This window comes from Sciurus carolinensis, chromosome 12 (assembly GCF_902686445.1).
Source record: "Sciurus carolinensis chromosome 12, mSciCar1.2, whole genome shotgun sequence".
Classification (NCBI taxonomy): Eukaryota; Metazoa; Chordata; class Mammalia; order Rodentia; family Sciuridae; genus Sciurus; species Sciurus carolinensis.
The window spans coordinates 100932826-101004914 of record NC_062224.1 but is presented as its reverse complement, the minus strand read 5'-3'; the positions used below and the strand labels follow the sequence as shown (position 1 = coordinate 101004914).

General features: G+C 40.4%; 1 long non-coding RNA gene across 1 annotated transcript; it reads right to left on the bottom strand.

Annotated features, from left to right (window-relative positions):
• Positions 1 to 21424: 21424 nt before the first annotated feature.
• Positions 21425 to 27913, bottom strand: LOC124962334 (uncharacterized). Its single transcript, XR_007104454.1, has 3 exons — positions 27836 to 27913; positions 22726 to 22862; positions 21425 to 21743 (listed from the first exon to the last, which is right to left on the bottom strand). It is a non-coding gene; the product is annotated as an uncharacterized LOC124962334 (long non-coding RNA).
• Between the last annotated feature and the right edge of the window lie 44176 nt (positions 27914 to 72089).

Genomic DNA, 72089 nt, shown 5'->3' with positions numbered 1-72089 from the left:
CCAGAATAGCTAAAGCAATCCTTAGCAGGAAGAATGAAACAGGGGGTATCGCAATACCAGAACTTCAACTATACTACAAAGCAATAGTAATAAAAACAGCATGGTATTGGCACCAAAATAGACAGGTAGATCAATGGTACAGAATAGAGGACATGGACACAAACACAAACAAATACAATTTTCTAATACTAGACAAAGGTGCCAAAAATATGCAATGGAGAAAAGATAGCCTCTTCAACAAATGGTGCTGGGAAAACTGGAAAACCATATGCAACAGAGTGAAACTAAACCCCTATCTCTCACCCTGCACAAAACTCAACTCACAATGGATCAAGGACCTTGAAATCAGACCAGAGACCCTGCATCTTATAGAAGAAAAAGTAGGTCCAAATCTTCACCTTGTTGGCTTAGGATCAGACTTCCTTAACAGGACTCCTATAGCACAAGAAATAAAAGCAAGAATCAACAACTGGGATAGATTCAAACTAAATAGCTTTCTCTCAGCAAAGGAAACTATCAGTAATGAGAAGAGAGAGCCTATAGAGTGGGAGAATATCTTTGCCAATCATACTTCAGATAGAGCACTAATTTCCATAATATATAAAGAACTCAAAAAACTCTACACCAAGAATACAAATAACCCAATCAACAAATGGGTTAAGGATATGAACAGACACTTCACAGAAGAAGATCTACAAGCAATCAACAAACATATGAAAAAATGTTCACCATCTTTAGTAATAAGAGAAATGCAAATCAAAACTACACTATGATTCCATCTCACCCCAATTAGAATGGCGATTATCAAGAATACCAGCAACAATAGTTGTTGGCGAGGAGGTGGGGAAAAAGGAACACTCATACATTGCTGGTGGGACTGCAAATTAGTGCAGCCACTCTGGAAAGCAGTGTGAAGATTCCTTAGAAAACTTGGAATGGACCTACCATTTGACCCAGCTATCCCACTCCTCGGCCTATACCCAAAGGACTTAAAATCAGCATATTACAGAGATACAGCCGCATCAATGTTCATAGCTGCTCAATTCACAATAGCTAGACTATGGAACCAACCTAGATGCCCTTCAATTGATGAATGGATAAAGAAACTGTGGTATATATATACAATGGAATATTACTCAGCTATAAAGAATAATAAAATTATGGCATTTGCAGGCAAATGGATGAAATTGGAGAATATCATGTTAAGTGAAATAAGCCAATCTCAAAAATCCAAAAGATGAATCATCTCACTGATAAGCAGATGATGACATGTAATGGGAGGTGGGAGGGGGGCAAGAATGGAGGAAGGAGGGACTGTATAGAGGGAAAAGAGAGGTGGGAGGGGTGGGGGGGAAGGAAAAAAATAACGGAATGAATCAAACATTATTACTCTATGTAAATGTATGAATATACAAATGGTGTGCTGTTACTCCATGTAGAAACAGAAACAACATGTATCCCATTTGTTTACAATAAAAATAAATTAAACAAAAAACATAAGCCAGTCTCAGAAAGTCAAGGATTGTGTGTTTTCCTTCATATGTGAAAGCTACAGAAAAAAATAAGAAAAAAGAGAGAGGGGGAGATCTCAAGAAAATAGAACAGAGACTAGTAGGTAGAGAAAGGCGGTCAGGGGAGGGAGGAGGGGAGGGCAAGACGAGGTACTGCAGAACGAAATTGATCAAAGTAAGTTATGTGCACGTAAGTGTCCTCCGCAACGAAAGCTACTATTCTTATAATTATACACCAATTTTTAAAAAAACTTCTCAAGAAGTTGCTTTTCTTCTGATTTAATCTGATCTTGGGCTTGCAAAAAGATTTCCATGCAGAGGTTGATTTTAATTAGTTGACTGTGTGGGTTAGAGCAACAGGTTGAGATGAGTTGACCCTGAATGCAGATTTTTTTTTTTTATTGTAAACAAATGGGATACATGATGTTTCTCTGTTTGTACATGGCGTAAAGGCATACCATTTGTGTCTGAATGTAGATTTGATGCAACAAGGGAGATGACTGATGACCAATGTCTGTCTGTGTGGGGGACTCGAGAGGGAAGCTCTCCATCTGTTTTAGTCAGCTTTTTTCGCTGCTGTGACTAAAAGACCCGACCTCAGAGATCTCAGTTCATGGCTAGCAGGCTCCATGCCTTGGGGCAGAAACATGGTGGCTGAAGAGTGGGGCAGAGAGAAGCAGCTCAGGTGATGATCAGAAAGCAGAGACTCTAATCCAGACACGCCCCAAAGGCATGCCCCCAGGGACCCACCTCCTCCAGCCACTCCCTCCTGCCCTCAGTTACCACACAGTTAATCTCATTAGGGGATTAATTCACTGATTGGGTTAAGACTCTCATAACCCCATCATTTCTCCTCTGAACCTTCTTGCATTGTCTCACATGTGAGCTTTCGAGACACCTCACATCCAAACACCATCTATGCAGTTGCCGTCCCCTTTCTGAGTTAAACTTGGAGGTACGTGAGGTCATACCTTATGCAGTGAGCTGGGTTGTACCAGAAATAAACAATGATTTGAGAAATTCAGGTTTTTGCAAAAATAATTTGGAAGACCTAGTCGAGTCACTTAGTGTGCATAACCTTGTAAGTCTAGAAGAAACCAGTGCACAAGGGAGCCCTGTTAGGTGGATTAGGTTAGAGATGTGAACTCTGCAGATATGTAGTACACTGAACTCCGCTGAAAGGAGGCCTTGACAAAGAAGTCTACAGATGTCTTTTAGCACATGAAATGTTAACTCTTCAAATTTTATATGGTATCTCTATGATAATTTCTGTTGGAGCCTCGTTCATCTCTCCTGAGTACAATGATTTCGTGTTAATGTCTATACTCTACCAAGCAGGACTGTAAGTTCGTAGTGAAATTCTAAGTATCAAGTGTTAGGAATTGGGGGCTGGGGATATAGCTCAGTTGGTAGAGTGCTCGCCTTGCATGCATAAGTCTGTGGGTTCAATTCCTAGCACCACCATCAGAAAAAAAAAAAAAAAAAAGAGGAACTTTTTTTCTTTAGCAGTTGGTGCCCTTCTTACCCACTGAGATCCTAAAGTCCCTAAATGTGTGACACTGTCAAAGGCAGGGTGACTTTGCTAGAAATAAAGGGAAAATAGAAATGTGTTCTTGCTCACCAAAAGACATCCAGACAAATCCCAGCCCACTTCTCCCTGTGGGGCTGGTTCTGTCCGTAGATGAGCAGCTACCCAAGTGAAGTGATGTCCTTGGTGAGTCAGGAACAATTACTTCACATGCAGTTTGCTGCCCAAACCAGACCCACTTCTTTCTCAGTCAAATGACCTAAAAACTATAAAGAAAAAAATGTAATGTCCTTCTCTGATAGTCTGCACGCTATAGTGTCTAGTCTGTGGCTGAAATTCTGAGTCTGATGTTAGGAGAATGGAGGAGAGACAGAAATGGAAATATCTGGCTTCCTTTCTTGACCAGGAATCTCTTAGAACCCTTGACAGTTCAACTTTCCTGGGCCTCAATTTCCTCATATATTTAATTGGGAAGATGGGGATCCTGGAAGTAGAGAAAGGAGGAAAGTGATTTGTTACATGAAGTATTCTAGACATTTTAACATAAGTGTTACCTGTGTGTGTCATCAAATCATGTACATAAGCAACACAGACCTATTCTTAGGTTAAATTACACAGAACAACAGTCTTCAAACTTTTTGACCTCATAAGACTTAAAGCTTTTTGTGAGACTTTTATCTGTTTGCACATTTTCAAGCCAACATTTGAACAGGTTGTACAAAGGATCTTTTCGCTATCACTTGCACGCTCTAACTACCTTTTTCCCAAAATGCTGGCTTACAGATTTGCCTCATTCAGGTCAGACATTGCTTATAAAGAAAGTGAGCAAAATATCTGGTGAAATTCAACTGACTTTTTCTGTCAGGAAGAGGCTGACTTCACTTTATTTTTTTTATTTTTATTTTTTTTACTGTGAATAAATGTGGTTACATTCTTGTCTGTGCAACCTCAATTCTGAATTTGAGAGTCAGAGAGAGAACAAGAGAGAAAAGGCAGAGAGTCTTGCCCTCAGGAAATCTGTGTTCCTTGGTGGCCTAGGGGTGTTTACATGGAGCAAGCACCTGGAAGGTTTAGGGCCGAGTGGGGCTCTGCCCTTGCTTCCTTTTGTAAAGTGGCTTCAGGGCCCCTGGGTAAGAGAGGGGATGTGGGAAAGGGGACCCACAGGCCCCTGCAGCATTCTCCTCAGGAAAGCAATGCTGGCAGCTGAGGATTTGAGCACCGAATCCGTTCAGCTGTCGGTGACTGTGAACCCCTGGAAGGTCTTGGGTTACAGGCACCCAGTTTGAAGACCACTGCCTTAGACCACCCTCACTCACTCCAGTCGAGTGTGGGACGTGCCCAGGCAGGCCGACAGTTGTTCTTAGCTTAGGCCTGTCAGTGTTGAATATTCACAGTGTACCAGGCAACTTACCTGTACTGTACACCTGTCTTCCTGAAGACCTTTGGACAGATCATCATGTCATCCAAAATTATGCAGCAGAGGCCTCAGGGATCAGACTGGAGTTCTCATATTGCCTAAATCAGCTTCCCCCCCACACTTAAAAGGCTTTCTTAGTTGCAAAATACCCTACCTCAAAATCTAATCGTTCTCAAAATCTCATCTTCCCCCATCTTCTGGGTAATACCTAATCCCCCTGGCCTGCCTTCAGGAAGAATCCTGTTGGGTGGATTTAGCCGGAACACCCACTTGGTTGTCATGCTTTCTTTTAGTGATTTCCTAGCCATCTGCACCAACCCTGCTGCTTGGCTATAAATCCCCACCTTCCCTATTGTATTTGGATTAAACCTGATTTTTCTCCACATTGTAGCAGACATTCAATAAAATTTTGCCTATTGTTATCAACTAGTGAATAAGTTTCTTTGACAGTCTAGTAGGACTTTAGATAACTTGTGAAGCACTTTGATTTACTTAGAGATCTGTATTGTGTATATTTATTTATTTATTTTAGGATGGTTCACTTTATTCAATATTTAGACGTGTAGGATATATGAAAATCAGGTATTTCCAATGTTCAATACTTAATACTGCCTTAAGTTTTTGTATTGTGTATATTTAAATATTATATTATTTAGATGTGGTTAGTTCATAACAATAACCTGGTAATTCATAAAATAATTTTATAGGGTTTTAAAAAATATTTACTAAATAGTTGAATAAAGATTCAACATTTCTTTAGTAGGCTCTACTTCTTAAAAAACACACAAAAAAAGGTAATTTTTTTTCCAAGTTAGTCCTAAACATTTTGAAAAACATTTCCTTTTTAAAAATAACTGACCAGTTTCCAGGCATGGTGGTGCCCGCCTGTAATTCCAGTGACTAGAGAGGCTGAGGCAGGAGGATCCCAAGTTTGAGGCCAGCCTCAACAACTTACTGAGACCCTAAGCGACTTAGCAAGAACCTGTTTCAAAATAGAAAGTCAAAAGTGCTGTGAATGTAGTTCAATGGTAAAGCACCCCTGGGTTCAAACCCAGTACAAAACAAACAAACAAAATGAATAAAAAATAAAATAAAAATAGAGAAGTGTATGCTGGGCAAAAGCAGAACAGTCAGCTTTTATAAGGTAGCTTGGGTAGCAACAAAGAAACAGCATAATACAAAGAGCAGATTGGTCAGCATCAGGTTACTTCAGGTTCCTTGCTGCATAAGAGTTAAAGCGAGGGACTTCCTTATGCTGGCTAAAATTGGCCTGTTTAGAGATTTGACTGTTCGTTTTTATGCTTTCTTTTTCTCTTCCCTTCCCTCCCTCTCTTCATTTCTCTGAAGGTCAGATACAACAACTTAGTTTTGGTTTGGTGAATGCTAACTTGAGTGTCTTTATTTTGGCTTCATCTTTTGGGCTATGGTGCCTGGACGTCAGTCCCAAACAATGACTTCCATAAATTTTTTTTACTGTTAGGGTCACTTTTTTTTTTTTTTTTTTTAATTGATGGCTGGGTTGAACCCAGAGTTTTGGACATGCTTCTGCACCCTTCTCCGCCAAGCTCCACCCCCAGCCCGTCACTTATTTTCAAAGGGTGGATTTCTTCAGAATAGTTCTTCTAGTTGATGTGAGCCTACAAAAATCCAAGATGCTATCATTGTGGGAGCTGCCAATCTACTTTGAGAATGTGTGAATGCAAATGGTCCCTCTTTCCTTTCTCAGGAGCCTCCTGGAGGCAGAGCCCAGGGCAGTGAGGTCTTCAGAGCTTGCTGTTAGATGGAGGCCATGGAATTCTGTTTAGAGTGTGTTATATAAACTTCAAGAGATTGGGAGTGCAACTCCCCTGGAAGAAGAAAATATTATGTATTTTGAAATAGTTTTGATATGTTGAATCTTTATTTTGTTTTTCAGTGACTTTTAAAAAAACAAATTACTCAAATCATGGGTCCACATATTGGAAACCTGTATAGTTTAAACATTTTCCTAAAGGAAAGTTATATAAACATAGGACCACTCAGTTTTTGTTTTAATGTCAAGTTGAACACCATAAACATGTTCTGTTAAAGTGAAAATGTAAAGAAAACTGTCTTCCTTTGGATAAGTCCCTTTAGGACAGCCCCACTGGGTGTTAGCTCCCTCTCTAGGGTAGGTGTTCTATAAGAGGGTGCAGCTGCCAGTTGAGCCCTGGTGAATCTGGGCCGCACCGCAGAGACAGTCACACACCCTGAGACCCCAGGTACACATTCTGATCCTGATGGAAGAGGACTCTCGATGATGTCATTATGCTTGTAATTAATTCAAAGGTTATGATTCAAATTTGCATTTGAGATTTTGCATTTATACTAATTAAGCAACTAATCCATTACGAAACACTTGTTTTAGGATTTTTTTTCCCCCTTCTTGCTTGGATTGTTGTCATTGTGTCCTAGCTGGTATGTCTGTCTGTTCTTAGGGGACTTGAACTCTAATTAAGATTATAAACTAAAATACAAGAAGCCCTGTTGAATGTGAATTCCAGATACACAACAATTTTTTAAAAATATTTTTTTAGATGTTGATAGACCTTTATTTTATTTATTTATTTATTTATATGCAGTGCTGAGAATTGAACCCAGTGCCTCACACATGACAGGCAAGTACTCTACCACTGAGTCACAACCCCAGTCCCATGAGCCACAACCCCAGTCCCCCAACAATTTTTTAAAAAAAATTGTCCCAAGGTATTGCATGGGATGGCTCTAACATATTATGGAATGGCTTGTCCTGACATCCTTCAAAACTTCTTTTCGATGTTGATGACTACTTGCAAATCTCAGCATCCAGACTCATGGTGTATTCTGAACTGAACATCTCCATTGTGGTCTCGAGCAGTCAACATGTTGAAAACTCATCCTCTCCACCCACCTTCTCAAGGTCAGCAATGTTGCCGCCATCCATCCGGTTCCGGAAACTGCCCTTGACCCAGCAGTTTTTCATTTACTCTGCTCGTCACCCTGGTTTCTTTGTTATTTCTCCTGGGTACCAGGCACTCTCCTACCCCAGGACCTTAGCTCTTCCTATTCCTGCACCCCCTCCTCAAGACACACATGGCTCACTCTTATTCATTCATTCAGTTTTCTCCAATGTCATCTCGTCAGTGATGCCATCTCTGATCACTCCATTTAAAATCACATCCCGTGCTGGCGATATAGCCCAACACGTAGAGTGCCTGCCTCAAACTCGAGACCCGGGTTCGAGTCCCCAGCACTGGTAGATTGCGGAAATTCCAAACAAACAAAAATCGCATCCCCCAGTCTCCCTATTCTCTGCTTTATATGAATCATTTATATTTACTATTTATTTTGCTTATGTTCGACTCTAAGGCTACAAGCACCCCAAACATACTGCTCACTGGTTCCAAAGAAACTTGGAGACCTCGACAGAGAGGTTCTGGACATTCCATTACTTACCCTGTCGTTGGTGGCAGCAGGGATTCCATGGAGGGCCGAGCTGGGAACTTAGGGACAGGATGCTTGCCCACTGCCCCGGGCAGGTCTTCAGATGTTTTATGAGCACATTCTTCTACTTTGCAACCAAGGTCACTGTTTCCATTCTTACCTAAAGACTGGAGAGGAGAAGCAACCAGTTCCCTCTCTCCTTGTCTTCATTATCGCATTCTTTAGTCTCTATGTCACTGCAGGCTTTCCTAGGCTCTGGTCAGCATTCAGCCCGACAGCTAGTTATCTCTCTCCTTCCACCAGGATGCAAGCTTCATGACAAGATAGATTTTCCTCAGCTTTATTCACTGCAAAGTCCCCAGCACCCAGAAGACTACATGGTTTGTAGACACTCTGTACATTTGTTGAATAAATGAATGACTAAACTGATGTGCTTGGTGTGTTCACTCACTGTGTTGCCCAGGCTAGTCTCAAACTCCAGGGCTCAAGTGATCCTCCTGCTTCAGCCTTTTGAATGCTGGGACTACAGGGTGAGCCGCTGCACTGAGCTCTTCCTCACTTTTTTGTTGTTGTTGTTACTGGGGATTGAACCCAGGAGCTACATTTCCAGCCTTAGCAACTCAGGGAGGCTAAGCAACAGGAGCCTCCCTAAATTGCTGAGGATGGCTTCAAGCAGGGGCTCCCTAAATTGCTAAGGCTGGACTCAAACTTTTTATCCTGTTTTAATCTCCCTAGTTATTGAGATTACAGGAGTGTTTCACCTCACAGGCAAAGCATTGTTTTCTTAGAAAAGAAGGTGCTTATTCTGTTTGCTAATGGCTCTCCTTAGTGCCTAGCATATAGTAGGATATCAATGATTTTTTTAATTAACTTATTTAAATTGGAGGTGATAGCAATGGAGAGAGAAGCATGTGTATAACTTTAGGAATACTTATTTTTACCAGGTGCAATGTAGATGCCTGTAATCTCAGCAATTTGAGAAGCTGAGACAGGAGGATCTCAAGTTGAAGGCCAGCCTTAGTAATTTAATGAAGCCCCTAAGCAACTTAGTCAGATCCTGTCTTAAAACAAAAAATAAAAAGGACTGGGTATGTAGCTCAGTAGTAAAGCAACCCTGGGTTCAAGTCTCCAGAACCAAAAAACAAACTTATTTTTATGTTTGTAGTGCTTGTAACCCTGACACTACTACTTTGTACACAGTCCCCTTTTTAAATTTATTTTTGGTAAGAGGAATTGAACCCACTGAACTACATCCCCAGTCCTTTTGCTTTATCTATTTTTTTGTTTTGAGGCAGGGTCTCACTAAATTGCTCAGAGTCTTACTAAATTGTCCAGGCTGGCCTCAAACTTGCAATCCTTTTGAGTCACTGGGATTACAGGCATGCACCATTATGCCTGGTTTATTTATTTATTTACTTATTGTGGTTCTATGGATTGAATCCAAGGGGGCTCTACCACTGAGTTACACTTTATTTTTATTTTGAGACAGCCCATTTTATTTTGATTCTTAATAAATTGCCCAGGCTGGCCTCAGACTTGCAATCATTCTGCCTCAGCTTCCCAAGTAGCTGGGATTACAGGTGTACGCCACCATGCCCAGCCACAATCTCTCTTAAAAGAAAAACCTATTAGTAAGCTGTATTTACCTGTTTACTGGAACAGGTGCTAGGCTTATGCTGTTTGCAAACACACACACACACAACAAATTGAAGGGGAGTATTATGTGAGGGTGTTGGGGAAAAAAAATCACTTCTTCAAAGTTGAAACATCGGCATAGACATTCTTTAGCTATAATCGCAATTAATGTAGGAGTTGACATACAGCTCCACAGTGTTGACAAACTCTTTCTGTGAAGGGCCAGAAAGTAAGTATTTTAGGACTTGTGGGCCACATATATTCCATTTTGTGTATTTCTTCTCTCTCTTTTTTTTCTTTTTCTTTTAGTATTGAGTATTGAACTCATGGGGCACTTCACCACTGGGCTACATCTCCAGCCCTGTTTGGTCTCACTAAGCTGCTGAGGCTGACCTCAAATTTGCAATCCGCCGGCTTCAACCTGCCAGGTCACTGAGCTGACAGGTGTGTACCACCGTGCTCCACTCTTCTATGCATTTTCAATAATTCTTCCACCCCACCAACTCCATTCCCTCTCCAGAGTTGGTTGATGCAAAAATTGTCAACATGTTAAGGTAAAATTATCAAAGGAAAATATTATTGCGTTTGGATTTATAAAGGGTTTTATGGGAGTTACTTTTGATCGCATAGACATTTTTCTCATTTTAACTGATGACAACCAAATCATTCCTTGCTAGTGAGAAAACAGTTTCTCAATGAAAAGACAGTCCTTGGGAAAGGTTCATTCTGGAAAGATATGGTCCTTATTAATGATGAGTTAGCCAGTGAGGAGTTGGGTGATATCACACATAAGTTCCCTTGTGGATTCTAGACTGTTACTGTTTAGGTGTCCTTTGTTGGATCCATGACATCCAACTAAGCCAAGTCTGATTTTTCTCTTAATAAGAGTTAATTGCCAGCTGCGGTCTCCAACCCTATAATTCCAGTACTTGTGAACCTAAGGCAGGTGGATCACTAACCTCAGCAATTAGTGAGATTCTGTCGCAAAATAAAAATAAATGTGGGCATGGTAGTGCTCACCTGTAATCCCAGTGACTTGGGAGGCTGAGCAGGAGGATCCCAAGTTCAAATTCAGACTCAGCAACTTATGGAGGCCCTAAGCAACTTAGTAAGACCCTGTCTCAAAATAAAAAATAAAAAATGTTGGGGATGTGGCTCAGTGGTTAAGTGCTCCTAGGTTCAATCCCTCGTAAATAATAATAACAACAGCAGCAATAATAACAGCAACAACATCAATAATAACAGTAATAAATAAAAAGTACTGGGGATGTAGCTCAGTGGTAAAGCACCCCTGGGTTTAATCACCAGTACCAAATTTTAAAAAAAGTAACTACCAGCCTGGAATATTTGTACTAAAAAGCACTTTTAAAAATAGATGCCCAGAAAGCCTTTGACGAAATTCAGCACCCATTCATGATAAAAACTAGGGACAGATAGAAAGAACTTACTTCAACATCATAAAGGCTATATATGAAAAACGCAAAGCCAACCTCAGAGTAAATGAGGAAAAACTGAAAACACTTTCTTTAAAGTCTGGAGCAAGACAAGAATGTCCACACTCACCACTTCTGTATAATATAGTACTAGAAATTCTATCCAGAGTAATTAGGCAGGAAAAGGAAATAAAAGGAATAAAAACAGGAAAGGAAGAAGTTAAACTATTACTGTTTATACATGATATGATCCTATACCTAGAAGACACATAAAACTCCACCAAAAGACTCCTAGAGGTAATAAATAAATTCAACAAAGTGGCAGGTTGTAAAATCAATATACAAAAATTAACAGCTTTCCTATTTACTGACAATGAATACGCTGAGAAGGAAATCAAGAAGACAATCCCATTCAAAATAAACCTAGGAATAAATCTAACGAAGGAGGTGAAAGACTTTTACAATGAAAACTATAGAATATTGAAGAAAAAAATTGAAGAAGACATCAGAAAATGGAAATATCTCCCATGTTCATGGATAGGAAGAATTCTTATGTAGAAGAATGAGACTAGATCCTTATCTTTCAACCTGCACAAAAATCAACTAAAAATGGATCAAAGACCCAGGAATTAGACTGGAAGCTATGCAACTCCTAGAAGAAAATGTAGGGTCGGCACTCCAGCATATATGCTCAGGCAACGACTTTCTCAATAGCCTCCCTGAAGCTTGGGAAATAATGCCTGAGTTAATACATAGGATGTCACCAAATTAAAAAGCTTCTACACAGCAAAGAGAACAATTAGGAAGAGAGAACATATAGAAAGGGAGAAAATCTTTTCCAGCTATTATTCTGACAGAGGATTAATATCTAGAGTATATAAAGAACTCAAAAAACTTAACACCAAAAAACCCCAAAAAACCCTGATTTGTAAATGGGCAAATAAATTAAACACACACTTCTCAAAAGGAGAAAGACAATTGGCCAACAAATAAATGAAGAAATGTTTACTATCACTAGCAGTTAGGGAAATGCAAATCAGAATGACACCAAGATTTCATCTCATACTAGTCATCAAGAAAATAAATAATAATAAATGTTGGCAAGGATGTGGAGAAAAAGGAACACTTTAACCCTACTAGTGAGATTGTAAATTAGTACAACCACTATGGAAATCAGTATGGAGATACCTCAAAAGACTAGGCAAGAAACCACTGTATGATAATAATACCAAATTTGCTTGGTATTTATTGTAAAGAATAAAGTTATCATACTATAGTGATACATGCATACCCATGTTTATGGAAGCACGACTCACAGTAGTCAAGGTATGGAATTAGCTCAGGTGACTTATCAACCGATGAATGGATAAAGAAAATGTGGCATATATACACAATGGAGTTTTATTCAGCCATAAAGAAGAATGAATTGTCATTTGCAGGAAAATGAATGGAATTTGAGAACATTATGTTAAGTGAAATAAACCAAACTCAGAAGGTCAAGGGTGGTTATTTTCTTTCATGTGGAAGATAGGGAAAAAGGAAAAGAAAGGTGTGTGTGTGTGTGTGTGTGTGTGTGTGTGTGTGTATCTCATGAAAACTGGAGAAATATTGGAGAATGATATTGACCAAATTATATTGTTATTTTGTGCATGTACAAATATATAACAACAAATCCCACCATGATGAGCAACTATAATGCACCAATAAAAAAGGTGGGGAAAAACAGAGTGTGCCAAGAGCCTGGGACAAATCACAATCCCCCAGAACATACCTCCAGAGACCCACTTCCTCCAGCCATGCCCCACCTGCCTATAGTCACCACCGAGTACAGTGATCCTTTCAGATTATCAATCTATCAAATGGGCCAATCCATGGAGGATGACTTAGCTCTCATATCTAATCGTTTCACCTCTGGACGTTCCTGCATTGCTGGGTGTGAGCTAGTCTGGGAACACCTCATATCCAAACCATAACACTTGTTTATATTTAGTGTAGTTGGTAATCCTTTTTCTCTGAGGAATGACAGCACCAACATTTTCTTTTAGGTTCACTAGCTCTGTGCTTTTTAGAATAAATTTCTAGCAGGTTGTTTTTGATTCTTTCTTAAGAATCAAAATGGTTTAAAAAATAAGTTTGAATTTGCCACAAAGCAATTATTTCCTAGGGACTTTAAAGCCCAGGTGACATTTTTCCATTCTAAATAATTAGGAGAGTTTTAGTAAGATTTGTACTTTTCTTAATATACATGAAAAATAAAAATAAAAAACAATTCAGTTGTTAATTTAACTTCTACAGTATGACCAATTGCTTTTTTTCTCAACTAACATGATGATTAATGACTTTACATTTCTTGTTCCTTAGGTTTTCTTTACAAACTAAAGTAGAGAAGGACACTACTACTAATTATTTCAAGCCCCTGGAAGTCTTTAGGAGTCTATTATATCATTAGTGCATGGTTTAAAAATGATTTTTTTTTCTCATTATACCAGTTAAAGCTGACTCAACCTACAAGAGTAATAAACATCCCTTTGGAGATTTACTCCTGAGAGAGGGGTGAGAGGTTGCATTGAAATAGCTGGATTGTGGAAGGAACCTAGGTGCCCTTCAACACACTAATGGATAAAGAAACTGTGCTATATATACACAATGGAATGTTAGTCATAAAGAAGAATAAAATTATGGCATTTGCAGGTGAATGGATGGAGTTGGAGAATATCATGCTAAGTGAAATAAGCCAGTCCCCCAAAACCAAAGGTCGAATGTTCTCTTTGATAAGTAGATGCTGATACATAATGTGGGCGGAGAGAGTAAGGGAAGAATGGAGGAACGTTGGATTGTGTAGAGGGAAATGAGGGGAGGGCAAGGGTGGGTGGGAAAGAAAGATGGTGGAATGAGACAAACAGCATTACCCCGTGAACATGTGTGATTACATGAATGGTGTGACTCTACATTGTGTACAACCAGAGAAATGAAAAGTTGTACTCCATTTGTGTACAGTGAATTGAAATGCATTCTACTGTCATGTATAACAAAAGAGGACAAACAATAAAACAAAGAAATACAAAAGAAAAAGAAAAAGAAAAGATTATACAGTTGACTATATAGACATATAAGAAATTGGTATTAGTCCTGTGGTGGTTAATGTTTTGTGTCAACATGACTGAGCTATAAGATGCCCAGATAGCTGGTAGAACATTATTGTGAATGTGCCTATGAAGGTGTTCCCTGAAGATATTGGCATTTGAATCAGTAGACCTAGTAAGGAGAATCTGTCCCCACCAATGTGTGTGGCATCACCTAGTCTGTTGAGGGTCCGGATAGAACAAAAAGGCAAAGGAAGAGTGAATTCACTCTCTTCTTGAGCTGGAATGTCCACTTTCCCCTGTCTTTGAACATCAAATCTTTTGGTTCTTGTGCCTGCAGATTCTGGGTCTCAGACCAGCAGCTCTTACCCCCACCCCCAATTCTCAGAACTTTTGACTCAGATTGAAAACTACTGGTTTCCTTGGTTCTCTCTGTTGCAGATGGCAGATCACAGGACTTCTTGGCTTCCTTAATCTTGCACACTATATATCCCAGAGTTTCTGTTTCTCTGGAGAACTCTATTGCAAGTCCTTCCCTTGGAAGAAAGTTGACTGAGATCTGAAATGCATGAAGATTTTCTTTTCATCGTGTACCCTTTTGTACTGTCCGAAATTTTTTGTATGTGCATATTTTAGAAGAGGCAGTTCTACATGTACTGATATGAAACTAAAGCTACAGTAAGTTATTAATTTTTTAAAGCAAAAAAAGGTTATACAGCAACGTAGTAATAAATACTTTGGAGGAAGTGATGGGAAGACAAAGAAAGAGCATCAATGCTTCACTTGCCTTTTGAACCAAGGACAGGGAATTCCAGACATCAAACCAGCAGAAAGTATCTTCTTGTAGGATATTTGAGGATGGTCTGCTTTATTTAATATTTTTTAAATAAAAGTGATTTATTCAATAGTTAGCTATTTTTTATCATTGTATTTTAGAAGTTATTTTCCACAATGTATCCATAGCTCAGAAAAAGAAAAACTCATTGGCACCTCACATCCCAGTGTTGGTTGTGAAACATGGCACTTACATGCTTCATGTGGTATGGTAGGGGAACTGTATTTGGGGTGCTAGGAACTAAAATTCAATCTGGTAACTCTGTTACTACCACTTAATATTTGCTGTCACATAAATTTGTAGATCACATTCTACATCCATTGTCTTTTAGGCTAATTCCTATTTGTTCATATTCAAGGATCTAATCAAACCATGGATACTCAAGATAAGGGTCTGGATAAGTGCCTGATGAGTCTGCTCCCTGGAAGGGGCTCGATTAGGAACCATATAACTACCTTGCTTGACCAGTGCCCAGTAGGTTTGTACCGAATGATAGCCTTCCCCCCATTATTCCCTCCCTCTCCTTTCCTTCTTTCCCTTTCCATCTTTCTCTTAAACCTGTTTATGATTTCATACGGTTTGAATATTGGCATTTTCTTCTATTATTTTTAAGTTAATGAAAACAAATGACTCCTTCCCCAGACACCCATCCAACCAAGTCTCCTTTTGCAGAGGCAACTATTTTAAATTCTCCTTTTCCCTTATTACTAATTTATCTACTCCGGGCCATAACTACTGACTCCTTGCTGTAAAGAATGGGAAGCATTCTGATAAAACTGACTTAAATTACTAGCTATTTAAATTGTTAGCTCTAGTATAACTGGTTCTTGTATTTGCTTTTTGACTATAGAAAACATAGATGGCTTCTATTTTCAGGCTGAATTTTAGGTGTATCTGTTGACTCCTTGTACAAAATGCAAGTTGATCAGGACATGCATCCCTGTTCCATTCTTCTTCTGACTTTCCTTTAGTTATGTTTTTATTTGTATATGGCCACGATTTACAACATTCACATTTCTAACATGCCATTGTCTTCTAACATCTCTCTATCAGCTCCCAGCTGCCCTTAGGATAAAGTCCAAATTCTGTAGTGTAGTAAAAAAAAAAAAAAAAAAAAAAAAAAAAAAAATCCTCAACAATCTGGCCCTATCCTATCTCCCTGGTCTAATCTGCCAGAATTCTCACCAGACACACATTCACCATGATTTTTCATCATCTTGGGACTTTAAGTGTATAGTTAACTCTAACTTTGGAACATAAGCTTCTTTTCTTTCAGGAAAATTCACACTCAATGGACCTTTATTTAAATGTCTCTGCTTCCCATTCTCCTAGGTGGTCCGACCCTCCCATAAGGCCCCTCTTCCTATCTCTATTAGGATGCTTTCACATTAAAATGCAATTTCAGGCTTCTGAATCTGCTTCCTCTTCTGGAGTGTGAGCACCAGGAGTGTCCATTTCATTTCTGGGTCTCCAACATTCAGGGAAGTGTCCTTGCACTGTATGAATGAATGAATGAATGAATGAACGAACGAGAAAAAGTTTAAACAAAGAAATCAACCAGTGCATTCGGAGGTTTCTTTCTTTCCTAAATTTATTTTATTCAGTGAAGTTTTCAGTGATCTTTTCTCAGCCTGATTTATATTTTTTTTACTTTGAATACCATGCCTATTGCCTTGGGGAGATGATTCAAGGAAAAAATAATTCTGGCCTCTATGCTGTTAAAGACTTGCCTCTTCTACACTAGGACCAAAAGCAAGGAAGGAGAAGAGGAACGCACACCTGAACACGGCCTTTAATCAATATGTACTATTTTTAGAGTTTTATTTACCTGCTATTACTTCTTAGATAATAGTTGGTTTTATTTCAGTGATTGACCTATGCAATCACAGAGGTCACTGTGCACAGACACAAGATCGGGAGCTTTATTTCTCGGTTTCTTCCTCCTTGGGCAGAGTCTTGATGGTCCTCAGCTTGCAGGTGCTCTTCATGGCACTTGTGGGCTTTCTCGGTCAGACATCTGCCTGCCTCAGCCTGGCCAGCCAGGGGTTTCTTGCAGGTGGTGTCTCCTTCGCTAGTGGGCCTGTTCCATGAGAATCCGTTGTTTTTAAACACCCCCCACGCCCCCTTCAGATACAGTCTGTGATACATGTAGCCGTCAATCTTAGACTCAGGGTAACTTTTCATCAACCTGAACAGAAGCCACACCCTCCCAACCAGGTCACCTGCTCAGGCAGCAGAGCAATGGCCGGACCCTTTCTCCTATCAGTCCACGCACACATATCTGCTTTCTGGTGGACTGGTTTTTCCTGCCAGGACCTTCGCAGGCTTGCAGATGATCAGACCCTCTTTGATCAGCTTCAGGATCTGCAACGGGATTGGCCTTCCCCTTTCACAGGTCTCAGTCTCTGATTAGACTGCTTTCGCCTCAGCTAAAGGTACTTTGCAGCATGAGCGCTCTTTTGGCTACCCTCAGCCATTTGTAGCTATTTATTTATTTATGTCCTGGCATTGAACCTACCTGGGGCACTCTACCACTGAACCTTTTTATGTTTTATTTTGAGACAGCCTGGCCAAATGGCCCAGGCTGGTCTTGAACTTGTGATCCTCCTGCCTCCATCTCCTGAGTATCTGAGGTCACAGGTGTTTTCTACCACACCAGTTTTATTGACTTATTTTTATTTTTATTTGCTGCTGACGATCGAATCCAGAGCCCCCCGCACGTGAGGCTCTAAACTACACCCTCAGCCCCATTTTTAGAAATTTAAGTGAAGCACAAAGAAAGGGTAAAATTACTTTGAATGGAGACTTGTTACCAAGTTCTCTAAATAAAATTAAGGTGTCATTTATTTATTTAGGGAGATGCAGAATTTATTGAAGATCTCATAGGGAAACTGAGAAAGAGGTCTAAACCACACATTAATATTTCATCTCCAAATACCCACAGATCATCTCTTCTCCACTGACTGTTACCTGTGTCTCCCTCTCTTTCAGTCTTCCTGGAACCCTGATGTGTGTCTCTGCTTCTCCAGCTTTAAAGTGCAAGGGGCAGGTAGCAGATCTGCAGAGCCTTTCAGTCCAGACCATAAGAGGACTCATCACTCAACAAATGATGGGCTCTCCTTAATGCATCCCACTCCAGCTAAGAGAAATAGGTTCGTCTGCCCTCCCTCCCTCCCCCTGTCCCTCCCTCCCTCTCCTCTTTCCTTCCTGCATTCTTGTATGTCAAGTCAAATGTTGAAAAAACAGTCACCGAGTCTACCTCTCGGAAGCAAACTAATTCTCAGAAGTGGTATTTATTTAAAGAGATTCCTTAGAAATGTGTGCGAGTGTGTGATCTATTTTGAGCAAGCAGAGCATGTAGCCACAGGTTCAGCTGAATTGGCACAATTTCAGTTCTCTATTGACTGAAATCTGCCTACGTGTTGATCCTCATCACTTGTTAGATTGCTTTGGTGCTCTTAATTTGTGCTGGTGTCAAATCAATTAAAACCCATGGTGAAAAGTCACTGATGGCTGGGCATGGTGACACACACCTGTAATCCCAGCTATTTGGAAGGCAAGAGGATCACAAGTTCAAAGTCAGCCAGGGTAACTTAGTGAAACCATGTCTCAAAATAAAATAAGAAGGACTGGGGACGTAGCTCAGTGGTAGAGTGTGTGTTTGTGTGAAGCCCTGGGTTCTACTCTCTGTACTGTGTACACACACACACACACACAATTATTATTTTTTTATTGGTGGTTAGGCAACAGGTGAACCCTCTATAAAAGACAATAATGAAATGATGGAGACCTCACTGCCTAATTTGAATCCTGGCTCCTGGCTCTCTAGCTGCATGCCCCCAAGCAACTTCCAGAACCTCTCATAGCCCCTTCCCTCGTCTGCCAAATGGAGAATACTAGTGTGAGTGAATGCATACACTGAACTTAGAATCCAAGGTAAATGATCATTTCTCTGTGCTAGTCACTACTACCAGCTTGGAATATATGCTTACTGAGCATTAAATATATAGTTTTAACCAAGAGAGCAGTAGCTCAGCCAGGATGTTAATGCTGCTTTAAGAATTACTCGGTTCAATAGAACCTACCTGTACAGTTTACAAATAGGTTTTCAAAAGAGATTTGCTTCAAAAACTTGGTTTCTTTATTACTTCATGGTTTTTCTGTATCAAGGAAGATACTGGAAGAACAAGGTGATACAGTTACCTACGATTGCATAGATCAAAGGTATTGAGAACTCATAAACTGCTGTGCATTTAATATTCATGTCAACAATTCTGGGCAAACAGCCAAACTGTGAGAATGGGTCTTCCTTTAACTTCATATATTGTATATTATATTTTAAAAATTGGCCTTTCTGTGTATTCTATTCCTGGCCAAAGAGAGAAGAGCTGTTGCTTAGCAACCAGTCATTTCTGTTCAGCTGATGCGTAAAATGGAAAATCGTGCAAATCAGAGGCAAATAATTCCGTCTGTTAGGAGTGCTGAGTTACTGGTTTTAACAACTAAGTTAGCTCCCAAGGTGCTTTAGTTTTTTTAGTGTGGAAACAAATGAAATATGGAGCTATATCACAGTATTTATTATTTCGTAAAAACACATTATTTCATAAGATGTTAATTAAGTTATGAAAAGGAACATATTGGGGATTTAAATTATTATTTAAGTTTTTAAATATCTGTTAAAAATTTTGGATAGGGAATAGTTTTATCTTAAAAGAGAGGGTTGGGAATGTGCCTCAGTGGTAGGGTGCTTACCTAACATCTATGAGACTCTGGGTTCCATTTCTGGTACAGCAATAAAAAAAAAAAAGAATAAAACTAAACACATATATACTGAATTCTTCTTGAATTGTGTCCAATAGGTAGAAATGAAAAGGATTTTTGTTGGGAGAAATCCTAGTTCTTGAGTCGCAGCAGTTAATGTCTCAAATGTGCAAACTTGCAGAGAGGAGTGTTCCGCTCTGACCACCTAGGAATGTATGGTTGCTCGCCACAAGCCTGCTTTTACCCAACTCCCGGGGTCTGGGTTCTGACTCCGTGGCTCTTACCTGCGCCTGAGCTAGCCTGGCACCCCCTACAGATTTTATCCTATAAAACTTAGCTTTTTAATATAGGAATGATATTTTGTTTATTTTCACTTATTGAAAATGTTTTGGGGAAACTATGTGGTCCAGACTGGTCTCAAACTCCTGGTTTCAAGCAGCCTTCCCAGGTGTGCCCCACTGTGTCTGGCTATACTGTGCAACATTTATTAACACGATTTTTGTGCATTTTTTCATTCATTTAGGTTTTTAACAAAGATTACTTGCCAGGAAGAGAAAGGTTAAGTCATGTGGTGGTGATAGATGGCATGGTGAGAATCTTTTGGCTGTTGCTAACAAAATATGGTTGAACAAACAAAGCTAAAGAATATTTATTGGAGTAAAATATTTGGGGCCCCAGGCAATGAGCGCAGAATTGATGGGATGTTGGAGAGTCCGACTGGGAAACGTGCTGGAAGCTTGGGCCCTCCAGAAGATTCCTTCTGGAGGAGTTATGGCCGTTTCCTTGTGCCTTTTATGTTTCAGAAGCCCAGGGAAAGCATCACCTGACTGGTTCCTCATAGGCCTGCTCCATAGTTGGGGTGAGGCAGGGGTCAGGAGGGACCAGCCCCTCAGCTCCTGTGGGCATGAGTATCTGAATTTACAGAACTTGTTCCAAGGGAAATCCAGGAGCTACCAGGAAGAAAGAGACAGATGTTGGGGATGTATTATGTGGAGACATGCATCTATATTATGGACATACTACATTTATAAAAATCACCATTATGCTGAGCTGAAGAAATTGCTCATGTTGGAGAGCTCTTGCCTAGCATGCGCAAAGACCCTGGTTCGAATCCCTGGCCCCTCAGAGGGGAGAGAGAAAAAAAAAAATCACCATTACTGAACATCTCTAATGCCAACAGTTAATTCATCTGTGACCTAATTACTTCTTTCCCTTCACGTTCCTCACCTCTCAAGTGAATATAAAAGTCATCAAGTCCCTGAATATTCTATATACTGTAAAAATTATTGTTTAATTTGTGCACCGAGAGCCTGAGAGGAATAAGTACAGGTAGAATCATGAAACAATAGTGTTATAAATTTTCATGTTTAGTATTTAGATTTAAGTTCAATATTATGATTTAAGGCTTTATCTTTATGATATTCCCGAAGATCAAAAAAGACTTGGAAAAAAATCTATAGAATCACAAGAATTTTCAATCAAGAAGCGAACAAGGTGGGGAGTCTTAAGTTTTCACACAATGTGTGAAGCAAACCCAAAAGGTAAGAAGCCAAATCATTCCTTTTATGTAACCGGATTTTTTTTTCTTTATTCAAAGAAGAAACTCATAAGACGGTGCATGTATTTCTTTAGTAAAATATTCTGACTTCGACTTACTCGACTGTCAATGATATTCCTTGTCATTTAACCTTAAAAAAAAAAAAAACCCACAAAACTTGGTTACAATTTAAATCTATCATTTGGAATATTCCAGAAACGACTATGGAAAACAAGTGGTTAAACTCCTGGGCTCTCTCTGTTAGGGTACGAGGTCAGTTCTTGAAATGAAGACTGAAAGAGGAGTCTTAGAATCTAAGATCGAAGTTTCCTTCCCATCAAATAGTCAAGCTCAAGAAAGCCATTTCCTGAGATTTCAGGGATAGGTTCCTTCCAGTTGCCCTGCCACACTCGGCATGGAGTTGAGCATGTCATCGAGGGTGACTCTTCCTGCAGATTCCGCCACGTCTGCATTCTCACCAGACAGAAGTGGGGAGGAGCAGAGGGGAGGTCTTTTGGCTTACCTCTCACGGGTGAGAGCCTAGTCACTTGGACACACCTAACTGCAAAAGAAGTGGGACACATAGAGCTTGGTTGTTAGTGATGGGTGAGCAGAAGTTTTTAGCATACCATTTCCTGAGTCCTTATTACTTCCTTATTACAAACTTATCACTATACCATTTTGCTTTGACAGAAAGCAAAATTAAAAAAAATAACAGTAGCAACCCAAATGCTAATCCGAAGAAAAAAAACTGAACCAAATTAGCTAATATTGGAAAGTGATGAATAAAATTTTCATAATTTGTGTGTCTTCTCTACATATAAATTAAACTGTGGTCTTTTAAACTGCCAGGGAAATATGTATCGTAATAAAGTAATTTGACCCACTGGCACCTTCATATTCTCAGAAAATGGGTGATTAAGGGCATATTTTGAGGGGGTTCTGCCACTTGCAAACTTCATACTTTACTGGCATATTGCTGAAATTCTACACAAGTGTTTGAAATCCTCAAAAAAGATACTGTCTTTTATTAAAAGCCTTAAAAATATATGTTCCCTTTCACACAGCAATACTAATTCAAGTTTATCCCAAGAACATTGAGGAGGAAGCAAAAATTTTATGAAGGTACTTATTGCAAAGTTGTTTGTTATAGTGAAAGATTAGAAATAATGTCCTTGTCCTAAAAAAGGAAAGTGGGTACATAAATTATGGTATAGCCATACAATGGAATACTACACAGCCATTAAAAATGGTAGGTGTCAAAATATACTTGCTGACATGAAAAGATGCTCATGATATTAAAAGAAATATGCAAATTAAAAAACAATGAGTATAGTATTGTTCAAAGCTTATAAATTAAAGCTATAAATATCCCTAAAGAAAGCACACCAAAACATGAAAAGTAGTTATTTCTGGGTGTTATAGACACTGTTGGTATTTACTCTCTTGTTTTTCTAAAATTAGAAAAAAAAAAGGACGCACATTATTTGTATAATAATACTTTTTTAAAATATAGAAAAGAAGGTCAAAGTGGTGTTCTCTACCTTTTAACCAGACCTAGAATAGTGTGGAAGACAGGGGTTCTCTCAGCCTAGGTTCCAGGGAGGGTCCTGTTCCAGAAGTTGTCCTTCTCAAAGCCTCCTTGGCAGCTTGGTGGCCCCAGGGAAAGTCGAATCTTCTCCTACAGATAGAGCAAGATTTAGATGACCTTAAATGCCAACAACATGAGTTTTATTCTGTAAGTAATGGGAGACACTCCAAGTTTTTAAGAAATGGATAAGGATATGTTTCCTCCCTCGATCTAAAGATTAGATGCTTAGAAAACCACTGTTTCAACAAATATTTTATTAGTGCATTATAGTCATAAATAGTGGGATTCATTTTGACATATTCATAAATGCACATAATTTGCTTTGTTTCAATCCCCAGTACTTTCCCTTTCCCCTCCCTCCTCTCTCCCCTGACCCCCTTCCTCTACTACATTGGTCTGGAAAACCAGTACTGGGTGAAAGAAAAAGTGATCAATGAGTTAGACATTGGAAGACAAGAGGAATTAGTGTGCTACTCTAGGACGGAAAATCTGTGTAAGTAAAAGATTGGATGGAGGATGTGTGGAATCTAAATCCTGAGTTGTGTTTTCAGGGACCAGGCACAGATGACCGAGAGAAGATGGAAGCCAAAAGGATTAGCTTTTAGTTTTGAAAAGTTTTTAGGTTACTCTTAGTTTTGGATGTAGGTTATCCGTGAAGGAGACATCCGAGGAGTTGGAAATGAGATGTGTTAGCTTTCTGTTGCTATAATGAGATGCTGACATAATCAACTTGTAAAGAGAGAAGGTTCGTCTTTGGCTCATGGTTTCAGAGTTCCAGCCCATGACTGGTTGCCCCCAACGCTCTTGGACCTGTGGTGAGGCAGCACATCATACCTGGGAGCACGTGGTGGAACAAGCTGCTAACTTCACGGCAGCTGGGAAGCGAAAGGAAAAAAACAAACACACAAACAGAAAACAAAGGAAGAGACTGGAGTCTCACTATCCCCTTCAAGTGCCCGCGGCCACCCAATGGCCTAGCTTCTGGCTAGACACCAACTCCTGAGGGTTCCACTACCTCCAGTATTGCCATGGACTGGGGACCCAGCCTGTAACACAGGAGGCTTGCAGGGGTCAGTTGACATCCACAGGACAGAAGTGTTTATGGAGAGTTCGGAATTATCCCCTGGATAGTCTGGTTGAACTTTGCAGATGCGTAGGGAGTAGGATTAAAGGATTAAACTGCCCTGCACTTAGGGGGAAGGTACAAAAGGTAGCTAATGAAGCCAGCAAATATGAGCCAGGGGGACCCTTCTGGTCCTCTCTTGTGAGCCTGAGTTAGCTCTCTGCAGGTGCTTCCCCAGAATCTTGTGAATACTCTTATCACCAAGCTCTTCCATGTTGAGTTTAGAGTACTAACAAATTTTCAAATATATCCATTGAGAATATAAATGAACATAATGTACCTTTTACCCAATTTATCAGTCAGAATTCAACAATAAAAAAAATAGAACCACAAGAGGTGTGTGTGTGTGTGTGTGTGTGTACACATACATGTGTGCGTGCAGGTACATATGTAATTGTGCAGTGTTGGGAGCTGGTTAAGCATTCTCTGTTGGGTTGCTGGAGTTGGAAGGATAGAAGGCAGGCAATCAGGAGGGAAAGATGGATGTAAAGTTGGAGAAAACAAAAACAAATTGGAGCCCACAGCATGATGCATTGAAACCCGTGTCACCCTTGACCTTGGTGGTGTGGGTGTCCTTCATCACAGAGCCGGATCCTTAGCTTAGGAGCCGGAGGAGCGGAAGGAAGTTTCGAGATGGAGCTGCTCTGGGCCCGTCTGCTGTCTCACACCCACAGGGTGGACCAGTAGATCGACGTTAGCATAAATGAACATCATAAAAATACTCCTACCATAGTTCCCATACATTTTCCCCCATACACTTTATTTTTAATTTGTTTGTTCTTCCCTTTCTATCAGATTTAACCTTCTTGAAATGAAGAAGCAGTCCTTCATCTTTGTGTCCCAAACACTTGACAGGTATTTATGTGTTGATTGTTGGATCAACAAGAATAAAAAAGAATAAATACACAAGGTTCTTTGAAAGTGTACAATTTCAAATAAGAGTGCAAATATAACTGACTTGGTTCTGGGTCTTCAAGTATTTGACCTATTTGTGAAAAGCAGATTGTTACTGGGGCGTGACCTTGGAGCTCAATTTACAAGCCCAGCAGAGTGTCAGGAGTCTGTGACTCTGATGGCATTGGTACTCTTGTCCCCGCTTTCACCGCGGCTCTCTGTGTGCTAGCCTCCATCGCTCAAGCCTGTCTCCCCAGCTTCTCTGCCTGAGAGGAAGAGGCTCATATTCTCCAGAAGCTCATTTTACCAGTCTGTCTGTGGCAGGAGTAGGGAGGACGATGGGCTTTGTGTGGAGGTACCGTGACCGGCAGCCATCGTCAGAACACATGGGTGAGGTGGGAGAAGTTCCTCCAAGAATATGGAGGGTCACCAAAGCGGAGACAGTCATGTCCTCCCTGTGCCCTGTAACTGTGAAGAGATTGGGGCAGATATGAAGTGCTGCCAAACCCCAGGACAAATGCCGTTACCAAATGACAAACGTTTACCACTGCCACCCAGGAAATGAAAACAGACAAGGATGACTTTTACCCCAGGAAGTTTATGATCCATGGAGGGATTAGAAAGTGCATAGTAGTTACGATTCAAGAGAGAATATATTAATTATTAGAAAAAGCTTACCTAGTGAAGGGGAGGGACCCTTCTGATCGGAATAGGGAAGGCGAGGCAGACGATTGGACCTCATGGAACGTGAGGATTTTGATGGGCAGTGATGGAGGAGGATGCTCCTTTTAGGGGAGACCACATGAGGAAGCCTGGTGTCTCGGAGAGGGCATTCCGAGAGCTGCGGAGAATCTAACAGCAAACTGAAGGTATGGATCGAATTCTATTTTGGAGATCTGTGAGGCCATGTGTACTAATCATCCTATGCTTTTTCTCATAGAAACCAGTGGGAGCACCGAATGAGTTCCTAATAAAGGACTTTGGATCTCTCCACATATCTCACTGCTGAGTTCTGATAGAAGAAAGCTAGCAGCATCCAAAAGGAGAAATAGGTGTCTGCTGCATTATTTCTGTAATGGCTCTGATGTTAGAATACATATCAAAGATGGACCCAAAAAGTGGGCAGCATATAGAAGATAGTTTTCTAAAGCACTGGTAAAATAAACCAGTGGTGTTCACAGGGGGGGAAAGCAGCATCAACCTCGCCTGGGAATTTGTTAATAATCCATAACAATTAATGATTTATAATTTTCTTTCTTCTTTTCTGAGGAAAAATGGCAATCTGTGTTTTTCAAGTCCTCCAGGTGATGAAGGCTAAAGTTTGATAACCTATGGGGTTAGGCTGAAAGTGGCACCTTCCAAGATAGACACATCTGAATCCCTGGAACCTATAAAGTTCACCTTATTTGGAAAAAGGGTCTTTGCAGATGTGATTAAAGATCTTGAGACAAGAGATTATCCTGAACTATTTGAGTGGGTCCTAAATGTCATCACAAGTGTTATCAGAGAAGAACAGGGGGAGATTACACACCCAGAAGAGGAGGGGGCATGGACCACGGAGGCCAAGCCTGGAGTGAGGCTGCCAAAGGCCAAGAAATGCCAGCAGCCACAGAAGCTGGAAAAAGGATGGATTCTTCCCTAGTTCACAAGAAGGAAACTCAGGTGTCCTTGCTGACATCTTGACTTGGGCCCAGCGAAACTGATTTCAAATTTCTGGTCCCCAGAACCAGGAGGAAATGAACTTCACTTGTTTTTAAGCCACCAAGTTTATGGCAATTTGTCACAGCAACCACAGGAAACTGATACATGCTGAAATAAGGAATGAAGAACTGTGGGCTAAAGGACTTGAATGTTGACTTGCTAGCATCTAAAAATCTTCATAAAAAAAGGTGATTCCTTTGTCGTAAATAGAATTTGTCATATCTAAGACATTTTTCCTAATAGAACATGTCATTGCAGGTTGAAGTGTAATAATTTTCATAGGGTTGGCTTCAAAGACAGCCTTCATAGATACTTTGATTTTCATACAACTAACCCTACAGGAAAGAAAGCAAATACTGTTGACAAGAGAAGAAAAAAGAGGAGGCACTTTGCTTATAGGTAAGATTTGCATAGGTTAGCAAGCTCAAATAGTTTCTTTGATGGGCAATTAAATGACCTTGGGAAATAAGAGAGGCATTTATTCATGAGAAAATGCTTCATAATAATTATGGAAAGATTTTATATAATATATACTACTTGATAAAAAAAATTGGAGCTTTTTTGAAGATAATGCTATTGTTATCATTATCCTAATGCTTATAATTATCTCTTATGCACAAATATGTCTTAGACTGCTGTCAGATCTGTATCTAAATATCTTTATCTATTCCCATTTAATCCTTACAAATACTATATGAATTGAGCAGGACAAGTGTTTTATTTTTCACCACACTTAAGATTTTAAAAATAATGCTCAGAGAAGTTAAGTGACTGGTCTAAGGTCATAAAACAGGTAGATACTGGATTTGAGATTAGAAATCACTCACATCTCCAGTATAATGCTCTTTCCAGGGACTCAGGCTTCCCTGGCTGACCTCAATGAGGCATAAAGGATTAATGTCTGTGATTGCAGTAGGTGTCCTGTATCCATGGGGGATACATTCCAAGACCCCCAGAGGATGCCTAAAACTGTGGATAGTACTAAACCCTAGGATTTAGTGCCTTTTCCAACTTAACCAAACACTTATGCTCTGTGGCCTTAAGTTTTGCAGTTTGAGTCCTGACAGCAAAACTAGCATAGATTTTTCTCTTCTCCACAATTTTATGGACAGTTGATTTGTTCTTGCCACAGATCTTAGCAACTTTAGACATATGACTTTTTTCTTTCCTTATTCAGAACTTTCACCATTTCACTGAAAGGAAGCACTTCACAGTTTGTCTTTACATATCTGAATTGCACTGCTGTTGTGCTTTGGGGTCTGTTTTAGTCAGATCTTTTGCTGCTGTGATTAAAAGACCCAACCAGAACAATTTTAGGAGAAAATAAGTTTATTTAAGAACTCACGGTTTCAGAGGTCTCAGTCCATAGACGGCAGGTTTCATTCCTCAGGACCCGCGGTGAGGCTGAACATCGTGGCTGAAGAGTATGGTGGAGGGAAGCAGAGAGAGACTCCACTTACCAGATATAAAATATATACCCCAAAGGCACGCCCTCAATGACTACCTCCTCCACCTCACCCTACCTGCCTCCAGTTACCACTCGGTTAATCCCATCAGGGAATCAATGAGGCGGTCATAACCCAATTATTTCTCCTCTAAACCTTCTTGCCTCTTCTCACACATGAGCTTTTGGGGGAACACTTCACATCCAAATCGTAACCAGGTCCTTATCATGTAAAATAAGGGTTACTTGAACACAGGCACTACAAGACTGATACTGTGACAGTCCATTCGATAACCTATTTAGCTACTAAATGACTAACAAGTTGGTATTGTATACAGGGTGAATGCACTGCACAAAGAAATGAGTCATGTCCCAGGCAGGACAGGGTGGCACAACCCAGATTTCATCATGCTACTCAAAGTGGCATGCCATTTAAAACTTACAAGTTGTTTATTTCTGTAATTTTCCATTTAATATTTCAGATTACAGTTTACTGCAGGTAACTGAAACTGTGGATAAGGGGGAGACTACTGTAACTGCATTCAGGTCCAAAGACATCTTCACCTACTTCAGTCAATTCAACAGGCACTTGCTAAGCGTTTACTGTGTTTAGGACTATGGTAATGAACCCAGGACAACACAAAGAGAGTCCAGACATAAAACTAGTGTGGAGGAAAAGCCTGCATAAATGAAATGAGTAAGTAGGAGAAAGCATAGAACCAAATGCCACCATCTGGGAGACCTCATGCGGACGAACCTTGAAGAGTGTATCTGACGCAAGAGGTGAAAGTTGGAAAAGCATTTGGGATGGCAAAGGAAGTGTGTGTGAATGGCAGGGGCGAGACGGCAAGAGCAAAGTGTAGAGGCCAGCAGAGCACGGGCCACCAGAAGGAAGCAAGAGGGCCAGCTTCGAGAAGCACTGCTCTCGTCAGCGAGCAGTGGAAGTGGGCTTCTTGGTGCTTGCCTGGCCTCAGACAGTTATGCAGCAACTGAGAATCCGCAGTATTTACAGCCGTGATACCACACCGTAGGGAGGTAAGAAGAAAGCATCGTCTGTCAAAATTAAGACACATTTTAAGAAAACTCTCATCTTATACAATTTTCCAATTCTAGGACTTTGGCCATGCCCTCTGGGACCTGTGTTCTCTGAGGGTCAATACGTATGTGCATATATGTGTGTGAATGTGTTTGGACGCCTGACCATGAAGTTCCTCTTAGGAAAAGGGATGCCTTTATTTAAGAAAAGGTCTTTAAGAGTTCAGTGTGAGGACACGGTTTGCAAAGAGACGGGAGAATCAAAGTTACCCTTGCACAGTTAAGTGACAGGAAATCGTGAGTTGGTTGGAGGAAGAAGGGAGGTGAGGAAGGAGAAAGGGAAGGAGTGGGCAGAGCAGGAGACCAGAGCTTAACGAAAAAGGACAATGGGCAAGAAATTTCTGGTGAAGGGCTGGTTCAGGGACTTCTGAGAACAAAGATATTTAAATTTTAATTTAAATTGTTTTTAGTGCTTCTATGTAAGTCTTCTGCATTGCCCTGACTCTTTCATAAAAGTTGGTTACCCCCAGGCTGGGTGCTGTGGTGCAGGCCTGGATTCCTGGTCACTGGGGAGGCTGAGACAGGAGAATCACAAGTTTGAGGCCAGCATCAGCAACTTTGTGAGGCCCTATGCAACTCAGTGAGACCCTGAATCGAAGTCAAAATAATAGCTGGGAATGTAGGTTAATGCTGGCAAAGCACCTGTAGGTTAAATCCCCAGCACAAAAGACCAGTTGCACCTAGAACCTGCAGTCGGTGGCACAGGGGGGCAGCACGTAAAGCGAGGCATGGGTGTGAAGAAGGGCAGCACAGCCCTGGCGGTGGAAGCATTCACGCAATGGCAAAGCCACCCGTTGGCCAATACCAAGGTGAAGCCCACATGGCAAGAGAAATCTAGGTATGTCGTCTTCCTTTCCCCACACTGGAGAAATTGGGAAGGATAGAATTTTCTATTTCACGTAGGATGAGGTTTCACTCTTTTTTTGGGGGGTGGGGGGTGCCTGGGGATTGAACTCAGGGATCCTGGGCCACTGAGCCACATCCCCAGCCCTAGTTTGTATTTTATTTAGAGACAGGGTCTCACCGAGTTCATTTCCACTTTGCTTTTCCTGAGGCTGGCTTTGAATTTTCGATCCTCCTGCCTCAGCCTCCCGCGTTGCTGGGATTACAGGGGTGCCACCACACCTGGTGTTTTATTTTATTTTTATTTTTTATTTTTTGAGCCATACAGCACATGGTGACCCTGTTTTGTCTGGCTTACACCAGTTGGTCACTACAATGATCTTTCAGTCTCTGCTTCACCTGGTTCCTCTGTTACCACAGCAAGGCCTTTGTGTTTGCTGAAAATCTCAGACAAGTGAGCCAGTTCTGGAGGAGGAGGTAGAGCTGGATCGGCCATTTGTGTCATCTCCAGAGTGATTCAGGTTTGGCTTCTCTTGGCTCCCGAGTCTATTTTCTGTTTACCAAGGGATTAATCAGGGTTTCCAAATTGGTCTGCCAGCAGGGTTGGTTAAAGAAAGCAGAGGCGCTGGACTTGGGATTTTTCCATGCCTCTGTTAGTGATATTCAGCTGCAAAGTGAAGAGCTGTTTCCACCAAGTTTTGGGGTCCCTTAACTTGTCTAAATTCTGATTACTTGTCTTGGTACAAATACACCGGATTTCTATCAGCTGAGGTAGAGGTCTCAGTTCTTCCTTCCTTTTCATTTTGCAGTGCTGGGGCTGAATCAGGTCCTGTGCATGCTAGGCAAGCGCTCTACCACTGAGCAACACCTCCAGCAGCTTTTACTCTGCTTTCAGATGAGGTCTCACTAAGTTGCTGAGGCTGAATACAAACTTGTGACCTTCCTGTGTCAGCCTCCCAAGTAGCTGGGATTACAGGTGTGTCCCCCTGGGCCCAGCTTCATGGGGGGAGTCTTTAAAATGCTAAAACAATAATTGGTTTTTCTCCCCTTTGTTGGCTGTTTACTGTAGGAGGTGATTTGCTTGTCTTGCACTATAACCACAAATACGCAGACAGAACCTTTCCCAATGCTAGCGAAGATGCTCTTAAAAACACCAAAAATAATTTGGGGGTGGAGAATTGGGTTTTTGAATAGCTGGGATTATTTTAAGCAATTTGTGAAAATTATACTTAACATTTGTTATATAGGATATTTGCTTATCTTTATATTAAAAGTTCTGGCTGGAGAAAGTTGTATTAATCTCACAAAAAGGTTTATATTGTATTATGAAATAGATTGATAAAAATAACCTATAATTGTATTTTTTTTTCTCTGTCAGTTTTTCTTTCTAAGGTGTAAAACAATTAGAATAAAGAAACTCTTATCATGTTATAGCAAACTGCTATTTGGGTCCTAATTAATTTCCATTCCTTCAAATTTGCCAAAAACAATAACAACAACAACAACAAAACACATAGGGACTAGCGTTGTTGTGGTGTGTGTTGTGATTAGATGAACAGACATTAATGAAACTCTCTCTCTCACTTTGTCCCCAAGTCCTATTGATGCCTGAAATCCTATGACCCATGTGTCACTCCTCTGTGGAGGCAGAGCCCTCTTTAGTACTTTTTTGGGTGTGTGCTTCAGAAAGTAATGGTGACACTACGTAAGGAACACCAATAGTCGGGACGTGTGGCATGTTCAAGGGTCATGTTTTCAACTCCTGTGACACTTCTTTCTCTGTGACACTAATCTGGAACTTAAAATTATTGGGAAAGAATGGAGCCAGCTAAAAGTGTGGGTAGTATTTCCCACTGATAAGATACTGAGAAAAAAGAAAAGAAAGAAAAAAGAGAGAGAGAGAGAGAGAGAGAGAAATGAAAGAAAATAAAAAATGACAAATATCAGTAAAATCTTTCTCATACTCTTTGTTGGATCTGATCTATGCTTGGAGACACCAAGAATACAGAGCATGTGAGTGCAAAATTGGCATATAAACTTCAATTTCTGAATATGGGGTTGAATGATAGTGTAGGTTCCAACCACTTTGTGGTCTTCCTGGACCATGAGTGTTTGTGATGACCAAGTCGAGTGAGGGTATGATAGCATTCATGTTACAAGGCTCCTTGGAAGTTATCATCTTTCTTTCTCCCTTTCTTCCATTCTCTTCTTCCTTCCTATCTTCCTTTCCTTTCCTTTCCCTCCCTTCCTTCCTTCGTTCCTTCCATCTTTCCTTCCTTCCTTCCTTCCTTCCTTCCTTCCTTCCTTCCTTCCTTCCTTCCTTCCTTCCTTCCTTCTTTCCTTCCTTCCTTTCTCTACTGGGGATTGAACCCAGGGGTTCTTTACCACTGAGCTACATCCCCAGTCCTTTTTATTTTTTATTTCCAAATAGGGTCTTATAAAGTTGCTGAGGTTGGCCTCAAACTTGTGATCCTCCTGCCTTAACCTCCAGAGTTGCTGGGTTACAGGTGTGTACCACCACATCCAGAAAACTGGATCATTTCAATCAGGGTATTTGGAAAAGCTTCCAGGGTTGCCTTTAGAGTGTCCGTGTCTATGGAGACAACAGTGAAACAGGATTATCCAGTCAAGGCAAACCACCTTGAAATCATTGCTGGCAGTTTCAATGTCCTCTCCAAAACTCATGTTGAAATTTAATTACCATTATAACAGCATTAGGAGGTGGAACCTTTAAGAAGTGACTGGGTCATGAGGGCTCTGTTCTCATGAAAGGATTAGTGCTGTTATCTCTGGAGTGAGTTCTGACGAAAGGACAGGGACAGCCAATTTCCTCTCTGTCTCTTGCATGCTCAATTTCCTTCTGCCATGTCATACTGTAACACAGAAGTCCTCGAGCTCTTGGACTTACTTGCCTCCAAAACTGTGAGGCAAATGTGTTTCTATGGTTGATAAACTACCCGTTCTGTGGTGTTTTAGTACAGTAACAGAAAACAGACTATGACAATCATTTTGAAACTTAGAGTTGGAAACAGCCTGGCAGGCATCTGGGCTACCTCCCCAGCTGTGGTACGAACCCCTCTCCAGATCTAGTTGGCTCTGTCTTTCCCATTTGATTGCTGAGCACAGAGGGAGGCTCTAGAGGGTCAGGGGCTAAGGGACAGGCAGGAGGCTGTCTCTGCCACCACTGACTCACAGGATGAGTAGGCTCACTCACTTCCCCTTTTGACGTGCCTGGTCTTCTGTTTATGGCGGGACCCTGGTAATCCTCACCACCTTGCTTCACTTTGTGGAGATAAATGTGTACATTTGAGAGTGCTTCGAGACAAGGACGGAAAGCAGACAGGCTGTGTCTTCTCCAGGCGAAGAACAGACGCTCTCCCTCACTCACCGCGAGCGCCGGCAGTGCTCCTGGGAGATCCTGTCAGGGACACCCAGCAGGCTTCTCGTGTTGGCTTGCTCGTTGCAGCGTAGGAACTAACTGGGCTCACCAAGTTACAGCCTCCTGTCGTCTCACTTCCCTACCTTCCTCCTTGCTGCTAAAGCAACAGGGCCTCTTGCCACATGGCTTATTTGCCTCCCTGAAACAGGGTTGGTATTTCATCCATTTTTTTTTCACTCTTCAGTGCTGGGGATTGAACCCAGGGGTGCTTTACCACTGTGCTATTTCCCAAGCCTTTTTATTTTTATTTATTTATTTATTTTTTTGCAGTGCTTGTGCTTGCGAGGCAAGCCCTCTACCAACTGAGCTATCTCCCCAGTCCTGCCTTTTTATTTTTTTGAGACAATGTCTTGCTAAGATGCTGAAGCTGGTCTTGAATTTGCCATCCTCCTGCCTCAACCTCCTGAGAAGCTGGGATTACAAGTGTGCACCATCCTACCCAGGACTGGTTCATCCTTGAGTTCAGTGCACAGCATTTTTCTGAGTCTCCTACAGATATAGAGGTGCATCGTTTTGTGCTACTGGCTATGTATCAGATAAATTTTGTGACTATCAAATATTCCAAAAAGCAAATCAAATTTCTGTGATATTATTTCAGAAGGAATTTTTTCTTTATTTTGATTTTGATTTCCTAGTATGAAAAAGAGGGAAGAACATTAAAATAAGAAATAGGAGATTAACCTTGTTTTGATTATGCCTGGAATTAACTGTGCGACCCTTGTAAGCAAAAATAACCAAAACAGTTTCGGTTCCGTAACAAAAGCACAAACGACTAGGACAGGAGCAGCCTTCACGGATCGGCTATGCCTTTTATTCAGCAGTGGGGTCTATAGGTCAGGCAGCAGAGGGGCTCACTCTCTGGGTAGAAAATGGCCCCCGGTTATAGGAGCAATCTGTGCTTGTATGGTTACACTGAAAGATGACTTAACCATTGAAGACTTTAACAGAATGTATCAGTTTGGGCATTCAGGAAACAGGTTGTGAGAATTTGAACTCTATTTTTACCGGGCAAAGATGGAGAGTCCAGAGTTCAGCATTCAGTACTTATCTCTTTTCCCTCCAGGATCTGTTGTACCATCACTGGGGAAGGATTCACCTGGGGAAGGGTCAATGTTTTGTCTTCTTTCTCCCTCCCTCCCTCCTCCTGGGTCACACACTGTCTTGGGAGATTGTCATTTCTCATATCCTTCAACCCTGAGTAAATGACTGTCTCAAATCCATCTCTTCTGTGACCTGAATCTGAAGGGCCCCAGTTTCTTTATCTCTAATAGTTTGAATTCAGATTAGAAGATTTTTAGGATCTAGTTATGAAATTCTTTAAGCAATCTCAGTGGTCTGTGATACGATTGCTTTAAGTATCTTGGTTTTAGTTTTTTCCCTAAGGAAGTAATAGTCATAATTATCCACTTTGGAGAATCAGTTTGAAAGATGAATACATCAAAGGCTAAACACCATTCCTGCATTTTCCATGTGGGATTCTGATATAGCTACTCTTTCCCAGCATAATGTTGACCATATATTCTCAACATTTTCATGCTTTTCTGCACAACTGGGCCTTGCCTAACTCCCAGCCCTCAGACTTCTCCCTCTGTGCTCACTTTCTTGGTGACTTTATATACCTTATGACTTTAGATGCCATCTATTGATAATTTTGCTGGACATGCATAGCCAGCCCAGCGTCCTCTCTGAAATCTTAGATTCATATTCTATGGTCTGTGACATCTCCGTTTGGATTTTTTTTTTAACCAGGGATTGAACCCAGGGGCACTTAGCCACTGGGCCACATCCCCAGCCCTTTTAAATATTTTATTAGAGACAGGGTCTTGCTGAGTTACTTAAGGCCTTGCTAAGTCACTGAGGCTGGGTTTGAACTCCAGATCCTCCAGCCTCAGCCTCCTGAAGAGCTTGAATGACAGGCGTGTACCACTGCACCTGGTTCCATTGGGATTTGTAGTAGATATTTCAAGCCCTGTGTGTCCACCCCGGGATGCCTGGTCTCCATTGCCTCCCAAACTACTTCTCCCATGGTCCTCTCATCTTGGTGCAGAGCAGCTCAGACCTTCCACTAGCTCACACTGGAAATTTGGTTGTTATCCTTACTGGGCTCTCTTCCCTTCTGCTCCTATGACCCATTTTCCTGACAGCAACCAGAACGATCCTTTTAAAAATGGAGTCAGAAATCACATAGCACAAAACACCCATAGCCTTTCCCACAGACTTTCTGTTCCTCTCTCTTTTGTTGACTTTGCAACTGCCACCTCGGTGTCCTTGTTCTCCCTGACCTTGCCTAACATGTTCTTCCCTTGGGGCCTTTCCATTTGCCATTTCCTGTCCCCTGATGCTCTTCCTGTAGGTATCTGCATGGCTCCAGGGTTCCTCTTTTGGGGTTGTGTTCAGATGGCATCTACCTAGGGAGTGCTTCCCTGAATGCTCCCAGACCCCCACCCTGCCTCCGGGTACTCCCCTTCACCTTCCTCTGATTCCTACCCCCCCCCACACTCTTATCACCATCTAATACAGATCTCCTCAGTTTTGGAGTGATTCTTTGCTGTGGGGAGTGTCCTGTGCACTGTAGGGTGTTTAGCAGCATCTGTGCGCTCTCCACTGAGTACCCCTGCCCGAGAGGTATTTTTTATAAACATGCTTATTTTTTATTGTTCTTCCCTTCCCCACTGCTAGGATATAACTGCTAGGAGAAGAGGAATTTTTGTCTGCTCTCCACTGATGTAATATAATCACCCTGAATGGTGCCCAGCGCACAGTAGGTGCTCCACAGATAACCCAGAGGGGAAAGGATGGCATGGCTCCTGCCTTGTTCTTCGGGGTTCACTAAGCTCCAGGCACATAGGCCTTTTCTGCCTCTCATAGATTGTGGGCTCATTCTCACTTTCTGGCCTTTTCCTTTCAGATTTTGCAATTGCTGTTGAACTGCTGCTCAGGCTCTGCTCAAATGTCACTTGCTCAGAGAGTCTCCCTGATCACCCTATCCTGCATGTCCCTCCGGCCTGCCAGAGGCACTCACTATCTTGTTTCTCTGCGTAGGTTTCTGCTTTACCTTTATCTTTGAAATTGTCTTTTTGTTTCTTCCACTCTAAATAAATACTCTTTGTTTTATTTATCACAGAATCCCCAGAGTCCAAGACGTTCCAGGCCCAAGGTTTGTGGAATGGCTGAATGGATAAGCCTATCGCTCAACTGATTTCAGGGCTGAAGAGATTCCCAACAGCTAGGGATTAAGAGGTGTGTCTGTCAAGATCCAATGACAAAGAACAGAGTCCACTCTAGCTATTTAGACCGAAAGGGATTAAACACAGACTGGGGTTCACATAATCATGGAGAAGTTTGCAGAATCAGTCCAACACTGAGTCTTCCAGAACAATCTCGAAGGTTACACATGGATGGGCCATGGTGGGAGAGTCTGCTCTTCTTCCACAGGAAGACCTATGGCTGAACTGAGAAGCTGAGGGGTCTGCTGCAGGCTGTGGGGCCACACCCCCACCGCCAGCCAGAAAGTTAGCATGAGAAGGAGGTCAGCACTATCAGGAACTGCCCCCCAAAACAGAGCCCTGCCGTACAGAAGAGGCCCACAGAAAGAGCCATGGTGGTGGAAAATTGTCTTCCTGCTGATTTGATCTTCCAGCTCTCAAGCCAGTAGCACCTGAGTGGTGAGACCAAGGAAAACCTTGGCTGCTTGGAACCCTGGGAGATGTGGCTTTTAGGTTTCCAGTCGCTGCAGCACAGAAGGCATATCAGAAAGGCGTAAGAATGGATGTTGAGGGCCAATCCGCTATATGCATGTGTGGTGGCAAGAGGATGGAGGCACTGATTTCAAACAGGGAAGTGAATCTTTTTTTGTGATGCTGGGGATTGAACCCAGGGTCTTGCACTTGTGAGGCAAGCACTCTATCAACTGAGCTATATCCCCAGCCCTGAGGGAGTGGATCTTCAAGTCTGTATCTACCAGGCAACGAGGTCACAGTAAAAACAAGCCAAAGGGTAAAGCATCTATTCTGTGCAATACTGATGGCTGACATACACAGCATTTCAGCAAGTACTTTCAGGCAGTAGCTTAGGTTTGTGACCATGAGTAGTACCAACATCTCTTCAGACAATGAGGCTATAATCTGGGATCTTCCGGAGAGTGAAATTGTTCACACCTTGTAGCTCTGCAAGAAAATGTGAGACCGGTCAGCCTGGGCACTGTTTTCCATTGCTGGTCATGAGCATTTATTTTTAACATAAGGCAGAGTTTATAAATCGAGGGAAGGTTTAAATTGTGCAGAATCACAGGGAATTTTGTATTGGCAAAGAAATCCATCACCTGATTTCATTTTTAGTATGTGAAACCCATAAAGGTTTATCAATTTATATGAATCTGTTTATTACTTCTTTACACAAAATATACCACATATACTAAAATATACTTTATACTGTTCACATTATACAGTATATATATATATGTATATATCTGGATACATATTATTGGAAGGATAAAAATCCACCAATTCTTTTCTTTCTTAACCTTGCATATGCATTTTTTTTTTTCCTTGCGGTGCTGGGGAATTGAACTCAGGGCCTTGTGCTTGCGAGGCAAGCACTCTACCAGCTGAGCTATCTCCCCAGCCCATATATGCATGTTTTTAAGTATTAAAGAGTTTATCACAATTCTAGATGCTGTTGGTTTATCTGTTTTACATATTTAAAACCCTCCTTTAAATATAATCAGTGTGAAATGATAATTGGGGGGGCCTCTGCTCATCTGAAAATATAGAGATATAGAGAAACTTAAACAAATGTGCTTTTTAAGAATGTGATTTTTATCAGATTTAAGGAACCTCAAAACTTTTACATTGTACCTTGTAAGTACTTCCTTAAAGGTAGCTTAAGGATTTCTCCCATTCTTTCTCTGCAATTTCCCTTTTGAAGGACTCCATGCTACTGTGTGCTCGGCCATAATCTGGGGCTCCTGTGATTCTCCTTTAATCCTGGTCCCTTTCCTGGGAAGTGTAGGAAGCATAACTTGAGAGAAACTGTTTGTTCAGACACCTGGCTAAGAAAGGGCAGTGCTGAGATTAAAACTAGGATTGGAGTTCATATCTTCCCAACTCCCAAACCTATATCTTCTGCACCGTTTATTTATTTTCTCAAGTCTTTGTTAATTCATTCACTCATTCATTCAATTAATGCTACTTGAGTTCTCCTGATGGGTTGTTGGTGGAGGTTAAAATGATGAGCTGGAACATTTAATCTATCTTATCCAATGAAGTGTTGCCCGAGAAAATAAAGTCAATTAAGATTTTTAAACAAATAAACACAAAAGGATGAGAAAATAAAAGAAAGAGACCGTTCCTGCTTGCACACAGCAAGAGACTCTCTATTCCCCAAAGATTGGTTGCTTTTTCAGGATTTACAGATGAGAAACAATTCCTGGCAAACATAGATAAAGTAAAGACTGACACAATGTTTGAATGTAGGCGACAAGCATTTAATAAATATTTCTGTGTGAAAGAATATTAAAATTGATTACTAAGCATAGATTATTTGTGTTTGCCTAGAGTCCTTAATGAATTCAAGATTAACGAAGCGCAGAAATTAATTAGGCTGGCACTGAAGAAATCCCTGGTGGGAAAGATAAGGTTTATCTGATTTTTACAAGGGGCAGAAGGAATGTAAGATATTGAGTAATTCCTGTTAGGAAAGACCAAGTATTTAAGACATTGTTTAATAATATTTCCAGGAAACGACAACCTATGCATATTAGCCAAGACTGCCAAATCTCAAAATAAAGGCATTAACCTCACCAGCCCTCAACTGCAAATGGGAGAACACATTAAGTGTGTTGGGACTTCAACGCAGGCAGGCCAGTGTGCTGCTGACCCGGATGCAGAGGACCAGTCCATTAATGGGTAGGAGTTTCTTCACCTTCATACAAAACCATGTATTTTTCTCCTTTTGGTAGCTCTTTCATTTCCTCATTTATGATAGAGACATAGATCTACAGAACATTTTACTTTCTGCTTTACCAGAAGAAGAACAATAGCCAGAGGGCAGTAACAAGGGATGCAGTCCAACCTCTCTCTGGGGCAGTAATATGGAGCTAAAAACAGGGTTCACACAGTCCTATTTTGAAAGGAAGGAGAAGATATTTAATCAAAAGAGAAGAAGACTGTGTCTCCGAGCACCAGGGCAAAGTGTTCACGTGTACCCGGCCCACAGACCATATCCGACGGCTGCGACAGACTGCAAACAACTCCAAGGCTGCAATGTTGGTTTCTCAGCTGCCCACGCTGAACTCCGTTCAACCACGGGGTACAGAGCACAGAGAGCCTTACCTTGCAGAGTGGGAGGTAAACAGAAGCCGAGGCTGAAAAGAAGAGGCTGAGTTCCCTGAAGGGATGCCAACCATTGGAGGAAATGTTGGAAAGTTATCAGGGCCAGTCTATTTTTACTTTACTGAAGTTTTGTCATTGTAGCTCAGAGAGTTCATTTTTCACAAGTTTTGTTTTTTAAAAAAAGAAAACTAGAAAATTTTGTGTTCGTAGAACATGACCACCAAAGGAAGCTTCACCACCATGTAGTCCTCCTTCCTAGGTAAAGTTGGGGGTATTGAGACCCGCTGTCCCTTAACTAGTTAATGGCAGAAGGGTTCAGCCTGGTACGTTTGGAAGGGTGGAAATGGGACACCCACAGGGGGATAAGGAAGGTGTCACAGCTCCTCACAGATGCATTTACAGCGCAATAAAGAGAATTTTATGACGCATAGAAAAACAACCATTAAAACCTAAAGGACAATGGAAGGTACTTCATACTTTGCTTTTACTTCTGAAATGAGTTAATAATAAATCACCAAATGCTCGTATTGTTGAAATTCAATGCCAAGTCCATAAAATGAAGGGTAGTGAAACTGAACAAGGAGAAATCTTTATCAAAAAGACTACTAGATTGTATCTGAGCCATTTCATGTGGGCAGCACATTAAAAAAAAAAAAAAAAGCTATGACTTGTAAAATATAGAACTGTTAACAATCTTTCCAACCATCATTATGCACTGGCGTATATTTAGGTAGCTGTGTTCTTCAATTCTGAAGCATCGCTGCTGCACAAACAGAATTCTCTTTGAAGTTAGAGAATGAACCCTGGTGAGGATATGCCCCCAGGCCCCCACGGAGCAGGTAAAAACAAGACTGATTCTTATCTTATTACATTGGCATGCTGCACCAGCCAAAGAACTTACCGGTCATATTTACAGTCACAGAGAGGTATCATTAAGGACCAAAGACACAATTTCCTCATTTGAATAATTAGAATCCTTTTTTATTTACCTGGATTTCTTTGGGGCCAAAATGAAAGGCACGGTCATCTTAGGTGCCCGTTTCTGTAAATTCCTAGGAATTTCAACAGAGTGGAATGAAGAAATAGCCCCGGAGCACGGATGTTGCGTTCACAGAGACCACGAAGGTCAACCTAGTTTCCTTGCAAATTCCAAGAAGCTCCTAGAGTCTGGGGATCAAAGGTAGCTGTCTTCATTATGGGTAGATTGCACATAGGACACTCAAACACGAACTTAGGGAATAGTTCAGGGTCAGAAACACATGAGGTGTCAGCATTTTATGATAAATTTATGGTTAAAGACCAGACTCACAGCTGCACTTACCATTCCCCTCTTGATTAGACCCAGGGAAGCTGTGAGGAAGGAGGGGTGTGTTACTTCTTCTTCTTCTTTTTTTTTTTTTGGTTAAAATTTAATATTTTACTTAAACTAAGTATATGTTTATAAGCTTATGTAAGTATATGTTCATAAGCTATAAGTATAATTAGCTTTAAATGTATACATTTTAAACAAAAGAGACAAAACATACCTTTTATTCTATGTGATTAATATACAAAATATCCTCACTTCCTCTGAGAAATAGTACATCTAAAATACACTTAGATGAATGCTGAATATTAAAACATTATATGACAAATATATATGTGGATAGAACAGAAGCGAACACAAATACATCTTCTCCAAACTTCCAATTGTTTAAGAATATTTCACAGCAATGATAATATGAAGAAAATATTTGGATTTATTTTTAAATTCCAAAATTCTCCACAGAGGTGTCTTAGAGGTGGTAATCAGACTACCACCAAAGGAGATGTGTCTGGTATGTTCTTGATGTCTCCTCTCTACCTGATTACTGAAGTTTAGGTCTGGCGAATCAAGAAGGTGGCATTCAATAATGACACTTTTATAAGCAAGTAGTGCTGAAAAAGTTAAACTTCTTCTTGTGAGATGTTATTTGTGATGGTATATTTTTTTCAGGGATACCCATCAAAACATCTTGTGAAGTAACTGAAGAATTTAGTTCCAGTCTTTCTGCAATTTCTGAAATTTCTTCCCTTTTGTTAGTTCCATATGGATCATGGTTTATTTCAACTAAACCTTGTAATCCAGGACACTGAGCATCATCTACTATGGTATTCCTGTGGTCTGTGTTACTTCTTTTTTTAAAATATATATATATATATATTTTAGTTGTAGGTGGACACAATACCTTTATTTTATTTTTATGTGGTGCTGAGGATCGAACCCAGGGTCTCACGAGTACTAGTTGAGTCATCTACCACTGAGCCACAACCCCACTTCTGTGTTACTTCTTGAATCCCATTTTGGGGATTGCTGATACAAGAACAGTAGTTCACAAAATAAAATTCAAAACACTGTTTTAGGGGTCAGTCTCAAATTGCTCTAGGAAAAATCTCTGAGGGGTGGTTTAAGCACTACCTCAGAAGTGATTCCTAGTTGTGTTGTTGTTGTGTATGCATATTTAAGCTTAAAACAACAAACATTTATTACCTCATATTTTCTGAAGGTCAGGAATCTGGGTGCAGGATAACTGGGTTGTATTGACCCAGGGTCTCTCATGAGATCACAAAGTGTCAGTTAGGTCTCCATTACCCAAACACATGATTTGGCTCTAGGACCTACTTCCAAGATGGTACATCATTGGCTCAAGATGGCTCATTCACATGGCTATTGGTTGAAATCGCAGTCCTTCCATCTTGCTTTCAGCCTGTCTATGGGCTTGTATTTGTCAGCTGTCACTGTGTTAAAATAACTTGAGAAAAACAACTTAAAAGAGGAAAGATTTATTTCGGCTCGTGGCTTCAGAGGTTTCAGTCCATGATCAGCTGACTCCATTGTTTCTGGGCCTGTGAGACAGAACATCATGATAGAAGGGTATGATGGAGCAAAGCTGCTCACCTCATGGTGACTGGAAAACAGAGAGGGGGCCAGGGCATGGGTCCAGGGACAAAATATAGCGGCAGTGACCTACTTCTTCCAATTAGACTCCATCCCTTACAGTTTCTACCACCTCCCAATAGTCCATTCAATTGTGAACTCTTCAATGGATTAGTCCATGGATGAGATCAGAACCCTCTTGATCCAATCATATCTAAAAATTTCCACCTCTGAACACTGCTGCACTGGGGACCAAGCCTTCAACACATGAACCCTTTGGGATATTCCAGACCCAAATCACGAGGCAATTAGTTTCTCTCAAAGTGAATAGTCCAAGAGAGAAGGGAGGACTATCATTAACATGGCTGAATTCTGAATTTGAAGATAAGCAGTCTTGGTACCACTGAGCTTCTTCTTTAGGTTCATGACCCTGACAGTTGCTATAGGTGGGGATGGTGGAGACTTCCCAGGGTTGACTCATTAGCTTTTAGATGAGAAGCAAATGGGTCTGCATTGGAAGATGTGGAAGGTAGTTAAAGACTTTGGCACTGAAGAGGAGTCTCTTAAATAACTAGCTATTCTCTATTAGCTATTACCAAATGCCAAGGCAAATTATAATTGTTTAACTTCTGGGATGGAAGAATCAAGCAAGTATTTAGCTTGAACTTTCCACTTTATAGATGGCAGGAGGGGGAGTGAGAAATGAAATTCTATGTAAATACTTTGGATTTTATTTGTATTTAAGAGTCATTGTCTTTAATTAATGTCTCTGTGGGTATCATATAGTATAATACAGTACGGTATAGCGTTGTCTAATCTTTGGACTTTCAGAGTTCAATGTGAACAAGGATAAGATAATAGGCTGGCAGTGAAGACACAGGATATCTGATTTTCAGGAACATTTGAGTTGTGTGAATCTGACTATAGAAAAAAGATCAAGATCATAAGCATAATTCTTTTACACATTAGGGGGATAGTGGATTGTTGGCGAGCTGTATGGAAAGTTTCTTCTTTGGAAGGCCTGGCATGGAAGCCGGTAAGCTACTCAGGAGGCTGAGGCAGGAAGACAGCAAGATAGGGTCAATCTGGACAGCTTAGTGAGATCCTGTCTAAAATAAATAAAATTAAAAGGGCTGGGAGCTATCTCAGTGGTAAAGAGTGGTGAAGTGCTCGTCTAGCATGTGTGAGTCCCTGGGTTCAATTCCCAGTACTACGCCCCCCCCCCAAAAAAAGGTTTCTTGTTCTGAGCCTCAATGCTTTAGAAAAAATAATTGAAACTCTTAGGTTACTTGCTTACCCTTGCTAAGACCCATTTCTTCTGTAAAATAAAGCTGATGATAGCAACGTATGGTTCTATGGTGATCAGAAATAAATAATCCTAAGTGGGTACTCAATAAATGGGGGCTAATTTCAGCATTATTATTACCATTATATATATATTTTTCCTTAAAGGCATTAGGTTTAGAACCAATATGCAATTATTCTACCTAGAAGAATTCTTATCTCATGGTCTTCAGAACCACACCGAAAGTGGTGGCCCTGGGAGGAGGGAGTTCCCCAGTCCACTGCAGCCTTATGACATAGCATTTCTTTTTAAATGGTAGTGTTTTTTTTCTTTTTTTCTTTTTTTTTTTTTTTTTGCAGTACTGGTGGTTGAACCCAGGGCCTTGTGCTTGCAAGGCAAGCACTCTACCAACTGAGCTATACCCCCAACCCATGACATAGCAGATTTGCCTGGTGATTTATTTTTTAGAAATGCAGATTCTTGAATTACAAGGCAGATCTACCGAATCGGTATATAACAGGATGGAATCCTACAATCTGCATTTTTATCAAGTTACCCAAATGATTCTAAGGTACAATAAAGCTTGAGAACCACCACAGAAGATGTAGTAGACCCCTTATACGAGAGCAAGGCAAATTCATTGATTTCAACTAGAAATTTCTGTAATTTTAAAAAGGGATTCCCACAATAAAACCTTTTGAGTAATATAACAATGTTTATATGGTTACGTATACATTTATTTTGTAAATTAGTTATAAGTACTAGTGTGATAATGTATACATATCACATTATAAAATTAAATAGAAATTTTATATTATACTTATATTTAATTTCTACTTCATTATAAAATGAAGCTGGTGGTTTATGTGTGCTACAACACAACTCTGATCACAACTTTTAAATTGCATGACACAAGTGTAAATAACAATGGATTTATTCTTGTTACGCAAGCTATTAACATAGCTTAAATCTACTTCATTATAAAATGAAGTAGAAATTAAAAAGATGAGATAAAAATTTTAGAAATTCTGGTATTTTCTTCCCACATCCCAGTAGATCATGTAATATCCCCTTGGGATTCATACCCTCCTGAGGCCGTGGATCTGAACCTGCAGTGGTCATTATGGTTGGGTTTATTCATTCAGTTATTAAGCAAACATTTATAAGCTGGAGCGGGTGTTGCACTCCTGTAATCCCAGTGACTCCAGATGCTGAGGCAGGAGGATTGCAAGGTAGAGGCCAGCCTGGGCAATTCAGCAGACCCCTTTTCAAAACAAAAAATAATAGGGGCTGGGGATATAGCTCAGTGTAGAGTGCCCCAGTTCAATTCACAGTGCCAACAACAAGAACAAAGCTCAGGCTGGTTCTATGTGTCAAAGCCTAACTTGTGGTTGATCCTCTATATATTGAAGTGCTAATAACATTGCCACCTGGTCATGTGTAATCCTTTGGTAGGAAGGCTCAGGACAGCTCCTCCAGGCAGGAGGTGCGTGCGGTTGCATCCAGGTCAAGGCTATATCCAAGGTCAACATATAACATAACAGAATGTTTGGGTTTGGAGGAAAAAGAGAGTCTCTTGGTTAGTCACTGAGAATCTAAACAATAAAGTAGAAAGGGTAAGTGGCTTCACTGAATTAAGCAGAAAATTATCTTTGGGAATGTCATATGGCACCCAGGAAAGAACACTGGAATTGGTTTTGGAGGATCTGAGTGTGTATCTGGGCTTCATTCCTTACTGGCTGCATGAACTTCTATGAATGTTCTGCTTACTCCTTTGCAGAGCAAGGATAATAACATTTTTTTTTTTTTTTTTTTTTGCTATCATAACTACTCTCTTCAATGAATTTTAGGTTTACTCAATCAGCTGTCAATCACTGTGGACTTATTGAGTGCCTGACAGATATTCCAAATCATCACCAGGTAAGTAGAATTTCACTCTTTCTGATTTTTCTAGAACATGAAATTTTGATTCTGCTGAATTCAACAACTGCTCACCTTCCATCTGTCACTTCTCCACTCTCCCAGAGGCTAACAGAGGTGTCTCTGACCTGGTTTTGTCTTTTTGTCATTTAATTTCTTTAAGCCTTCATTGCCTATTCTGTACAATGAAGATAATGATATTTGCACCTGAAGTTTTCATGAGCATTAAATGCATACATGTATGTATGTATGTATGTAAAATGCTTGGTACTGTTATAACATAGTAAAAATCAGGTAAGTTATAACTTAACTCAAATGGCAATTATGGTAAAGTTCTCTCTTAACATTTTAGCAAATGCAAACTTCAACTTGATACATCTGTTTAGAAATGGTTTTCATTTGATGATGTCGATGATTTGACTTGGAATCTTTTCTATGATTAACCTTACCTAGGTCATTGAGAATGAAGTTAAAAAATTTTTTTAAAAATGAGTTAAGGAATGAATAATGATTTGTTTGACAGAATGAAATTTTTGGCTATGTTTGAGACTGGTCTAGATTTAAGAACTGCCTCCCAAATTAAGACTAAATATTTACTAGACATAAAAATAAATGGAAAAAATATTGCTTGTGTAATTATGAAGTAATGAGCTGGTGGTTTATGTGTGCTACAACCCAACTTTGATCACAACTTTTAAATTGCATGACACAAGTGTTAATAACAATGGATTTATTCTTGTTACACAAGCTATTGACATAGCTTAAATCACTCCCTTAATGACATATGATGTAATTGACTGGTGTTTCCTTCATCCTGACTTACACAGGATGATTTGCCTATACTGGAACCTTTTAACTGAACATAATTAAATTTCATATAGTTTATGTTCCTTTTTTGCAATTTTAAAATGTGACCAAAGTACTGACCAGTATTTGTTTCTGAGGGAATCTGCAGGTCAATTTCCCTTAAATACCCCAGTCCAAACCTAATCTTTAAATCAAGAGCTCTCTTCCTATTGCTGGATTTGGAAGCTGGACTTCTTTGTACTAATTCTCTTGGTATTTTATTTCTGTTTTCCTCTCTTTGTAGGCTTGGTGGCATAGGGCATTAGGACAGGAAGGAACTTAGAGACTTAATACAATTCCATGACCCAGGCAAGTCAACTGACTGTCTTCCTCAGCATCACAGGGAAGGAGAAGCATGAGTCTCCTCTCTGTGCATGGTTTAATTCTTCCAACTTGGCTTCTTTCAATTTCTCTGACTCCTGATTTAATTTTGTTTTGTTCAGAGATATAAAAATCAGTGGTAAAATCAGATGACTCTGAAACATGGTGTACAATCCCTTCCCTGGAACAAAGCTTGATGTGTGAGTGAAGCTGGTGTTTCCAGGTTCTCTTTAGTGAGTGTGGCAAATTGGGCCTTGGATGAACCACTGGATCAGTCCTACTCACTCCTTTCTATTTTTAGCATTGTTACTCTTCTAAATTGTGGGTAAAATTACCTACAATTTCAGTGCATGTTCACATTGAGAATTCATGTTCAGGACACACATTTATTTCTCTTTTTCTACCATATTGTGACTTAGATTAAGTATTCCTTAGTGAATTATTTACACTAGAATGTAACTCATTATTTGAGCCAAATTCAGAATGTTTTTTTATATTCTAAAAGGCTTTTAAAAGACTTTAATTATTGATTAAGAGATTCTGACGACTCAAAACCCATCAAACTTTAACTGCGGAGAGTCATTAGGAGTGCTAATCCGATGTCCTGGGAGTTGTAAATATTGTAGAGGAAGAGCATGTTTCATATAATTGAAATAGACGACACTGCTGAGCAAAAATAAAAGTTAATAATTTAGCAAAAAAAAAAAAAAAAAAAGGCAAAGTGGGTGTATGTGTGTAGCATCAGAATAATGTAAGACAGGCTCCCAGAATTGTCTGTGCTTATAGAGAAAAATAGTACGAGAGGAATTTGGATATGCTGGAAGAATATAGCCTAGAAGTTGCAATTTCAGGACACATAATTTTGGACAAAGAAATAAGCCTAGAACCAAATAGGCAATATTACATATAATGAAGCAGTGCAAAGTGTTGCTTAGATCTTAGAATCCTAGAAAAATGTAGATTGTATCCATTTCCGTAGTCTCTCAACTTCAAGTTCCACTCCACCACGCCACTGAAACTGTTTTCAGAGAGGTCACCAATCAACTACAATTTCCAAACTTTCCTCCTGAAGGAACTAGACATTGGACATGGTGAACCACTTCTGGAAATGCTCTTCTTTTTAGTTTCCATGAGGTTGTGGTCGAATATTTCTCTGCTTCTCCTGCCCTTCCCTCACTCATACCTTAAATATCAATATCCAATATTCCATCCTCGGTCCCTTTTCTTTTAACATTACCAAAGTCCTGAACATACAATACAAATCAAATCACCCTTGCTCATGGCAGTCATTACTAATTGATTTTGGCAATTGTCTCCGAGTCCTGGTTCTCTCTCAGAATTCCAAAACTGCTTCCGGCACCCACCAAAAAATCAGAATTGGCACAGGAGATTTTTTTTTTCCAGTCCAGTTCTACATATCCAACTCAGAAGGTCCCATCTGTAGTCAGAACTTTAAATTCCAAAAAACCTGGGTTTATTTATTAATATCTCCAGCACCTCTCGCAGTGCACAGTTGTTAGGTTGGATAAATATTTGAAGAATAAATGCTGAAATGTTAGATCAGCTAACATAATCTTGAGAACTGATAGCAAATAAAATTGAAATGTGGTGAATCATAGAGAATATAGCAAAATATGACCTTACAATGAGATCACATTAAAATCACATTTTAAAATGTAATTTCTGAATAAAAAATATTTTCTAGACAATACTTCAAAATTACAGTTAAATAAGTAAACTTCTATTTTATTCAATGATTAGAAATACCCGGGGTTGGGGTTGTGGCTCAGCATTAGAGTGCTCGCCTAGCATGTGTGAGGCGCTGGGTTAGATCCTCAGCACCACATATAAATAAAATAAGGGAATTGTGTCCACCTACAACTAAAAACTAATTACAAAAATCAACACCCCAAGGCTGTGGGAGCTTGGTTTAGGGATTTGAGGAGTTGGTATCTGCCTGTCCAGTGGGGATATTTTGCCTCAGAGTTGTAAATTCCAACCCAGCGTCCAGTGAGAATAAAATGTGACTTCTGTTTATTTCTAGCCATGGTTAAAGTAGTGACATATAATTTGCACTGTACTTCGTAATCTTTTATAAGAATTATAAATCTTCAACAATCAGGGTTGGTTACAGCCTGATTTTTTTTTTCTAAAAAATCAATAAGTAATCTCTACAATGTTTACTACAAATATGTTTCCAATAAAATGTTTGTAGAAGTAGAATAAAGTGTTATAAACTTTGAGCCTGTGTTTCCTCCTTCCTTATTGTCTTATTTTTAGGTTATTATACAATAGCGACTTATTTCCCATAAGGTACTAGTATTGCCTCAACTTACTTTATTGATAGTCCATCTTTATCATGTTTTCTTGTTTTTTTTTCTTCTTTAGTAATGTCCTGGGGATTGAACCCATATTAGGCAAGTACTTTACCACTGAGCTATAGCCCCAGCCTTTTTTTATTTTTTATTTTTAGACAAGGTCTTACTGAGTTATTTACCCAGGCTGGCCTCAAACTTGCAATCCTCCTGCTTCAGCCTCCTGTGTAGCTGGGATTATAGGCATGCACAACCATGCCTGGCATTTGCCACCATGCCTGGCATTTCCGCCCACGTTCTTAGAAGAGCACAAGTGCTGGACTATAGCACTAAGTGCACACTGTTATAATTATATATTATCAAAGATACTTGGTCTAAGCTAAGGTGAAGTACAGTTTCAAGGCATGTAATAATGTGGTAGTTCTCAGGAGGCAGGTTTGAAGTTCCAGAGGTCCCAAGAGTGATCCATCTAATCATAAGGCATTGACAGTAGTGAGCATTCAATTTCAGGGTGGAGTCTCAGAACAGCAGCATGGAAGTGAGGCAGAAGAACCCAGGAGAGGAGAGTCCAGCTCATGAATAAAGTATCAATTCTCCAGCACAGGTATTGGCAAAATTTTTCTGTAGAAGGTCCCTGGGTAAATATTTTGAGCTTTCTGGGCTGTACAGTTTCTTTTGCAGTGACTCAACTCTGCTGTTGTAGTGTAAAACCAGCCAGAGACAATACATAAATGGATGAATGTGGCTCTGTTCCAATAAAACTTTATTTATAAAAACAAGTGGTGGCTTGGATTTGTCCCAGGGATCAGAGTTTATAGACCCCGTAATCCAGTGGTTTGGTTTTGGTGCTTAGTTTTCTTAACATTGCAAACTGTGTTTTTATCTTATTTTATTATTTTATTCTCTAGTTTTATTTACTTTTAAAGTTTTCATTTTGTTGAATTTATAATTTTCAATGTTTTGCTGAGGAAACACGGAATTTTCCTTGAGTTGTGATTTCTTCTAGACAGGTTCTTCATTTGTTTTGGTTTTTATTTTGTGTGTGTGTGTCATTATTTTTTCTTCTGTTTGCGTGTGTGTGTGTGTATGTGTGTGTGTGTGTGTGTTCACCATTGTTATGTCATTAATTCTTGTCTTGTTCCTTTTTCATGCCCTGACTGGAATTTGCTGTGCTTGTAGGTGCATTCTTATGGACACTTTCCATCTAACATGAGATTTGTTTCTCTTCCATTTCGAGGATGGTTTGTAAGCTGCATATTGAGATTGGAGCCTCACTTGGTTTTTGTTGGAAGACCGGAGCTCACTTTCATCTGAGAGTTCGGTAAATATTCTCTATCAACACAAGGCAGAGGCGGGAAGATCACAGGTTTGAAGCAAACCCCAGCAGCTTAGCATGACCCTCAGCAACTTAATGAGACCTTGTCTCAAAACAAAAATAAAAAGGGCTGGGGATGTAGCTCAGAGGTAGAATGCCCCTGGCTTCAAAAAATTCTCTATTAAAGATAAATCAGGCTAGTTGGGGGTATATGTTATTCTTGGGGGTATATTTATTCTCCCATTTCTTGATGGGACCCTGAAAATTGTAAAGGTCTGGAATATTAACTCCTACCTTTGCCTATTCACTCCTTGATTTCCCTTTTCTCCATTTTTTTTTTTTTTTTTTTTTTTTTTGGAAAGGAAGAGGAGGTACCTCACTGAGAAACTTCTGTTTTCCTTTGACTTAATTAGTACAATACAATATTTTGTATTGCTTTAGCTATTATTGTTAGGTTTTTAATTTTTGCTTTGTCACATATTGGAATACGTAATTTGCTATTGGTTCACTCTGCCACATTGACCAGCTCCACTGTTTTTGATGCTCTACGGTCATTATTTATTAAAAATTAAACTTAAGAAGCTGATGCACAGATAGTATTTCAATCCCTTCTAGCTGGTAGAAGAAGCAGAAAGGAAAAAAGGCTGTTGTGTTTAGTAGATAAGCATCTGGGGAAGGGTTAGTCTGCACTTGGGTTCATCAGTGAAACTGATGTCTGGCTAGGTGTGGCTTTGATTGATTGTGCTGCCTTGGCTGGCGTGTGACATGACCAGCTTCAGAGTTGGTGTGCAGTCTGCTTCATCTTGTCTGCCTCACAGCAGGCTCTTCCACGTCCCTCTCCCCATCTTGTCTTCTGGTTGAGATACCCTTTCTTACGTCTTACCTCCCAGAGTGACCTTTCCACACTTTTCCATGTAAAAGGAACCTCTGCATTCCTGGCTCTGGATGGCAGATAGATTGGTTATTGCTTGTTTTATACTTTCACCAAAGCTTTAGGTACAGACTCATTTGTCACTTAATTTGATTGTGGGCTTTAGGGTAAAAGGATTCTATCAAAATCAGAAACATTGGTTCCTTAGAAATCTCTTACCTTGTAAAGATTAATGGGCCTTTTTCAACAGGTTACCTGGGATTCACCAACAGGCCTAGCTTTACATAAATTATTCATAGTTCCCACCCATACCCTCTTGCAGTTCCAGTGCTTTTGAACTCTTGAAATTATGGCAAAACTGAAACAAATGATTCCATTTCAATAAAATCAGTATTGCTGAATAATAGTTTAAAAAATTTTTTTTTAATAAAATGAAGATCAAATAGACAATTCATTTTTGGCTCAGTCTTTGACAAAAATATTTCCCTGTTGTGTCGGTCTACTCTTTTACTTTAATGTTAGACATGAGGAAATTAACTTGAATCAACACTAGCCCCAGGACTTAAACCAAAAATTAAATATGATCTTCGATGGTGGTTTATTTTCTCCTAAAGACATATTTTTTTTCCAATGAAAGAAAGTTTGTTTCTTGAGTTCTGATTAATTGGAGGTTTGATATTTTTCTCTCAGCTCTTGTTTATATGCTACCACACTATGGGGTGTGACCAAAATATTCGGTCAGTCTGAGTCACTGTGGCTCATGAGGTCAGTTACATAAGTCAAGGTTCAATATGTCCAAGTTTCTGTGGAGCTAGTCTGAATGACAAAGCAGATCTTTTAGTCATGTCTATTTCTACTGTATTTGAACAAACTTGAGAAAAATGGAAAGAATGGGGTGCAAATTAGGCAGCACTTCTAGTATTGAGTAAATTCTAAAAAATAGATACAGTAGACCCCAGGTAATTACTACTCAGATTTCACCAGATTTGAATACTTTTAAATCCTTAACAATTTAATTGTAGCATTTGAAGGTGACCTTTCTCTATGATACTCACCCCTTTCCTCTTTCCTTAGAGGTCTTTGTTCTGAAGATGGGGGCTGCTTTGAATTTGGGGGATTGAAAGGAAGAGGCAGCCATTGTCTTAACCGACTCCATTTTTGTTCCTCTAACCTGTTCTTTTTTTTTGTTTTGTTTTGTTTAATATATTTTTAGTTGTAGATGGACATAATACCTTTATTTTGCTTATTTAGTTTTATGTGGTGCTGAGGATTGAACTTAGTGCCTCCCATGTACCAGGCAAGCGCTCTACCACTGAGCTACAACCTCAGCCCTAACCTGTCCTTTTTATTTCTCTGCTTCCTGAAGGCAATCACCTAATGCTAGAAAGGAAATAGAAGAGAAACTGTCCTCCTTCCCCAAGCCATGGTGCCAGCAGGACCCCCAGCAACAACCAACCAACTGGGATCACTGTGCATATGCACATGCTACCTGTGGACCTCTTGGCTCTCTGCATTTATCCTTCCCCTGTCTAATCCTAGAACTACTGTTCAAACAGGGAAGATGGTTTCCTAGACCAGGTGTCTCCCCAGTCTGGTCAAACCAAAATAAACTCCTTTCCTGCTTCATCACCATCAATTTCTGTCAGCTGGACTCTTGAGGCCGTGGGTGACCAGATCTGATCTCAGGCCTCCGGCCAAGGACTCTAGTAACATACACATCAGTATCTATTGCTGCATTAAAAAATACCACTCCAAACACTGAGTGACTTAAATGAACCACCAATTGTTATTGTATGCGAGTCCACAGGTCAGCCAGGTGGTTCCACTGATAAGAGTGAGGCTAGGCTTATCTCACTCAGGGCTTGCTTGTGTGTCTATGGTCCACCGGCAGGTCAGCTGGGTGCTGGCTTGTCTTTGCACGGCCTTAATCATATGTCTGGTGGTGAGCTGATTGTAGGCTGGGGCAATGGTGCTGTCTGGGTCACGTATTGCTCATCATTTGCAGGTGGACCCAGGTTTATTGACAGGGCAGCAGCAGGTTTCTAGGCAGGAGAATAGAATGGACGAGTGCAATGCTCCTAGCACAAGAATATTTCTTTCTGTATATCCAGTTGGTGAAAATGAGTCACAAGGATAGCAGATTCAAGGGATGGAACAATAAACCACTTTTTGGTGGAAGGAGTAGTGAAGTCACATTGTGAAGGGGAGTGACTTTCCAGGAAGGGTGGAAAATTGTGACCATGTTGCTGTGTGTGTATTTTTCAGGGCTTGCTTGTGTGTCTGTGGTCACCTGATAGCATAGCATGTATACTTTTTCCATGTGTGTGTTTGACACGTTCAGTAGATGAGTTTATATTTATACACAACATTTTGTTATTATTATTAAAATCACCATAACTGATATTCTATTCGATAGATGCTTTTGAACATTCTCTTCTTGAAATTCGCAATTAGGTTTTGACATTTACTGTTTTGGTGCATTTATCTCATGTGATTTACATATTCTTTTGTTGATGGACAGTTAAATTATTCACCATTGTTTTTTGATATCACTGGCAAAACAGCAATGAACATGTTTGTACATAATATCACCTACATACCTGAGAATTTCTCTAGGTACAGTTCTCAAAATTGACCTGTTAGGTTCTAGAATACATAGAGTCTCAACTTTCCTGAACGTTGCCAGATCGTTCTACAAAGGAAGGTAGAACAGTTTAGACCCCTGATCGGGTATATAACTGACTAATTTCCCTTATGTCCTTAAAATCATACTCTGTATCATTGGAGTTATTTTTATTTTCTTGTGGCTCCAATTGGAAAAGTATCATCATTTTTTTTTTTTCTTTGCTGGGCCTCTAACTCAGGGACCCATGTACTAGGCAGATGCTTTACCCCTACATCTGCACCTCTAGCTCCAAGTATCATTTTAGTTGCATATTCATTAGTAATTAGAGAAATGCAAATTAAAACAACTCTAAGATTTCTCTTCCTCCAATTAGAATGGCTATTATCAAGAAGACAAACAATAACAGGTGTTGGTATGGATGTGGGGAAAAAGGTACATTGCTGGTGGAATTGCAAATTGGTGCAGCCACTCTGGAAAGCAGTGTGGAGAATCCTCAGAAAACTTGGAATGGACCCACCTTTTGACCTACTTATCCCACTCCTCGGTTTATACCCAAAGGACTTAAAATCAGCATACTATGGTAACACAGTCACATCAGTGTTTATAGCAGCTCAATTCACAATAGCTAGATTGTGGAACCAACCTAGATGCCCTTCAGCAGATGAATGGATAAAGAAACTGTGGTATATATACTCAATGGAATATTATTCACCCATAAAGAAGAATAATATTATGACATTTGCAGATAAATGGATGGAATTGGAGAATATGCTGAGTGAAAAAAGCCAATCCCAAAAACCAAAGGCTGAATGTTTTCCCTGATAAATGGATGATGATATGTGATGGGGATGGGGTGGTGAGCGGGGTGAGAGAAGAATGGAGGAACTTTAGATTACATAGAGGGAAATGAGAGGGAGAGGGGTATGAAAAATGGTAGAATGAGACAGATATCATCACCCTATGTACATGTATGATTACACGAGTGGTTTGAATCTACATCGTGCACAACCATAGAAACGAAAAGATGTACTCCACTTGTGTACAATGAATAAAAATGCAGTCTGTAAAAGTAAAAAAATAAAAAGAAAAAAGAAAACAACAATAACAACAACAAAAAGGTATTTTCATATTTATCCTGACCAGAGATTTTTTTTCTTCTGTGAATTAGCTATTCATATATCCCAACATTTGTTTTAACCTCCTTAGTGTTTCCATTTAATTATTTATCCTTTCTTTTTGATTGATAGTAGCTTGCAAGATAGGTAAATACTGGAAACTAGTGTTTTTAAAATCATATATATCATCTTTTAGGTTGTGGCATACTATTTAACTTCATTTTTTGTGTCTTCTGTTATATACATGCTTTCAATATTAATATAGCAAATATGTCAGTATTTTCCTTTAGGGTCTGTACATTTTTTTTTGTCTTGTTTACAAAAAATTTTCATACTGAGATATCAAAAAGGTGCTTTTTCTATGTTTCTTTTTAATGTCAAAATGTTTTTCTTTTTATGTTTAATTCCTTAATCTCTGTGAAAACTACTTTGTATGTGATGTAATATGGGGTCTAATTTTATCTTTCTCCAAATAGAAAACCAAATTTCCTGAAATGAGTCTTAAGTATGCTTCCTTCCTCAGAGATGCCAACTCGTCATACCCCAAGTGCCTGTGTGGACATGGGTTTGTTTCTGGGCTCTTTATTCAATTGGTCCATTTTTCCATCTCTGCCCCATTGCTGTAGCCTTTCAGTGACTGCATATTTACAATTACTTTTGTGGCGTGTGGGAATAACAACCTTCTTTTGTCTCCTTGACTCTTTTTGGCCCTTTAGACTTTTTCATTAGGTTTAGGAGCGAATAGGCAGGTTTAAGGATGGAAAATCCCACACAGAAAGAAAAAGCAGAACAAGGAAAGGGGATTGGGAATGCAGGGGGCAGGGACGGTATTAAATAGGGTGGCGAAGGTAGGCTTCATGGAGAAAAGATTTGAGCAAACACTTGTAGGAGGTAAAGAAAATAGCTGAAGGGTTCTTTGAGAGTCTTCCAGGCCAAGGAAACAACAGAGGCAGACATGTTGGAGGAAGAGCAAAGAGGCCCAGAGAGACTGAAGCAGAAAGAACACAGGGAAGTACCAGGAAAGTTCTAGAAAGGATGTCAGTTTTATTCTGTATGAGATGGGAAGTCATGGCCAGGTTTCGAATAGAGTTGTGACAGGATCTGACTTAAATTTAAAAAGAATGGCTCTGGGTCCTGCTTGTGTGCTCAGAGTAGGAAGTAAGGGTAGGAGGAGGAAGACAGTAACATGACTCTTGGAATAATCCAGGTGAGGCATATGGTGGCTTGGGCCCAGGAGGTAGCAGTGTAGGGGCTGAAAAGTGACTGCACTCTGGATGGATAGATTTTACAGGTACAGTCATCAGAACTTCTGATTTACTCAGAATTGGTTGTTGGGGTGTGAAGATATCAAGGACGATGCCAAAGATATTAGCATGAGCAACTGGAATCAAGAGTTGTTATTAAATGGTTTAGGGAACTGTTGGGAGGAACAGTTTTAGGTAAAGACCATAACTTGCAAAGTTTGCAGTGTCTATTAGACATCCAAGAGGGGATGAGTCTGGAGTCTAGGGGAAATGTTCAGTAGGAGATGTGGATTTGGGATTCATCAGAACATACCTGGCATTTAAAATGTGACCACCAGATGAACTCACCTAGGGAATGAGTATAGAGGAGTCCAAAGAGTAAGCTCCTTGTTAAGAAGTCAAAGAAACACACACAAGGGATCTTTCTGGAAATGTACTACTAGATTGGAGTGTGTTTGTGTGACTCCATAAATATACCCTGCATCATGAATTATGTTAAAAATCAATGATAAAACAAGCGACGTTTATCATATATGAATTATGTCTTAATTTAACAGTCTCAACTGTTTAAAAACATGAAAAAATAGGAGTCAAAAAGTTGAGACGAACTAGCAAAGGATATTTTAGAAGCGGTGTCCAGTGTTAAGAGAACAAAACAGTAAATCACAGGATCCTGGCAAATAGCTCAGCATAATTCTCATTCGTTTGGTTTATCCCTTGTATCTTTTCTGTATTTTTCACAGCTAACAGTTGGACTGAATGAACTAAAATCATGTTACTTGCATTTGCTTAAATATGTTCTTAACTCAGGTTAACCACCTTGTTCTCTGTTGACTTTTTTTTGGAGTGAGCAAATAACTTCTGCTAGACAGAAGTGTCTCAGGCTAAGACAACTGATTCCTACCGCAGAAGAGAAGTAGTGAGGGGGAAAGGTGACTTCTCAGGGAAGAGTCTTTGCTAAGATGAGCTCCCCGGGTGCAGTGACAATGGCTGGTGGAGTCACTCTGGTCTGTTCCCCCTGGTGTTCACCCAGTGGCCGTTGTGGGCGTCTTTGTGAGCAGAGAAGCAAAGATTACGACAGTTTACATGGATATTAAATGAACGTAGCACATCCGGTGGCAATGGCTTTTTTGACTTTTATATAGAGACCTAAGACATAAGTCAAGCTTTATGGCTTCAGGAATTGGTAGAGTAAGCGGAACTGGCAGATGTCTATCTTTTAATACAAGGGCTCTGGTAGCATTATGCAAAGCACCCCAGGGTTTGAGTCACCGCCTCATGGAAGCATTCACTTTACAGGGTGTGGTATGTTGCAAGATGCATGAAGTCACTTCTCAGAGGTGTATTTAGTAGGGGAGGATTAAAGAGAAACAAATACACCTCTCAGCACCAGAGAAGGAACTTGTCAGCAAGTACAGGTTTTAATTGTTCCTTTTTTCCTTCTTGCTGAAGAATTATGTAAAAATCTAAAGCCCAAAGTGGGAAACTTAAAAAAGAATTCAGAATATTGAAACACCATTTAACAGGTGAGGAAACAATACAAATCCTAGGTGGCAAAGGACATCCCAGCCTTCTGTATCTTCTGCTAGAAAACGTGAATCGACATAGTTCTTGAGGAAGAAAATGAATGAGCTGAAGATCTAGAGCAAGAACTGGATAAAATACTTGCATTTTGTTAGACTGGGGCAGGAGCATTATTCACTAGCCCTGCTACATGAGCAGGGAAAATAGCATTTGTTTAAGTGTATCTTACCCAAGAAGCTCAAAATGCTCTAATACATGTAGATTATGTGGTTAGAATAAATGTTCGTAAGATAATCCATAAATCACAGGAACTTTAAAAAATCAATCTGAACATCCTACATGGTGACCAGGTGTCACAATTCACCTGAAGTTTTGAAGGGGACCTGCTGTTAGGAGTCTCTCCGACCGATCCTCCGGCCCCTCTGGCAGGGTCTGTCTGGGGCAGAGGTAAGCAGGAAGGAGTGGAAGGATTTAACTCTGCTGGAAGGTGTTTCTGATGAATGGCCATCACTGAATAGAGTGGGTTCCTTTTGAAGCATGGTGATGTCATCGTTTCTGCAGCTGTGGAAGGGACAGCCAAGGAGGGGCAGCCCAATGACCTGGCTGCTCCGTCTCCTGTGGGAATAGTCCTTCCAGTGGCACTCTATCCTACATAGACGTCTCCTAGACCCTCCCGAGGGTCAGGCTGCACCTGGCCACAGGTGGGCTGCCTGAGACAGTCGGTATAGCCAGGCCATGGGGAGTGGCTGATGGATGGGGGTCGCCATTTGTTCATCCATCCCCTGACAGTGTTTCGTTGAGTGCCTTCTATGTGCCAAGAATACTACTAGGAGCTCAAATACCATGACAAAAAACTAGACGTGGGGCTGGGGTTGTGGCTCAGTGGTAGAGCGCTTGCCTGGCATGTGTGAGGCACTGGGTTCGATCCTCAGCACCACATAAAAATAAATTCATAAAAAAATAAGGTATTGTGTCCATCTAAAAAAAAAATTTAACAAAAACAAAAACAAAAACTAGACATGGATCCTGTTCCCATTAGTGTAGTAAGTTTATATAGAATTAGAACTTGCACTAAGGACCATTGAGGAAAGGCAGGGGCTTCTGTGACAGAGCATGATAGGGTGGGTGCAAGGTGAGTGAGCCTATGGAATAGGCTGGCCAGTGGCCCAAGAGGGAGGAGAAAGGGAGCGTGTGGTGGCCTTGTGGTCTAGCATTCAGGGTGGCCTTGCTTCCTTTTCCAGGCGGTGTGAGACCAGGGCTGAAGGAGCAAGCATCTAAGAGGAAGGGCCGCCTTTGAGACTGGAAGCTCACTTGGGGCAGCGGCAGGAGCATAGAGTTAGGGGAAAACTGAAGTTTGCCAAACACAGCTAAATGGATGAACCGGAAGGAAGGAGTGCCTTTGTCTACGTAGCTAGCATGCAAATCCCCCTGGGGAGGGAAAGGATTCGCCTAAGTGTCCTCTAAGTGTCAAAATCCCCTGGGAGGAGTAAGCTTTTAAAAATTTCAAAATTTGTTACATGCTTACTTGAAAATATATTACAAAACCTTTAAACCAGTACACAGAGGTGTTATAAAGCTAGAGTTAATACTCAGTACTGTTTCAACAACCAGCAGGTGTCAGGTCATTTAATCCTCACGATGCCCTAGATACCTCTACCTGCCAATACCCAACTGGCCTGAGTCAGAGTGATAAGGTCACTTGCCCAAGTGTACACAGAGAGTAAAAGTGGACCTTGATGTTTGAGTTCAGCCAGTTTATACTTGTAATAAAGATATCCTATTGCCTGTCCTGTAAATTGGAACAATCTTGTACATCTTTGCATTCCTTGTATTAATATAGCAAAATTACTGATTTCTAGGTCTTACTCCAGAGCTGCTGAATCTCCATCTTTGGAGATGAACCCAGGAATCTTTATTTTTTACATGCTCCCAATATTTTTTTTCTACGTATTCTACATACCAGCACTGGGGAATAGATGGAACAGTCTAAAAACGTTTTCAGTTAGGGAAGTAAGTAAAATCTTACAGTTTAATGACTAGCCATTAAGTAAATCCAGAGGCTATCTGGAAGCATCTGTGAATGGACGCGTGTGTGTGTGTGTGTGTGTGTGTGTGTGTGTGTGTGTGTGTCTGTGTGTTTTATGTAACCACACATGTGAAAAGTGCCCAGAATCAGACAACAAAGGCATAAAAACCCTAAAACAGATACAGATCTGAGATTCGGCTTTACCTACCCGGAGCCAGAGAGATTGGGAGTCAGAACAAAAATGAGACACTTGCAGGGCATATTAATAATTTGTTGAGATATTTGTAGCTGTTTGTTTAATAAAATCGCTGTATTAGTTTGCTTATGATATAAAAATAATATTAAAGACCCACCTAATTTATCTGTTTCTCCTACAGTCACACCTGAATAGCACTCAGGAGAAGAAGAAACTGTGGATCCATCTGGGGCTCTAATAGGGCCTGGTCAGGGATGGCTCCGTAATGACACCGGGGAGGTACAATCATAGGACTGCACAGGGACAGTTGTGACACAGTGCTGGGAGAGGCAAGTCACTTCATTTTTGTTACTTTACAGTGGATACAGGATCTTGAACTCAGACCAATATCCCTGATGAACATACATGCAAAAATTCTTAAGAGGAGAAATCCAAGATGGCGGACTAGAGGGAGGCTGCGTTCTTTGTCGCTCGGTAACTCCGATTTCAAGCAGAGGATATCTGTTTCTTGGTGAGGCAGTTTTTGGTGCTTATCAATTCCCTGTTGTTTACCCCATTTGTCTGCTGTGATGACCTGCAGTCTGCCAGCATATCGATGCCTTTTTTGAGTGCAGATTGCTCACTGTCAGGCACCTATCATCCGCCATTTGCCTGCCTCTCGCCTGTCCATCGCCTGCCTTACACCTATTCATCACCCAACGCAGGAGGTTCACCTCTCTATTGTCCGACAACAGTCAGCAAACTGATCGCCGACCGCCAGTGGAGCACCAGCTGCCTGCTGTTGCCTGGAAGTTCACTGTGACAGTACCTGCAGGTTTGGTTACACGTGGCTGCTGCCATTTTGAGACAACAGCCAGGACCCGTAGGACCCCTGGCCAGACTGACTGAGCCCGTCTCCAGGAACCCTCAGCCTGACCCATCACTCCCTGCCTCTGGGGCCCTCACATCGATTGATTGCTCCCTGCCGCCAGGACCCCCAGACCAACTGACTGCGCCCTATCACCGGGACCCCAGACCGACTGATTGCAACCGCCCTCCAGGATCCCACAACCACACCAAACACACCCGACCTCCAGGACCCCTGCCTGACCAACCGCATCCCGCCTCCAGGACCTCCAGCAAACCATGTCCACAACCCGAGCTGCAGCTCCCCATTTGCCAACACATTTCGAAGCCAGAGCGGCCATCTTGGATAATCCTGGAACCAGAGCTCCGATCTTTAGGTGGGGCAAATCCCATCCTGAGACGCCTGCTGGAGGCTTGAAGCTCATTGTCAGGTACCTCTCACGCATCAGGCTACTGAACACTGGGAGGTTTCATTACTATATGACTGTTATACTGTAGATTTTCTTTTTTCTCCTTAGTGAAAAAATTTAAGTTTTTATTTCTTTACTTTTCTTGCTCTCTTTTCCTTTTGTTTACCCGTTCCCTCAGAGTCTCTTTCTCCCTTTTTTGCATGCTAACATCCAATTTCTTTTGATTACACTCTCACCCTTTCTATCATCTAGAACTTCTGTATATTCTTTTCTTATCCCATTAACAGCCACATTCTACATCCCTCTGCATCCTCTTTATCTTCCATTAGAAACTGCAGACCTTATTGCAAATCTGTTTGTTTTACTGAAGATAATATTTGAACTTATTCTGTTTATTATGACAATTTTGTTATCGTCCTCATAGGGGCTATTTGGTCTAGGATTGCATAGTGTCTGAATCGGGCACTGCTAACATTGATCACCCTTAAAGAAAGGGTTTGGAAACCTATAGGGCCACTATAAGCCTATAGGGGGAAATCTGCAATACCCCAGATCTGCACTGCTAGAGGGGAAGATACATGAACAACATGAAAAAACAAGGGAAGAAAATGATCCAAACAAATCTAGATTCTATATTAATAGAATCCAATGACAGTATGTTAGAAGAAATGTCAGAAAAGAACTTCAGATTATACATGATTAAGGATCTTGTACTCAATTTTACACATTAGACAAAAAATTCGGTTCACTGATTCACTTCAAACTGAACCCCAACGGCAACTGTTTGAAGTCTAAATAGAAGAGTCCTGGCGTCTCTTTCTTGGACACATTTTTATTCCTGGGCTGTCATTTTCTTTGACTCTGTGTTAGCCCATTCATGTGTACCCTTGAAAGAAACAGATAGTGGCTTCATGGCTCCGCTAGGCAATTTTTACAATTCAGAAAAAATGAGTAATAACTGGAAATCACTTAAGGAAAAGGAACTAGAAGTGAGTGGAAAAGAAAGATGCCAAGGGTCATGCTGCATATTCACGATGTTTTCCTCCCCAGTTCTCATTTAATTCTGGATCTTTTTTAGTTTTGAAAGAAGCTTCTAAGATTTCCTTAGCATTGTCTTTTGCTTTAATCCTTCCTCCCAATTTTAATTGACAATTATTTATTTTTGCCTTTGGATTGCAGACCTCTCTTCAACTATCAGAGATTTCAAGGTTGCACCTGGCCGTGACTCTTATTATTACATCTTCAGCATATACTATAGAGTGAGGTATTTTCTTCTTGATTATTGGAGTAGCGTACTGTGCTTCCATCTAGCTTTTTCTTTGCCTTTCCATCATTTGTTCTCAAATTCCTCTGACACCTCAGGCCATTTGGTACTCTCACCCACTCTCTGAGTGACTGTGTGAGATCTCACCACCTGCTGGGCTTCCCTCCTCCACGGCAGATTGTGCAACTCAGTGAACTTCAATGGTCGCTCTCCTGATGGGCACGGGTTGAAACAGCACCCCCAACAACAACAACAACAACAACACACAGACACATCTTACTAGAAATGGACTTTAGCAGTTTACATAAGACTAACAGGAGAACCAAGCTAGCATGACAGAGGGAGGGGCTTTCTAATCACTGGGATGTTTTAGGGGAGCAGTGGACTTTCTGGAACTAATGAGTTTCCAATCACTGCCTTGCTCAAGTGTGACCTACTTGTCATACTATGTAAAAATGTAGAAGGATGCCATTTTTCTAATTAGTTTTTGTTTTGCAAAGTAATTACTTTTCATAGAAATGCTCTTTATATGAACATGTAATACACATTACTGCTTTCAATGAACTAATGCCTACATGTTTTAAAATCTTTGTTCAAATTTATAACATGGTAGACATAAACAGTTGTAACTCATATAAACAAATTATTTGAGGTCCTTGTATTTGTTACTTAAATGACCGTAAAATCTTAGTGTTTAAAACAACAAACGTTAGTAATCTCAGAATTTCTGTTGGTCTGCAATCCAGGAGCAGCTGAGTGGGTAATTCTGGGTCTCATGAGGCTGCAATCACCCTCTTGACCACAGACAGCTGTTCTCGCCTGAAGGCTTAAGGGGAGCTGCAGAAGCTGCTTCCTGGAGCACAGCTCATTAATATGGCCATGGTCTTGAGTCCTCAGGCCCTTGCCTGTGTGTCCTCACAACATGGCTTCTGGCTTCTTCCATAGGGAGGGGTGAGGGGAGGGGAGGGCAGTGGGGAGAGAAATGGGAGCCGCAGTATCTTTTATGCCCTAATCTCAGAAACCATACTTGACCATTTTGCCACACTCCACTCATTAGAACGAGTCACTGTGTACAGCCCCACGCAAAGGGAGAGGAAATCTGTTCCTCCAAAGGGTTGGGTGTCAGAGAACCGTGAACATTTTTTAAAACCACAGCAGCCCTCTTTAAGAGCTGCTGGACTAAATGATCTTAAAGGATATTTTTAATCCTGAGTTTCCATGGGGAATGGAAATGAGGACAATGTTTAGGTCAGAATGAAAATTCCAGGGGCCCTCTTCAAAGAGTTTCCTTTATTACCTACCTGGCAAGTTTCCATGCATGTTTTAAAACTAAACTCAGAAATCACTTCCTTCAGAAACTATCTGTACCTATGTACACAAGTTATGGCCCTTGTCTTACTGTTTTGCAATTATTTTCTTATTCTTTCTTCTTATCAGACTGTGAGCTGTTGGAAGTCAGGGATATTATTTTATTTATCTCTATGTCCAGCACTGTGTCATACTTATGCATCTTTTGGGGTCACATTTATTCTAAGTTGTTCATTTTTTTCTTTCCTACCAGAGCTTCATTAGTGTGATTCATTGTATTAGGTATTGGGAGAAGATTCCTGCTCTCCTGGCATATTTTAATAGGGAGACAATAAACAAGGAAATAAATAAGATAGTTTCAGGAAGGGACACATGCTATGAAGAAAATAAACAGAGTCACTTAGTCTGAGATGGTATGGGGTGGTGTCTCAGGTGGAGTGATTAGAAAACATTCCTCTCCAGAGGTGACATCTGACCTGAGACTTGATTGTTTTAGTAATCTTTACTAAGCTCTGTAAGCCTGTGTGTCTGGCCCTAGCTGGCCCTAGCAGGTCCAGCCTGGTGTTACCCTGGGACTGGCCAGGCACCCCAGCATGGCACAGAAGGATACAGATCTCAGAGTTCTGGGTGTGGTGAACTTTGAATAGTCAGAAAATGTCACAGTGCCACATAAAATCAAGAAACAGATTTAAGGTGAAGAATGTGTAAGGTCGGTGTGGCCAGAGGGGCACTTCTGTCACCTGCCTGTGGTGATGTCTGTAGATGGAGAGAAAGGGATAGAAGATTGCTCGGCAGATGAGAGCTCAGAGGAGGTTGGGGAAGACCTAGGGCCTCTGAGAGCCCAAGTGAGCGTGGAGTTGGGGCCTCAAATCCAGGCCATGGACTCAGCAGTTACGTTGTTGCTGCATCCATTAAAGTCCAGGAACTTAACTGGAGGGTGAGGAGACCTGCGTATTTTGAAGAGCCAGCGAGCACAGGCAGCAGTGTCCCTGTGGGCATGGGGGTATGGAGATGCACAGCAGGGTGCTGAGGAGCCTGGGAGTGGCAGGGCTGGACCCAGCCCGACAGGGAAGACACCAGGCTGGTTCTGGCCGTTCATGCTCACACTTGTCCTGGCTTCTTTCTTGTCCCATCCTTCAGGGCCAGGTGCCCCTGTGCTCTTTTTCACTCCTATCCAAACTTGCTCTTAGGGGAAGCGCCTCATCCAGGAAACCTTCCACTGTTGCTTGACAGAGGTGTGGTCAGACTGGTTTCTACACAGCCGAGGGGCTCTGTTCCAGGAATCCAGATGAGAAGAGATTTCTGAACATTTCCCCCAATTTTGCAAATGCTTCCAAAATTAAGTCCTAATATCCTAAAATTAAGCAATAAACAAGCAAACCAACAAGCCATCAAAAAGTCCCCAAACCCTCAAAGGTTGACTTCTTTGTGAAGCTTCTTCTCACCACTCCCTCGAGTAGTTTACCTTCTCTCTCTTTTATTTCTGTAGCATTTAGTCTATACCCTTATTCAAATGCTTATCATATTTTGTGTAATTAACTGTTTACATCTCTATTTTGGAATAGGGGGACTTTATTCACTTTTGGCACATTTACTTTGGGTAGATGTTCAGTAAAATAAAAGGGATTAAAAAGAAAAGAATCTAAAACCAGTCACACTAAGGTGCAAGGGGCTGATATTTTCTGGAGATATTTCTGCTTCTCCAGACAATCTAAATGCACAACAGTAGAAGGAAAGTCAAGTGAATGATGGTGTATTGCTCTCACAACGATTTTCTTTTTTTTTCTGTATTTTTTATTGGTGCATTATAGTTGTGCACAATGGTGGGATTTGTTGTTATATACTTGTACATGCACAAAATTTATCAATATAATTTGACTGTTGTCATTCCTCAGCATTTCCTCTTTCTCTCCCTTCCTCTCTCCCCTGGTCCCTTTCCTCTACTCTACCGACCATCCTTAGTGTTCATGAGATTATTCCACCCCACCTTTATTTTCCTTTTTCTTCTCTAGCTTCCGCACAGGAGAGAAACATGACCTTTGACTTCTGAATTTGGCTTATTTCCCTTAATGTAATGTTATCAAGTTTTATTTGTTTTCCTGCAAATGACATAATTTCATCTCCTTTTGACTAAATAAAACTTCCTTGTGTATATGTACCACATTTTCTTTATCCTTTCTGTCATCGATGGACACCTAGGCTGGTTCCATTTGGCTATTATGAATCGTGCTGTTATAAACATGGTATGATGACTTTAATTCTTTAGGATAAATACTGAGACGTGGCACAGCTGGGTCATAGGGTTACACTTAGTTTTTTGAGGAGCTTCCATACTGATTTCCATAGTGGTTGTACTAATTTATAATCCCACCAAGGCTGTGAAAGTATTCCTTTTGCTCCACATCCTCTCCATCATTTATTATGGTTTGTATTCTTGATGACTGCCATTCGGACTGGAGGAGAATCTCAGTGAAGTTTTGATTTACATTTTCCTAATTGCTAATGATGCTGAACATTTTTTCATATATTTGTTTTTTTGCATTTCTTTTTTCAAAAAGTGTCTGTTTAGTTCATTTGCCCATTTATTAATTGACTTATTGTGTATTTTTATTTGGTGTTAAGCTTTTAAATTTTTATGTATTTCTGGATATTAATCTTCTGTCAGAAGCGCAGCTAGCAAAAATTTTCTCCATCCTGTTGGTTCTGTCTTTACATTCTTAATTATTTCCTTTGCTATGCAGAAGCCTTTTAATTTGATGCCCTCCTTATTAACTTTCTCAGCATTATTTTCTGAACTTTAGGGTCCTAGTGAGAAAGTTGTTGCCTGTGCTTTTGTGTTGGAGGGTTAACCCTACATTTTCTTTAAGGAGTTGCATACTTTATGGTCTAATTTCCAGGTCTTTGATCCATTTTGAGTTGACTTTTGTGTAGGGTGAGAGATGAGGGTCAAGTGTGATTCGTCTGCATTTGGATAACCAGTTTTCCCAGCACCATTTGTTAAAAAGACTGTCTTTTCTGCAATGTATGTTTTTGACACCTTTCTTACAAAGAATTTCTAATAAGGGAATGTTTATGCCACAGTATTAAATAGAAACAACTGATTGAATTTAGCATGATATACTATAACAGATGTCAGATGAGGAAATTTGGTTTCCCCTCCAAAAAATTTATCTCATTTGAGTCTTTCTAAAATTCATTGCATTATGTGATGCTCTTTCACTCTCCTTTTTTTTTTTTTTAAATAAAAAGTACTATTTGGGGAAAACATTAGCATGAATTGACCTCATGAAATCACGGACTTATAGATGATTATAGTTGTGTGGTTAAAAAAAAAAAAAGAGCAGGCTGGGGGTTGTGGCTCAGTTGTAGAGTGCATGCCTAGCATGTGTGAGGCACTGGGTTGGATTCTCAGCTCTGCATAAAATAAAGGTCTATCAGCATCTAAAGAATATATATATGTTTTTAAAAAGAGCAAATAAATTTACCAAGAATTTAATGAACCTTTTCTTTGGGAAAACTCTCCCAAATTGCTAGTCACAGGCGTCATTGTAAACCAGCTTTCTGAAGGTCCCTTTATAAAGCAATACTGTAAGGGTTGACACATGATAATCATTAATAGACCCTTGAAGGAAAGTGTGGTGCAAAATATTGGCAGCATTTTATGAATGGGTATTTGTTGCTTGAGAAAAAGAGTTCAAAGTCATCTTCATAGTTTGAAAAAATAGATGAAAGAGACGTCTGGAAAAATGTCAGATGACTAAAAAGTGTCTTTGGTGACATAAAGGACACTTGCTACTAAGACATGTATGGCAACTTAGAATCAAATGCTTTCATGAAATGGAAGAATGGAAAAAGGGTCTATTTCTACATCAATGTTATTTTGCATAATGTGATTAGAAATATGTATGCTTAGTTAAACTAAATTAAACATTAAAATTAGATATATAATTATTTTCTTTATCTCCCTAAAGACTTACATTCAAGTGGATCAGAATTATTATAAAAAGTTTTTTTTCTCTTTGGAAAAATAACCTCATTGTTATAGTCACTTTCTTTTCCCTTATACTTTTATGGTAAGAGAAAAATCAAAAGCACCAATTTGTTATCCCTTCTAGCAACCCTTGAAATTTAAAAGGCATTTATGCTTTTATGCAAGCAATTGAAACTTGAGTGGTAAGATCCAGGAATCAGCAGTGGATGGGAAGGTATGAAGGAAGACAGTGGGATCTCTATGCCCTTCAAACCACACTGGGGAGCAGGCATCTCCTTTGACCTGAGTGAGGCGAGTTTCTTGTAGGAGTAGCTTTGGAGCTCAGCTTATATGTGGGCAGTGGACATATTCGTAAGAAAGGGATAAAAAGACATGTATTAATGATCTGCTACGTTACAAACCACCCCCAAACATGAAGGCTTAAAACCATCTATTGTCACTCTTCTTTGGCACGGCAATTTGTGCAAAGCTCAGGGAGGAAGGCTCATCCATATTCCGCCTCTGTTACAGTTGTTGGTGGGTCAGCTGGTCATGGATGGCCTTGTCATGGCTGAATGACCGGTCCTCTCACCCCTCATGGTGCCTTGCATGGATGCCAGCAGCGTGCACAGAGAAAGCGGAAGCTATAGAGCATCTGGGAGCCAGAGCTTGGGAGTCATACAATGTCACTCCTGCCACATCGTACTGCCCAAAGCAAGCCATAAAGTCAGCTCAGATCCAGGCGGGTAGGGAAGTAGATCTGTCCTTTGATGGGAAGAGCTATAGGGAATTTCCAAGGGAGAGAGCAACTTCTGGAAAGAAACAGAGACAGGAAAATCTGTTGCAGAAATTTGAAGGAGTCCTGCTTGATTTAAACAGAAAAGACCAGTTAGTGAGTCGCTTGGCATGGAACTAGGTGGACAGATAAAGTCCAGACACTATAAGCTGAGAACCAGGACTTTGATGCAAGGTCAGCAAACCCCAGCACATGCACCTTGTCCCCTGCCTCAAAGAATTTTTATTTTTCATTCATTTTCAGTACTGTTTTTATTTTTTAACAAATTTTTGCCATGAAATCTTGGAAGATTGTTTTGTTAAAATATCACGTCCAGGAATAGACTTTACCAGAACTTTTATGGTGTTTCAGAAGTCAGGTGAGCACAGAGGTAGTAGAGGACAAGGCTGTACCCCAGCTCTGGAACCAGACAGTCTTGGTTTAATTCTGGATTCAACGCTAGGAAGTCATGTAACATTTAACAAGTCAGCCTCTCTGAGCTTCCATTTCTTCCAATATGACTTGTGGCTAAAATTGTACCTGCCTTGCAGGATGGCTTCGAGAATAGATGATGTATTTATGGATTTACTTTAGGGCTTATTTAATATAATTCACTGTTTGGGGGAAAAATCCCTCAACTATTTTGACAGACAACTCTAGAGTTAATCCTGAGTCTGGTCCACCTGTTTGGTGAGTAGATTAAAAATCCTACTGGTTAGTATTGTAGGGCTTCTCTAAGGGAAAGAGATTTCCCAAAGGCTGATTGGACTGCTCATAGTATTGGGGGTATTACATCATCAAGAAGGGGATACCTTTAACCACAGGTACATTCTAAAAGGAAAATGTTAATTCATGGAATCCAAGTAGAATCAATGCCTCCCTGACCAAGTTAGTTGGAATTGGTTTATCCTTGGTTGTGTTCATGTTTTTTTTTTTTTTAACCTGTCTACAAATGAAAACCCTATTGACTCAATAAATAGAAAACATTTATAAGGGTCCCAAATTAGTTATTAGGGAATTGCAAAATCAAGTCAAATATAAATAAAACATATACCATTTATACGGTTTGGAATTAGGTTCAGTAGAATAATATGCTATGTTCTGGCTTCACTTTTGTCCCAGGCAAGAGGGTGATACCTCATTGAGGATGTGCCTTGACTTGAGAATGGAGGTCATGACCAGAGAAAAGGATTCCCCATCTTCCTGATTATTCCATTCAGAGAATCTGGATCATGCCTGGGAAAGATTCTGACCTGTTTACCGTATTCCACTACTGCTGAATTTTCTAAGGCTCTCCTCAGAAGCATATATTTCTTACTGTTCATCTCATCTCCCTCTCTTAATTCTCTCCTATAATTCTCCTTTCAACAATTTCCTAGGGAAGAGTCAAATCCTTTGCGCCATCTTAACGTCATATGCTTCAATTATAATCCCAAAGCAGGAAATGGAAAAGTATTGGCACATAACTAATTTCAGACAGAAAAAGCAACATTTCTTCAAGTGTGGTGAATAAAGTAGCATGTTATCTACTGTCAATGAACTATGAGCATGCCCATCCCTGCACTTTAAAAAGAATCCCTCAAGAAAACTGAGAAATGCATTTTTAATGGAGCCACCTGTGCCTCAAGGCCTTGGAGAACTTTAACAAGGATCGGTCTATGAAAATAGTTGCTATAAGCATGTAGAATAAATTAAACATGAAATTTAAATTATTCATCGAGTCTTCCTAAGGGACTGAGATACTGTTGGGATAATCAAAATGCAATGTTAATAAGCGATCAGTTGTGATTTTAAAAAATAGGTGAAAAAGAAAGGCCCATTTAAATTCACTTTTGCTGAAGAATGAACTAAAAGAGTAACTTTAAATTAATAGTTCTAATTCATATAAACTTGCAATGTAAGGCACTACGTTATATTTCAATACCATTTTGTTAGTCCATATTACTACAAATCTAGTCACAGAACAGAGCTAGGAGATAAAAATAATTGTCATAATGATAGATACTATTTATGAGTTACTTTGATTGGACTTTTCATAAATTATTCCCCTGTTGAATAGGAGGCAATCAAGTGTGGAGAGATGAACTTGCCCTTGGTTATAGAGCTACGATTTGAACACGAGGCTTTATGAAGCTGAAGCTAATGTTTTTCTCAGCATGCTGTTCTAGTCGAGCCATTTTACCTCCTGAGGGTAGACTGATGAAGAGAATGGCTAAATTCTCTGTAGTCAGGGTTCCTGGCTCAAATGCCAGCTCTTCTTCTTGCTAGCTGTGTGACCTTGGATAATTAACTTCTCTGTGCTTCAGTTTCTTCCATATCAAGTTGAGATAACAGGAGGATTAAATGGGATAATGTATACAAAGCAATTAATCTCCCTATATAGTAAGAATTCAGTATGTGGTTCTCTGACCGTCATTACTATTACTGTAATTGTTGCTGCTAGGAAGCAAAGAGAGGAGAGAGTGGCCTGGTTGCAGGAGATGAGAAACGGCCCTCAGGTAATGCCATATGCGCTTGCTGGGTCTGGGAGAAGAGCAGATTATTCCCTCTGCCGGGTTGTCAAGGCTGGGTGATACCAGCCTGTCTCACTCATGGTCGGCTGTTCAAAGTCCCTAATGCATCCCACTGCATGGTACTCCCCATCCTGAACCATCTGGTGACAGCGCAGGAGACCCTGCACTTCTTTTGGGTAGAGTCTTGCCAGGGTCAGGATGGTTTCTCTCCTAGTTCATGTTATCCTCCTTGAGTTAATGCCAACGGGGTTCTCCTTTCTGGAACATCTCCTCTATTTTAGATGCTAGGACCCTTTCTCTTCAAAGAAAGCCTGCACCCTTACCATTCCTGACTAAATCGAAGAACCACAGTTTTGCCTTCTGTGACTTTTGAAACTTCTTCCTGAAGATCAGAGGACAGTGTTATGAGGTACATTGTGTCCCTCCAAATCCATATCTTGAAGTCCCAACCCTCAGTATTTCACAGTGTGACTGTCTTTGGAGGTAGGTTTCCTCCCTCCCTCCCTTCCTCCCTCCCTCCTCCTTCCTTCCTTCCTTATTTCCTTCTTTTAATGGTACTAGGATTGAACTCAGGGCACTCTACCACTGAACTACACCCCCAGTCTTTTTTATTTTTATGTTGAGACAGGGTCTCACTAAATTGCTAAGGTTCTTGCTAAGATGCTGAGGTTAGCCTTTATGATCCTCCTTCCTTAGCCTCCTGAGTAGCTGGAATTACAAGAGCCACTGCACCCAGCTGGAGATAAGGTCTTTAAAGAGGAATTAAAGTAAAATGAGACTTTAATCCAATATGACTGATGTCCTTGTAAGCAAAAGGAGATTACAACAGGTCAAGCTGTGGAGGGGGGTGGGCAGGCATC